General features: G+C 39.7%; 5 protein-coding genes across 13 annotated transcripts in view; 1 reads left to right on the forward strand and 4 right to left on the reverse strand.

Annotated features, from left to right (window-relative positions):
- The first annotated feature begins 12,523 nt into the window (after positions 1–12,523).
- LOC121762950 (IMPACT family member in pol 5'region-like) lies at positions 12,524–17,629 on the forward strand. Of its 5 annotated transcripts, XR_006042318.1 has the most exons (8): positions 12,524–13,047; positions 13,142–13,183; positions 13,405–13,520; positions 13,765–13,870; positions 14,049–14,102; positions 15,920–15,952; positions 16,560–17,012; positions 17,091–17,629. XR_006042318.1 is itself a non-coding variant. In XM_042158980.1 (7 exons), the coding sequence occupies exons 1-7, from the start codon at positions 12,814–12,816 to the stop codon at positions 16,632–16,634; spliced, it is 660 nt and encodes a 219-aa protein (XP_042014914.1). In that variant the 5' UTR covers positions 12,524–12,813; the 3' UTR covers positions 16,635–17,629. The 5 variants fall into 5 exon arrangements, 3 of the variants coding, with proteins under 3 accessions (XP_042014914.1, XP_042014915.1, XP_042014913.1); XM_042158980.1 differs by having other exon boundaries at positions 16,560–17,629; XR_006042319.1 differs by lacking the exons at positions 15,920–15,952; positions 16,560–17,012; positions 17,091–17,629 and adding an exon at positions 14,399–14,508 and having other exon boundaries at positions 13,765–13,970.
- A 672-nt stretch (positions 17,630–18,301) lies between these two features.
- On the reverse strand, positions 18,302–24,529 carry LOC121761777. 4 transcript variants are annotated; one of them, XM_042157445.1, is made up of 5 exons: positions 23,166–24,528; positions 21,880–22,737; positions 20,463–20,511; positions 20,295–20,350; positions 18,302–19,406 (listed from the first exon to the last, which is right to left on the reverse strand). In XM_042157445.1, exons 2-5 carry the CDS (start codon positions 22,038–22,040, stop codon positions 18,605–18,607), a joined length of 1,068 nt encoding a protein of 355 aa, XP_042013379.1. In that variant the 5' UTR covers positions 22,041–22,737; positions 23,166–24,528; the 3' UTR covers positions 18,302–18,604. The 4 variants fall into 4 exon arrangements, 3 of the variants coding, with proteins under 3 accessions (XP_042013379.1, XP_042013378.1, XP_042013380.1); XM_042157444.1 differs by having other exon boundaries at positions 21,880–24,528; XM_042157446.1 differs by having other exon boundaries at positions 20,463–20,824; positions 21,880–24,527.
- A 10,703-nt stretch (positions 24,530–35,232) lies between these two features.
- Positions 35,233–37,100, reverse strand: LOC121761585. Its single transcript, XM_042157222.1, has 2 exons — positions 36,024–37,100; positions 35,233–35,565 (listed from the first exon to the last, which is right to left on the reverse strand). The coding sequence occupies exon 1, from the start codon at positions 37,098–37,100 to the stop codon at positions 36,057–36,059; it is 1,044 nt and encodes a 347-aa protein (XP_042013156.1). The 3' UTR covers positions 35,233–35,565; positions 36,024–36,056.
- A 394-nt stretch (positions 37,101–37,494) lies between these two features.
- Positions 37,495–47,468, reverse strand: LOC121761584 (GPI ethanolamine phosphate transferase 2). 2 transcript variants are annotated; one of them, XM_042157220.1, is made up of 17 exons: positions 47,234–47,468; positions 47,052–47,148; positions 46,845–46,889; positions 46,601–46,768; positions 46,421–46,505; positions 46,226–46,332; positions 45,457–45,537; positions 44,742–44,794; positions 44,572–44,668; positions 43,332–43,466; positions 40,890–40,986; positions 39,907–40,105; positions 39,721–39,814; positions 38,613–39,614; positions 38,103–38,195; positions 37,726–38,009; positions 37,495–37,627 (listed from the first exon to the last, which is right to left on the reverse strand). In XM_042157220.1, the coding sequence occupies exons 1-17, from the start codon at positions 47,365–47,367 to the stop codon at positions 37,531–37,533; spliced, it is 2,868 nt and encodes a 955-aa protein (XP_042013154.1). In that variant the 5' UTR covers positions 47,368–47,468; the 3' UTR covers positions 37,495–37,530. The 2 variants fall into 2 exon arrangements, with proteins under 2 accessions (XP_042013154.1, XP_042013155.1); XM_042157221.1 differs by lacking the exon at positions 47,052–47,148 and having other exon boundaries at positions 47,234–47,332.
- An 18,358-nt stretch (positions 47,469–65,826) lies between these two features.
- LOC121762183 (kinesin-like protein KIN-14B) overlaps positions 65,827–71,030 on the reverse strand; it is a 14,091-nt gene continuing 8,887 nt past the window's right edge. Inside the window, exons 13-23 of the mRNA XM_042157990.1 lie at positions 69,959–70,138; positions 69,702–69,773; positions 69,516–69,568; positions 69,147–69,366; positions 68,254–68,445; positions 67,905–68,120; positions 67,327–67,674; positions 67,047–67,145; positions 66,816–66,956; positions 66,574–66,732; positions 65,827–66,499 (exon numbers count right to left, since the gene is read on the reverse strand). Of these exons, the coding sequence (XP_042013924.1) occupies positions 66,041–66,499; positions 66,574–66,732; positions 66,816–66,956; positions 67,047–67,145; positions 67,327–67,674; positions 67,905–68,120; positions 68,254–68,445; positions 69,147–69,366; positions 69,516–69,568; positions 69,702–69,773; positions 69,959–70,138 (2,139 nt within the window). The 3' untranslated portion in view covers positions 65,827–66,040. The remainder of the gene's footprint in view (positions 66,500–66,573; positions 66,733–66,815; positions 66,957–67,046; positions 67,146–67,326; positions 67,675–67,904; positions 68,121–68,253; positions 68,446–69,146; positions 69,367–69,515; positions 69,569–69,701; positions 69,774–69,958; positions 70,139–71,030) is intronic.

A 71,030-nucleotide genomic window follows, 5' to 3' on the forward strand; every position in this document is an offset into this window, starting at 1 on the left:
AGGGAGGAAGAAAACGTGTGGGAGGGAGAGAGGGAGGAAAAAGGCGTTGAAATAATGGGGCTAGGGTTTGGGGTTCTCCCTTTTTATATTCTAGGATTAATTCCCCACATAAATAAACAATAAAAATATTAAAAAAATGTGGGCTGAAAATAGGGAAAAGGGACGTGTACTAAAAGGGAGTATTTAAAAAAAACTAATATTTAAATCCTTAATTAAAAAGGAATAGGATTTAAATTTGGTAATTTCTTGTAGGAAAAGACTCCCACAAAATAGGTAACAAATAAATTAATCCCACAAGGTAATTGAAAGGTATAAGGGACGAAAATTTAAGGGTCTTAAAGATGGAAAGAATCAAAGTACCAATTAAATCTACAAAGTAATTTATTCTCCCAATTATAAGAGAAATTCGAAAATTCCAAGGAATGGGGCAAAGGTCGAAAATCATGGAGAATAAATTATGAATATTTTGGTTTTAGATTTAATTTGGATAAATATCCCAAAACAATTAATTAAATCCAAGAAAGAAGATATTACTTCCAATAAATAGAAAGGCCGAAAAGAATTCGAATAAAGTGGCTGACACAAATATACATGATCCTATTTAATTAAATTCTCACATTGGAAGCTTAATCACATTAACTCACATAACCCACAACAACTAATTTCACATAATTTACTCAATCACATAGAAATTAAATTTCATAAAAGCATTTCTCATTCAACATTCACATCAATAAAATAAAATAAGTCGCGAATTTTCGGGGTGTTACACCGGTCCTGAGTTCGGTGCCTGCCTTTTTCCTTTGCTAGGCTTTAAGCCAGAGGAACGAGGTGTCGTAATCATCATGGCCGCCTTAGCCTGGACCATAAGGTCCTCTGCCGACTGAAGTTCAGTTAGCAGCTCTGCCAAGGTGTAATTCCTTTTGTTCATCTCGAAATTGAGCTTGAACTGTTGGAAGCTAGGGGAAGACTTTGAAGGATAATAGTCACTTGGGACTCGGGATCGATCGTCCCTCCCAAGGCCTCAATTTGATTGAGGTGGCCCATAATCTCGAGGACGTGGTCCCTCACAGACGAGCCTTCCTTCATTATCTTCGACATGATACTCCGAAAGGCTTGAGACTTAGCCGTTCGATTCTGAGTACCAAAAAGATTCATGAGATTCTGCATAATCTCGGCGGCAGTTTCCATGGCTGAATGCTGATGCTTAAGTACTTAAGACATAGAAGCCAACATGTAGCACTTAGCCATCTCATTCGCCTTATGCCACCGTCTGTGTGCATCTCTGACTCCTGCCGCAGCGTTAGCCGCCGGCACTGGAGGTCGCGGGGTTGTGAGCACAAAGATGTACTCATCTGCTGTGAGAACGATGTCCAAATTTTGTTTCCATTCTATGTAATTTTGGCCCTCGAGTTTGTTTTCTTTTAGAATTGCAGAAAGAGGATTGAACGACATATCGACGATTTAATTTGCACTGCATAACAGAATATTTACCATTTGTCATAAACTTATGTAAGAAGTTTGATTAGATTAACCATAAAACTTTTCAAATTCTTACAACTGTAATATTAAAATTTTGTATCCTCCAGAGGAGGTCAATACGCATTAAAATTTTACAATTTTACTGGTCACAATCATCGACGAATAGTCCAGAGACCACAGAGTGGCATGGCCGCCTAATGTTGCCTAAGCAAGACCACCGAATTTAGCATTACAGAATCTCATTCCTACAACACACTCACATAACAATGCTCATGTGCTGCTAACAAGATCAAGCTATCCCATAAATTCTGTGTGAACTTCTGAATCTCGCAGTTTCTTAGGATTATTGTCCCCACAGAGCAGATGGCGATAATATTGGAAACTACATTCTAGTTCATACTATTTATATTTGAGAAGTCCGCCCTCATGAACTTGCTATTTTCTTAGGATTATTGTCCCCACAGAGCAGGTGGCGATAATATTAGAAAAAGGCTTCATAAATTGCAGACCAATTGATGGAGACCATATACAAACGTTGAGTTCGTAATTATAGCTTAGATATTTCGGGTTATGGTTTTTCTTTAATTATCCTTAGCCTTTAGACAGATAAGAGCTTAATTAAATTCTGTAGTTATTTAATTCGCTGGATAATTAAATGTTTTATTAATTGGTATCTTCCTTTAGGAATTATTGTTCTAGAATTTAAATCTTATTCATGTCTACTATAAGGTATATCTAAAATAAATAAATTATTTAATCCTTAATAAGACATGAACATAAATTCAAATTATTTCCTTGTTCAAGATTAGGAAGAGAAGATTTATTATTTAATGTATTCATATATATCTATCTTATTAGGATTCTAGATATATAAATATTAGGAAACTATTAAATTATTCTTATCCATATCATCTAGGAATCAAAATAATATTATTTATTTCTATAGATATAGAAAATAATAAAATATTCCATGAATCTAGATAAAATATTAGGAAACTATTAAATTATTCTTATCCATATCATCTAGGAATAAAATAATATTATTTAATTCCATAGATATAGATAATAATTAAAATATTCCTAAAATCTAGGCAAATCTTTCAAAAAGATTTTATTTCCATTAAATAATAATATTTTAATGATATCTTTTAATAAAATAATCCTTCATCGTTATCTCATCGCACGAGGTTCGCACGAACGATGAACGACGAAAATCCGACGAGTTCGTCGTCGGATCACGACGCATGAAGCGTCTCGGCCAGCAGCGCACGAGTGCGCTCATGCTCTCGGCCGCCTGGCTAGACTACCGGCTCATCGGTGTCTCGGTGTCGTGGCTCGTCGGGTGCCACGACTCTCGGTCAGCAGCGCGCACGACTGTGGCGCTGCTCTCGGCCAGTTGCTATCGCCCGTCTCGTCCCTCCCGAGCCAGGAATTTCCTCTCGTCTCGGCACACGTCGCGCCTTATGGCGCACACGTCTCGGCCACGACTGGAGCTTCGTCTCGGGAAGCCTTCCGCCTAGGGTTCTCGGCCTGGTGGCTTAGCACCTTGGCATGTTCTCGGTCGAACTGCCGTGCCACGCCTTCCGCCGTGTCGATCTCGATGCGAGCTCCGTCTCGGACCTGCAGTCTCGGCAGGCGGCGCGCGCGAGCCCTCGCTCGCCTGCGCGTCGCCCCGTGATCGCGGCTCCCCGGCTCCCACTGTCTCGACATCCCTACTTCGATCGCACGTCTCGTACAATCGAGTAATTCAAGTTCTTTGATTCGATAGTTCTTGAGTTCATCATGCATAAAAAAATTAAACAAAACGCCAAGAACATGCTTCGCAATCAAACAATACATGCATACATGAATTTCGCGAAATTTAAATCCAAATAATCAGAGCCAAAGACTGGCTCTGATACCAATTGAAGGGGTTGGCAGCGGAAGCGTGCGATTTCTAATGGATCACATAATTTGATCTATTTAGCAGATTATTTAGACAAAATCTATTCGCGTAAATTATCACATGTATCATGCTCATAAGTTGAATTAAAACATGTTTTAGAACAATTTAAATCCTAAAGCATGCTTACTACGGAATTAGCCAATTGACCTCGGATCTTCTGACTGGTGTCCCGGACTATACGCTGATATTTGTATGGGCAAATCTCACCAACGTACTAGGACTCGAATAATGAAGACAGAACTTAGCTTACGGAAGAAGGCAATTTTCGAAAATTCTCTCTCTTGAGGAGGGGCCGAAAATTTTGTGAGAAAAAAAGTGTATTTTCTGTCTCCTTTATTCTCCTATTTATAATAAGTCACATATTGGGCCCAGTCAGGGATCTAAGGAAGAATTTGGACTTGGCCTCACCCAATTAGTTTTTTACTAATTAAATTGAACCCACAATTTAATATAAGCTTATATTGGAATATTACAAGCAGCCACTACAGAAGTAATATTGCACTGCCTTTCCAAATCCGAAATTACAAGTATTCCGGGTTTCCTTTTATTTGATTGATTTATTTCCCGTGCTTAAGATAGAAACATCCATTAATTAATTAATGTCTGCTATGGACTTAATTAATTAATATATTTTATTCTCCAAGAGTGGACTTAGCAAGAAACTCTTATTTATTATTCATAGAGTAATCAAACTCCAACAAGCTAGGTTCCGAATAATAAAACCTCGTTTCGAGCTCCTCTTGTGGATGTTATCAAACGAGACTCTCCTCGCGCACGATTCAACATAATAGCAATCCTAGCACCGCTAGATAGTGATCACCACTACCCAATATACCTGGATCGTTGGGTGACGAAAAACCCGCACCTTTGGTAAGTCAAAGTAGTAGATACTCAATATCGTATGCACAATGCTAACGTACATTGATTAAGAAATTAATTATTAAGACCTCGTCTTTCAGTAGATAGCATAAAGACTCGTCTTGCTGTTAGATCCATTCAGTGCTATATCACACCAACGTCATCATATTTCAATAAGGCTTAGAAATAATCGAACTGACATTGCAACCTTTCACGATAGGTAGTCTAGGCCTATCTAGGTTGTGAAACTCATATTTTTCTTTGTTCGGAACTGACCGCGTACCTTAAATTAGGCGCAGCCCACAACCGGTCTACTAGAACAAAGACTTAGACTTTTGTTATGTTCGCTTATACATTTAAATATGCAATAAACATCCATTAAATGTAAAACATAACAACATTATGACAAAAATAATCTGTTTGCATTTATTGGAAAATAACAATTAGAGTTTTACAGTATTCAATCACTCGAAATGTGATTTCTAGTATACAAACCCTAACAAGAAGTGGCCTCCTCGTTCTTGAGTTCTGCTGCTATACGAGCGGCCTTTTCTCCTTTGCTGAGTTTCTTCAGAAACTCCTTCATGAGTTGGTCTGGATCAGACTCGTCAACCGGTGGTGGGGCTGTGGTTGAAGGTGTGGCGGCAGAGGTTGCAGGCGGAACAGTGGAAAGTTTGGTTATCGCCGCCCTTGATTCCGGTTGTTCTTGTGACGACGACGTCGCCACCACCTCTGTCTGAGGAACGGACGGTGGCTTCCTTGCTGGTGGATTTTCTGTCGGCAGTTTTGTTGACGACTCATCGGCCGTAGACTTGATAGGTTGGGGATTCTTCCTCCGGGTTTTATGTTGTGGTGGTTTGTTCTCTATGGTGGCTGGATCGGAAATTGGTGGTGGTTGATGGCGGTTTCGCCGGAAACTGACACAAAGAAAATTTGGAATGATGAGTTGAAGGTTTTGAAAATTTTGTTGGAGAAGTTAAAAGAGAATGGGGGAAGTTATTTTAGGAAAATAGAGAAAAGGAAAAAGGCAAAGGAAATAAGGAATTAAAAGGAAAAGGAAGGGAGAGGGGCGGTTGCATGCTGACGCCATCGATAAGCAACGGTACGCCTCCCCTCAAAATTTGAATTTTGAATTTTGAAATTTTTTGAATTTTTAAACTTTCTCTCAATTTTACCGAAAAAATACTCATCCTCATCTTTTTGCTGAAATTCGATTTGCTCTCACATAACCACACTTAGAAGAATATTTAAACTAAAAGACGAGACATCTGAGCAACCTGGCCAAGGGGATGCGGATCCAAAATATTTTAAATTTCAAAACTGCTTGCCCAAGTTTGCTCGATGTTTCATAAATATTTTTGGAAAATTTAATTTTTTTTCTTTGTTTGGATTTTTTTGAGTTATATAAAAACATATTCACATTATTTAAAAAATATGCGTAGGTATTCTTGGGAGTATGCTGGTTTAGTTTACAGATTTAAAAACTCTTTTCCTTTTTACCTGACCCAGCAATTCCCTAAGAATACCTAGCAACCTAACCAGTTAGGCAATAGTGGAGAGCATGTGTAGTGGAATCTCTTCCACTACGCACATCTCTGAACTATCCCTAAACACTTTGACCCTGTGACCATTAACAAGAAACGGGATAGAGTTAGAGGGGCTTCCCTGAATTTCCACGGCTCCATTCGCTCGGAAGCCAACGATTGTGTAGGGTCCTATCCACTTAGACTTTAGTTTCCCGGGCATCAGCTTGAGCCTTGATTGGAATAAGAGCACTTTCTGACCAACTTGCAATTGCTTGACCCGGAGGTTTTTGTCATGCCATAACTTGGTTTTCTCCTTATACCACATCGCGGCGTCATACGACTCAAGCCTAAGTTCCTCCAGCTCTTGCAGTTGCAGTTTTCTCTCCTCCTCAGATGTCTGGGGTTTCATGTCCATCTCCTTAACAGCCCAATAAGCTTTATGTTCAACGCCGACAGGTAGGTGACACATTTTGCCAAAAATAAGCCTGTAGGGTGACATTCCAATGGGAGTTTTGAACGCAGTTCGATAGGCCCATAAGGCATCGTAGAGCCGTTTACTCCAATCTTTCCTTGAAGGATTCATTGTTTTCTCCAGAATAGCCTTGATTTCTCTATTTGAGACTCTGCCTGACCATTTGCATAGGGGTGGTAAGGAGTAGATAACCGATGGTGAGCACCATACTTTCTCATCAATGCTTCAATAGTCCTATTGCAGAAATGGGTTCCCTAATTAGAAATAATGGCCCAGGGTACACCATACTGGTTAAATATATTGGTCTTCAGAAATTTCGTGACTTCTTTTGACAAACACGAACTTGTAGCTTTGGCCTCTATCCATTTGGGCACATAGTCCACCGCAGCCAGAATATAAGTGTTCCCATATGATGATGGGAAGGGACCCATGAAGTCCATCCCCCAAACATCGAAAATCTCACAGACAATTATAAGAACCTGCAGCATTTCATCCCTCGCAGAAATCCCCCCGGTCTGTTTGTATCTAGCGCAACTTTGGCCAGTAAAACCCGCTATCTAAAACTTTCCGAGCTGTCTTTCTTGGTCCAAAGTGACCACCACATGCCAGTGCATGGCAATGATTCAAGACATCCTTTTGCTCCCACTCGGGGATACATCTCTTAATTATTTGGTCTAAGCCCATCCTCCAGAGGTAAGGGTCATCCCAGAAATAATACATGGCTTCACTCTTTAGTTTCATCCTCTAGGCACGGGAAATGTCTGGTGTACTAGGCAACTCTCCCGTGATCAAGTAATTTGCCAGATCTGCAAACCAAGGTTCTGCATTCAGCTTACACTTCCCTTTGTCTAAATCCCCTTGGCCGGTTAATGCTAACACTGCCGGCCAACTAATAGGTCTAGGGGATTCCATCACATAGTACATATATTCCTCTGGGAATGCATCTGGTATATCCTCTTTATTATCTCCCTGAAGTATCCTACTTAGGTGATCAGCCACCATGTTCTCAGTGCCCTTCTTGTCTCTGACCTCCCAATCGAACTCTTGAAGTAACAAAACCCAGCGAATCAATCTCGGTTTAGACTCCTTCTTGACTAACAGATATTTGATAGCTGCATGGTCTGTGAACACAATTACCCTTAACCCTAGTAGATATGGTCGGAACTTCTCGAATGAGTTTACAACAACTAGCATTTCTTTCTCTGTGGTGTCATAATTCTTCCGGGTCTGGTTGAGAGTCTTCGAGGCATAGAAAATTACATAGTTTTTCTCGTCAATCCTTTGACCTAGCACTGCTCCAACCGCGAAGTCACTAGCGTCGCACATTACTTCGAATGGGTGATTCCAGTCCGGAGCTCTGATGATTGGGGCCGAAACAAGCTTATCTTTCAAAAGTTGGAAAGCCCCTTGACATGTTTCGTCGAATGTGAAATCTACATCATTCTGCAGGAGACGAGTAAGCGGTTGTGCAATCTTTGCAAAATCTCTGATGAACCTCCGGTAAAAACCAGCGTGGCCTAAGAACCCTCTTACTTCCCTCTGATTTGTAGGGTAAGGTAGCTTCGAGATCACATCCACGTTCGCCTTGTCTACTTGAATACCTCTCTCGGATACAACATGGCCTAGGACGATGCCTTCAGGGACCACGAAATGACATTTTCTCAAAGTTGAGGACGAGGTTCTTCTCTTGACATCTCATCAGTACAACATCCAAATGACCTAGGCACGACTCAAATGAATCCCCATAAATAGCGAAGTCGTCCATAAAGATTTCTATATGCATTTAGTGTGATGAAAATGCGATGGGGAATTCTCCGTTCCCCATCCTACTATCCGATTCAAATACAAAACAGACTTATAATGACTTATTTCTTTCTCAATAACTTCATCAGAGGTCAAATGGACTCTGATCCATTTGAAATGCAGCTTGAGCCAGAGAACTTATCTGCGGATGATGTTCTTGAAAATGCAGAAGTAGATTTCGTTGAGTCAGTAGATCCAACAGCAGAGTGGAATCAGAAAAGGGACAACTGTGACATATTCATATGGAACCAAGTTAACCATTTATACATTTGTTTGTTTTTTTATTGAATTGATATGTATTGTTGAGTTGACTATACTTCAATAGTTGATATTTGTTTTCAGCCTCCAAATTGATTGTGTTGTTCGGTTCCTTTTTTTGTGTGTAGGAGCATGGAGTTGAACCGTGACACAGCCGTGAAGGGGCCACCCTGTGCGTGTGGGGCTGTTAACATGCTGTTGCTACGCGCAGGGGAAGCTGCAACTCATCCTGGCCGTTACTACTACAAATTTCCCAATTATGGAAAACATGTGAAATCCTTTATTTGGTGTGATGATTACCAGAGCAGGCCAAGAAGTGCTACCGAGAGGGTTACATCGGGGGCTCGAGAAGTGCATGCTGCTCGCCTACTCCATATCCAAGTCGTCTTCATGTTTATGGTTGTTGTAATATTTTTATTTGGGATTGTAATTGGCCGCCTACTTTAGAACTTCTATTTCTTACTATCTGGTAGTTTTTGTATGGGATTGTAATCGACTATTCTATACTTTTGTTATATATAGTAGTCACTCAGACAATCTACTTGTTCTGAACTTAATTGTGGTATGATGTTATTTTGATGTTATGTTTATTTCAACAAGTTATTTTGAGTTTTGAGTATAACTTTGTAGGATAGAGGGACTACTTTGTAAACCCCTCAATGCTCACGAAATAGGCTTCTATTGAATGTGATGCCGACATATACCTTCCAACCACTCATTTTGCAGACACCAGAAGTAGATAGTCTTGAGATATTATATTTTTCATTCAGTACACTCACCCACCGAGAAGTAAATATGGAGTACTTGGCCGTAGTTGTGCATTGAAGTCATTTTTTGGGTTGTTGTTAAGGAACCAATCTTAAATACTGTCACCCCCTTGCTAAATTGAGCACACTTCCTAAACTAAGCACTTGTCTGGACACTGGCAATGTCACTCGAAATTCCACCACAGTCGGTGTTTCTTTACAATGGCAAATGGACGGAGGAGGTGGATAACCTCTTTCTCACCACAATGATAAGGCTAAGGGATGCCTCCAATTGGAGTGGTTTCGCCGTTCCCACCCACTTCTTGATGGAGGTATCTGACGTTGTGTACGAAAAACTCAAAATTTGATTCACTAGAGATGAGCTATATGATCAACTTCAAAGTTTGGAGAATCGCTTCGGGTCGTTCAATAATGTGATTGATGTCTTAGGCGTGATATGGAATGCAAACCCGAACATCATCACAGCGAGCGACGATATATGGAGGTCTATTTTTAAGGTATGGTATACTGCGAAGATATTTTTGATGTATCGTTATTACTCATATAATATTCTGCAGTGATCCACTATTTATCTATATATTTTGTAGAATCTTCAAGCCCTGGTGCCTGGTGGAGGAATTAGTTTGTTTGACATAGCTCCCATAAGTAGTAACTTCTCGTCGCATATAGTAGTTGTATTAGTGCTTTTGTAGTTTATGGTGGTTATCAACTATCGATCTCTAGGTGTAACCGGTTGCCTTGTAGTGCAGGCTTTTGTGTTTCACTCTTTTTACCTGTACATGGCCTAAGAAATCCTTAAGTTAAGAACTGATGTAACCAACATCTTTGTATAAAAGATTGTGTGATTAATGATGTTATTATTAGATACAATGTGTGCTGATTGCTTCAAGTCTTATGTATACCTATTTACCACTTCGTGAACCAAAAAAATGATGAAATCATACTACACATTCAGAACATATCACATACAAAAACATAGGAAACTTCATTACTTCCTTACATAGGAAACCCTAAGTACTACGAAACTTCACTACTTGGTCCTGGATATATGACTGCAAGTCCCACCCTAGTTACTACTATTTACAAGACAAAAGCCCTAACCACATCAGAAGAAGGATTACTTGCACTAGCCATTACATACATATTTTGTTAAGATAAAAGCCAAAATACTAGATCAGACCAAGTGAAGTGAACACCCAAGCAACTATACCTGCCCAGCTCGTTTCTCAGCAAGCACACGAAGTGCATATGCAGGACGAGCAATTGGCGGCATCCCCATTAAGAAATCATGACGAGTCGGGTTTGCAACAAGAACTTCACCAATGTCGAAGGTGTCCAGCATTGAGAGACCATCAATGGTGCTCAGAACCTCATACGCATCCTTTCTCGACTTGCTCAGATCCACCTCGTACCCAATCCTCGTGGACAACATCTCTAGGCGTGTGTTGGAGTCATCATGAATCTACTTCAGTAAATCCACCATTCCACCAATATGGGTGGAAAGTTTAGCCCTCTTTGCCTTTTTGGATGTTACTGGGGCACCACGGTCCATCCCCTCGGGGCTTTCCCCTGCAGATTCTGATGCAGCTGTAGCCGGAGATCCGAGGTTTCCCCAATTTTCATCCAACGAGCCTACGTAGTCGCTATTAGGAGTTGGTGTAGGAGCATTAGCCCGAACTCTGGCTCTGATCGTAGCATCAGAGATGTCTTCAGCGCTGGTCCCGCTAGCACTATCTTTACCAAAGATCTATTTCCAATCATCCCACAAGGGCCAAGGTCTGTTCCTAATGAAACGGACGTGACTGTCAACCTGTAAGAATTAACCAACTGTTAGAATTTGTGTGTCTACTATATCAATGTGCCAATGTGGAGAAGATGAGACCTACCCGTATGATCTGCTCCCACTGCTAATCTTCACAATCAACCATGAAATCACCACGCAAGTTGAACCCCACACCACTGTGGTTCAGCACCCCTTGAAGACTATAGTAGTTTTTTTTCCAAGCGCTAATTTTGGATGTGATGTTGGGGTTTACCTTCAAATCAGTGGCAGGGAACTCACGTCGGAGAGCCTCTTCTACCTTTGCAAGGTACCCGGCTCTAAATCCGTTATCGGATTTCCAACTTAGTGCAGCAAGATCTTTCAGCGTGGAAATCAGAATTTTCTGCTCCTTCCGCGACCAGATGCGACGATGACGTGCGGCAGCCCCTTGCATAGCAGCCCTGCCGAGTCCATTGCCAGCTACAAAATCGACAAACATGAAGGAAAACATAGTATACTTTACATGTCGCTGATGAAAATATCAATCAATCCATGATTCATAATTAAATGACGGGAATCTACCTTGAGGATGAACTCTTCCACCCAAATCCATGCTCGCTACTGCAATCCCCTGAATATAACAAGCGGCATATGCCGAAAGATATTAGAAAAAACGAGAACTTAAAAACAAAATAGGAAAAATATTAGTTCATAACACAGCAAAGCGTTGGAGAAGAAATTACTGATATAATGCTTCAAAGACCAAGAATGTTCACCGCTACTCTGGAGTGATAGTCGAATGAGACAAGGGTGTTAAATAGGCGCTCCATAAAAGCGCCAAAATTTTGAATTCCCCCCCCCCCCTCCCCCCGGAAATAAATTCCCCGCCTGGGTTGATGGATAGGCGGAAAAAGAAGCCGCCAAATTTTTTATTTTGTCTACCACCAAAAAACGAATTCCCGCCAGTGTGATCTGCAGCCAATAATTAAATCCTACCAAGGGTATTTGTGGAAATAACGGGTTAAATACGACTCCCGAATTCACTACCAAACAGCTGATTATTTGTATAACTGGGTCCCGCAATTCATATCAAACAGTGGATAAAGACGAGTTGACATGAGGGAATAGTGCAATATGTATAATTAGCTAACTATAGTTCATATAACATGTCAGAATACCAAATGCGCCCTAACGCAACCTTATATATAAGTTTTAAATGATACGTGAGTAAAATGAGTTAGTGGAATATGAGATTTCTTTACCATTTATAGAAATAATGAACCGAGAATCCTATTCGTGGACGAGCTAAAATGGAAAAATGAGACTTATATTCACGAACGGAGGGAGTATATAAAAATACTCCTGACTCATTCTCATTTTTCTTCACAAAGTCAAATAATTTTTTAAAACTTAAAATAAGACGGAGAGAGTAACCAAATTACGGTCAAGTAATTTGCACAATTAATGATGAAAATATGAACAAAAGTTAGTGGGAGAATGAAAATTTTGTATAGTTTTTTTTATAAATAACATATTTATAGATAATTTTAGAATAAATTTGAATGATAAAAAAACAATAATAAACGGTAACAGTAATATTTGAGGAAACGAGATTTTTTCAGTTTTTGCCAATTTAAAAGAAATTACAGTCAAATATGAAACCACTCGCGAGCCGGCGAGTGCTTATCGCGTCGGAATGGGCTCACCCCTCAAGGTTGGGCGGCCCGGTGCGGTGACCCGTCCCCGTCCCCGTCCCATCTTAGCGGGACTGGCCAACACCATATCGGGCCAACTGTCGTGGATGCTCTCAGTTGGGATGTAAAGCCAAACAGAATATATCAGTCTCATTTCACATTATTTCCTCAAACAAAAAATTGTGTAGTTTGGATTCCATTTGTAGTATTATCGAAAAAATTGTCGTGAGATCTCCGGCGCAGCACATGCCGCTGCCGCTGCCTATCGCTCGCCTAACCTTCAATCAGTTTACAAACAATACTTTTAGCAAGGTCAAAGGTCTGTCTTTGTCAATGGTCACAGCTTCTTCCGGTGGAGGCGGCGCATTCACCACGCTCAAAGAGAGAGTCTCTTTTGACAAAGAAATCAAGAAAAGCAAATTCATCGCCATCGCCGCCCCTATCTCTGATGAGCCCTCCGCTTTCTCCTTTCTTTCCGAGGTCAATTTCACCAACCCCCCTTTCTTCATTTTCAATTTCAATGTCAATTTCAATTTCAATCGCCTTATCCCATTTTGTGGGATTTGCTTATCAGGTTCGTGAATCCCGTGCCACTCACAATTGCTGGGCTTACAAGGTCTCATTTTGCTTTATGCTTTTCATCATCGCAGAAATTTTATGTGTTTTTAGCTTCACTTTCTCAAAATTGAGCTTTTTTGGGGAGATGTTTCTCTTCCTTAACTAAGAATGATGACAATCTACATTTTGGCTATGAAATTGAAAGTAGAAATGACAACTAAGGATACAAAATGTAGCTCATTTGTGTTGAAATCTTGGAAATCTGATACTTGGTTTTAGATTGGAGATCAGTTTCGGAGTAACGATGACGGTGAACCATCTGGAACAGCTGGCAAGCCAATACAATCGGCAATTGAGTCTTCCGGAATAGATAGAGTTATGGTGGTTGTTATCAGGTTATGTTCGTGTATTATCATGACATGTCTATGTTTATATGCATTATATCCCGCTCGATCCACGCATTTGAAAAATGTACCATGAAACAGTAATTGCGCGTAGTTTCCAGCAATCACAAGCTTGTGTTGTGGTCAGGAATATGTTCGTGTGGTCTACTTCACAAACGTTGCCTTATCTTCTTGAATGCTCTAGTTCTGTAATTAACTGTACCATTGGTGAATTGATATGTTTCTCTTTGGTTAGGTACTTTGGAGGAATCAAACTTGGCACTGGAGGATTGGTTAGAGCTTACGGAGGTGTAGCTGCAGAATGCTTAAAAAATGGCCAAACTTGTCTTGTGAAATCCAAAGTAATAAAGTTTCCTAAATCTCCTTTGCTATTCGACTTTTCCCAGTGAATTTCGTCTACACTCATGAAATTTGATTACACCCTTTTACAGATTCATGCGTGTAAGCTTGCATATTTCCATTTAAGCCTGGATGAAGCACCTGTATATGATTAACATTTCTTGTTTTTCTTGGCTGTAGGTTCCTATGGGTTTGGAGGTCACGTTTGATCTTTTGGGAGTTCTATACCACCAAGTAAGTTGAAATTATTGAATACATAATACTAATTTCTTTTTAAATTATAGTTCTATATGTTCTTATTTTCCCATTGACATGAATGAGATTTGTTGGATTTTGTAGTGATTAAAATAAAAACTATAAACTCCTAAATTTGATTTATATAATTGCGTTGAAGTCTCGAATGAGTAAAAGCTAAATTGTTCTGAATGCTAACTTCCTAGATCATAATGAAAATGAGGTTACCGAGTTGCTGCTGCTCCTCAAGTTAGTCAAGTATTAGTAACCGTTTGAGCGTCCTTGTTAATGTGCAGCTTCAGTCTTTTCAAGCTGAGGACATCAAGCAGGATTACGATACAGGAAAAGATAATGTTACAATTGTCACTTTCAAAGTTGATTTACAACATTGGTGGTTTTGTCTTGTGAAAAAATTGTGATGGTTTGGAGATCATGGATACTTGATTATGAGTTTGAGTGCCTAGTTAGAAGTCATCCCCAACACTCCATATCCTTACTTCGGCCATCCCTAGACCAAAAGACTAGAGGAAATTTTCAGCTTAAACACCCCATTCATCCTTAGAAGAAGAGAGATCCTCAACCTTCAACACCTCATGTTGGAAGCCTCGAGAAAAGAACTGGAAGTAAAGAAAAGCCTAAGCAGTAGAGAAGGATTAGAGAATTTAATCCATGCCTTAGGGGCATTTTCGGTGGAAAAATAGGCCAAATAGTAATAAAGTACCATAGATGAGATTACCTTCTATTGTTTCATTAGGTCTTTATACTAATGTATTTTGATCTAAGAAGTTTTTATACTTTTATGTTTAAAATAATAAAATATCATGTATTAGTGTAAAGAACTTAAGATATGTCAACATACTCCCTTCGTCCCCAAAGAATATGCACTTTGGCTTCGGCACGAATTTTAATATAAAATTGGTAAAATAAGAGAGAGGTAGAAAGAAAAAATAATTAAAGTATTGTTAGTAGAGAATGAGTTCATCTTCATTAGAGAGAAAAGACTTTCTAAAATTAGAAAGTGCATATTTTTGTGGGGCGGACTAAAATGGAAAGAGTGCATATTCTTGTGGAACGGAGGGAGCAGTATGTAATCTGTATAAAAAATTTATAATTACTCCAACACAATGTCCCTTAAATATTGTCACAGTTTGACCGGGCACATGTTTTAATATATGTAATGGAAAATGAGTTTAAAAAGTTGGTAGAATTTGTTAAAAGTATTAATATTATTATAAAATGTGAGAGAATATTCTAATTTATATTCTACTACTATATGAGGGTGTTCGGTTGGCAAGATTAAATCTTTTGATTAAATATGTATCATGTTTGGTTCATAAGATTGAACCTTTTAACTTAATCCTAGATGGATAGTCTCATGATAATTAGTTATAGTCTCCCCCCTCCAACTAAAATAATCTCACAACTTAATCCTAAATGGATGGTCTCATGATATTAGTCATGGCAATCGAACGCCATCTACATATACAAATGAGTTAAATATAGTATGCTACTACTATATATTTAAATGAGATAAATATAGTATCCTAACAATCAAGATTTTAATGTCAACTTGACTTAATAAAAATCACAATTAAATAATTAAATACGATAATGATTTGCTACCTAAAATGTGACGATGTCATTTTAGTGATGCCGTAGTGTAATGTACACTGGCGACGTACGCATAGAGGCCAACTAGCTAAACCCCCTATTAAATTCATTTTTCTAAATTTTTCTGTATAAAATCTTTAAATTTTATCAAATTTTATTTAAATAATTTCGTAAATGCCTCTAATAATGTTTTTTTTTCACATCAGGTAAATATCTCATCAAGTTATGTTAGCTTTAAAATCTTTATTAGTCGCAAAATCAGATAAAACAATAATTTGTCATTAAAATAAGAAAAAAAAATCAATAGTTCGACAATTTCACTGCATATTTCAAAGTTAGTACATGCAGATTTCAGAATTTAGAGCTCTAAACGTCCCCGAAATAAAACACATTCATGCGTGTAAAAAAAGACATGAAATTTAAAATAAAAAAGTCGTCCTAGAAAATTGAAGAAATGCAGAAATGAAAAAAATTGTTAGCAATCACGAAAAAAACGTGAAAACCCCTCTTTCTTCCTTCTCATCATAAGAAAATGGATCTGATATTCTACAGAAACAACAGCGGCAATCCCTTCTGCGTCGAAATCAAAGAGAATCTTATACATCGACAGAAACAGCGTCGAGTTGATGTTAGAATCAAAGAGAATCTTATACATCTACAGAAACAGCGGCAACAGTTCTATTTCATTACGAATCTTAAATCATTCATTAATTAGTCGAGTTGAAGACTGTACAAATACTAATTTTCAATACATAACTAGCACTGGCCAGCTCCTCCAAAACCGACAGAAACAGCGTCGGCGTCCTTGTTGAATTGCCTAAGCACGTCGCTTTCTTAGGCCCCAAAACAAATACCTTCAATCATATTATTATCATAACTATAAATACCTTCAGTTTTCATCCGACGACCCAAAGGATATAGTCCGACTACTGGGACTTGTTCTGGCGGCGGAGCCCTAATTGGATTCAGATGACGTCACTGCAACAAACAAACACACCCTCTTCTGGAGTTCTGGATGGTTAAAGTCGACGACGACGATCACATCGCGCTGAGAAACGCGGGCAACGACTACTTCTGCCTCAACGCGCACCATAACCAACGGGACCAAATTGAGAGTGCAGGAGCTGGTGTTGGAGAGGAAGATCTACAACGTGGTGTATCAGATGGAGGACTCGAGGATATATGGCAAGACGCCTTTTCTGGCGGGCTCGACCATGCTCACCAACGACATGGATCACGAGAACACGATGACAGACGAGAAATCTTACTTGTTTACTCGGGGCGTGACTGTGAAAACAGGTGACGTTTCTGCATCATAATTAGTTGTGTTCTTTATTTACCAGTTCAGTCATTATCCGTACGTTTCTGCATCAACAGGGGTGGAGACCAGCATCAAAACGAAGGTGCCCTGGATTACAGAAGCAGGGATTAAAGTGTCGTTTGAGATAAGCAGGTCGTTTCAGTGGGACGAAACCACCAAGACTACTACAACAGTTTCTGCTTCAGGCACAGTTCCTGTGCCGGCGAAGAGTAGGGCTGTAGTGGATTATGTTGGGACAATAGGCACCTGCAATATCCCTTTTTCTTACTCTTAGGAAGACCACAGTTCCCTCAACGGTGCAGTTACTTATTCCAATCAGATTGATGGTATCTACGAGGGAGTTAATTGTTACAACTTCAACTTTCATGTCAGATCAACTCACACCCTCTGAACGAGTCGAGCATGTCTATAAGCTCCCTCCCTTCTGGGTTTTCTTTATCAGTTGGTTTTCTTTATCAGTTCTTTCCCAGATTGTATTGCACTCAAACCGGTCTTAGAACGTTTTCTTTGTCGCTTCTTTCCCAGATCGAACCGGTCTTGGAACGTTCTATGAATGTCTTCTTTATTTCACTCATAATAAATCATCATTTCCTTATCTCTCTTTTTCTCCCTACAAACCCTAACCCTAGTTTCCTCATTCCCGAAACTCAGATGAAACAAGGTTTTTATATCTTATCAAATCATTCACTAGTATAAGTTTTCCACTTTTCAAATTACTAGCAAACTGTTAAGTTAAGACAACATTAATTTATTACAAGATACAGATTTTTAAGCACATTGAAGTTCTATTAATCCAATCTGGAAAGTGTTGGGACAAAAGAGTTGAAGCAAATCGACAAATTGAGTCGAAAGGGTCATTCGTAGTAGCGATGTGGTTTTCAACGAGTAGGTGTTGTACATGGACAAGGTTGAATGCATCGAGTTCTGATAGTACTCATCCCCAAGTGGTACATAGAACATTTATTTTTGTTTTTTTTTTGTAGAAGAACATTTATTTTTTACAATAAATGAGATCAAGCAAAATTGAAACTAAAGAGAGATGAGAGGAAAAATGGAGGAAGATACAAGGAATCAGAGAGAAAAATAAAATATAAAGATTAAAATAACAAAAAAGTGATAAAAAAAAATAGAGTAAAATTGTGCCAAATAAGTGCAAAAATAGAGTAAAATTGTGCTATATAAGTGCAAAAATAGTACCAAAATAGTGCGAAAATAGTGCAAAAGTACCTTAAATGTTGATTAAGTCTTTATTCTAAGTACAAAATCATAGATAGAGACATTCCCATATAAAGATAAATATCAAAGTGTAGTCCCAAATTAACATTAAATCAAATGAAAGAAGAGCTAGTTTCGGCATAGTTAAACGCGGATAAGTAAGGAAATGTTTCTCCATATTTACCTAAAAACTCCAACAACGAATCTCGCAAAGTCACTACATCATTGCCATCCAACGCGCCAAAGTCTTTTTCGTCCCCAGTATACTCCCAAGTCACTACATCATCGCCATCCAACGCGCCTGGATCAGAATCTAGTTCATCCACCGGATCTAACGTCGCATGATTCACCACTTTCACCAGTTATCCTGATTCCGGGATTTTTGAGTCACACATCCAACAAGTGTTTGATTCAATGAGCATAGTTCTGCTTCATTCGACTTGTTTATCCGAAAAAGAAGATTTATATTGCTCACGAATAGTCTCCCCTCTTTCTCGCTATTTGTGATGGTGACACTCACAAGCGAAGGGTGGCATTTTCTGAGCAAACACAGCACAAGCAACCAAACACAACAACATCGAAAGAGAGACTGTGCATGCATTCCTGTGTCTGTTAGTGCAGCGTATGAGTCCTCGTCATCAGATGAAGAAGACTCGTCAGATGATGAAGCCTTCTCGTGCACAAAAGCAGGTAGTTCTAGAAAGAGTTCCATCATGGCTCTACCGCTGCTGAATTTCACCCACACTTTCAAAAGTGAGGAACTGCAGATGCTGCGAGGACATGTGAAGTCCAACGAAATAGATCTGAGTTCCCTGAAGTTCCGAAGGAATGAGAAGAACCCCAACTCCTTAATCGGTGATGAGTTGATGAATTCACTCAATTCTTCACTGGTAAAGCCTGCCACCTTAGGGAGAAGCCCACAGATTTCATTAGCTGATTCAGTAGAGTGTGTAGTACTTGGAAGAGTCAAATGAACCGACTTCAATTCATAAATAGCCAAAGCAAAACGCTTCGAGACAAGGGAGTATCCACACAGATGCTTTAGGTTTTCAAACCGGCTTAATATCAACGAGAGTAGTTCCTCTGGGATGCGAGCAAAGTGATCGACCCCATTTCCCTCTTCCATTTTCCCTTGTTTCATTTTTTCAAATAACGGCCTAAAAAGTTAGATTTCAAGGTCAAAATCTCAACAATCTAACATGGCTTAAATACTTATCGAATTTGATGTGAACTAAGTTGGCCTTTTTTGTGCAGACACGATTGCATGACCTATACTAGATAAAATCAGACATGAATACGACTAAGTTGGCTTCATTACAGTCAAATAAACTTCCCAAACCATAAATTAAGTTCAAGACACAGACAATCCTTGACTCAGATTAAAATAGCTGGATGGATCTCATAAGTTTATTACTCAAAGCATGTCAAATCACTCAAGCCAATGAGGAAACAGAGGCAACTAAACTACTAGAAAAAGATACCCCATTTCCTTTTTCCATTTTCACTTGTTTCATTTTTCAAATAACAGCCTAAAAGGATATATTGCAAGGTAAAAATAATAACAATCTAACATGGCTTAAATACACACCCAATATGATATAAGGACTGAGGCAATAATAAAGTGACAGATTTCAACCGGAAAAACACAATAGACAGCGCAAATCGTGCATGAATTGTGAACTAAGTTGGCCTTTTGTGAAGGCACGATAGCACGGATTATACAAAACAAACCAGACATGAATTCGGCTTCATTACAGTCAAATAAACTTCCCAAACCATAAAATAAGTTCAAACACAGACAATCCTCGACACGAATCCATGATAGCAAGATCTAAACAAGACAATATCAAACATGAATACAGAGGAAGGAGATTATGTAAAGGCACAAAATGGATAACACAAAACATGAAAAGATGATATATAAAATAAAACGCGACATCATGAATTGCCAGATCTAACTAAGATACACATTAACAATGTTAATTATGCATAGATCTATTATTATAGTCGAGTGCAATAAATTAATACTGAAAATTTAAAGAAACCTCTCGGTAAGAAGTGAACAATATCTCCGAATCCAAGATCCCACGCTTGAATGCTTCTATCCAAAAGAAGAAACCATAAAATAGATGACCAGTTAATTCGATACGAAGATCAAACAAACTAATTGTAAGCGAAAGAAATGGAAAGAAAAACATGGGGGAAATGTTTACCTCTCCTGCTGCTATGTAAATGCAATAGAAGCAGCGGCGGCGAAAAACCCTATATTCCGTAATAAAATTTGGAACGCTTAAGGCGTATTTATATAAGAATCGAAGGTCATATCTCGTGTTGTCTTCCATTAAAACATGACTGCTTCACATATAGCTTGGCAATATGCATTTACTCATTTTTGCCAATTAATTCAGCCAGTGAGCCTTTTCCACTAAAACAAAATTCTTTAACCAGGAATGACTAACTTTACTTTTTACAATAGTGGAATAATGGAGGCAGATATCACCATCTTTCATCAAACCAAAATGCTGATGAAATCGACCCTCCTTCAATATCAGACTCTAAAACTTAAATTAGCTGGCTGGATCAAATAAATAGAGAGAGGTGAGAGAAATAATGGGGTAAAAGACAAGGAATCAGAGAGAAAAATAAAATATAAAGATTTAAATAGTAAAAAGTGATAAGAAAAAGAGTAAAATGGTGCAATTATAGTGCAAAAATAGTGCAAAAAAATAGTACGAAAATAGTGCGAAAGTAGCTCATATGTTGATTAAGTCTTTGTTCAAAGTACAAAATCATAAATACCAAACCAAATTAACACAAAATCAAATCACAGAAGTATTAGTTTGAGACTGCCAGCTTAGGGAGAAGTTCACGGATTTCATCAGCAGATTCAGTAGAGTGTGTAGTACTTGGAAGAGTCAAATGAACAGATTTCAATTCATAAATAGCCAAAGCAAAACGCTTCGAGACAAGGGAGTATCCACACGGATGCTTTAGGTTTTCAAACCGGCTTAATATCAACGAGAGTAGTTGAGCAAAGTGATCGACCCTATTACATATAGCGCTTGGCAATATGCATTTACTCATTTTTGCCAATTAATTCAGCCAGCCAGCCTTTTCCACTAAAACAAGATTCTTTAACTAGGAACGACTACTTTACTTTTATAATAGTATAATAATGGAGGCAGATAGCTCCATCTTTCATCAAACCAAAATGCTGATGAAATCGACCCTCCGTCAATTTCAAACTCTAAAACTTAAATTAGCTGGATGGATCTAATAGATTTATTATTCGAAGCATATCAGATCACTCAAACCAATGAGTAAACAGAGCCAACCTTCCATCGAAACTAAAAGTGAACTAATAGAGCAAAATGGTGCAAAATAGTGCGAAAATAGTGGGAAAATAGTGGGAAAATAGTGGGAAAATAGTGCAAAAGTTCGACAGAGATATTATTTTACAAACATGAAACATCAATTTGACGTACAAAACCATAGATAGAAACATTCGCCGATGAAGATAAATATCAAACTTAGTCCCAAATTAACATTAAACTAAATCAGAGAAGAGTCAGTTTGATGCCGGCATAGTTAACCTGGATTAGTAGTAAGGAAATGATTCTTTATGTTTACCTACAAACTCCAACAACGGATCTCGCAAGTCCTTTTTGTCCCCAGTATACTCCCAAGGCACAAAAGCTGGTAGTTCTAGAAAGAGTTCCACCATGGCTCCACCGCTGCTGAATTTCACCCACACTTTCCAAAGTGAGGAACTGCAGATGCTGCGAAGACATGTGAACTCCAACGAAATAGATCTGAGTTCCCTGAAGTTCCGAAGGAATGACAAGAACCCCAACTCCTTAATCGGTGATGAGTTGATAATTCACCCATTTCTTCACTGGTAAAGCCTGCCAGCTTAGGGAGAAGTTTGCAGATTCAAATAGTACCAAAAAAATGGAAAATAGAGAGAGATGAGAGTAAAAATGGGGGAAAAGACAAGGAATCAGAGAAAAAAATAAAATATAAAGATTCAAATAACAAACAGTGATAAGAAAAAGAGTAAAATCGTGCAAATATAGTGCAAAAAAATAGTACGCAAATTGTGCGAAAGTAGCTCATATGTTGATTAAGTCTTTGTTCAAAGTACAAAATCATAGAACCATTCACAAATGAAGAAAAATATCAAACCAAATTAACATAAAATCAAATCAGAGAAGAATCAGTTTGACGTCTGCCAGCTTAGGGAGAAGTTCAAAGATTTCATCAGCTGATTCAGTAGAGTGTGTAGTACTTGGAAGAGTCAAATGAACAGATTTCAATACATAAATAGCCAAAGCAAAACGCTTCGAGACAAGGGAGTATCCACACAGATGCTTTAGGTTTTCAAACCGGCTTAATATCAACGAGATTAGTTCCTCTGTGATACGAGCAAAGTGATCGACCCCATTTCCTTCTTTCATTTTCGCTTGTTTCATTTTTTCAAATAACGGCCTAAAAAGTGATCGAAAAAACACATTAGACAGTGTGAATTGTGCAAAACTGTGCATGAGTTGTGAACTAAGTTGGCCTTTTTGTGCAGGCACGATTGCACGAATTATACAAGACAAATCAGACATGAATTCGACTAAGTTGGCTTCGTTACAGTCAAATAAACTTCCCAAACCATAAATTAAGTTCAAGACACAGACAATCCTCAACACGACATCATGATAGCAACATCTAAACAAGACAATATCAATCATGAATACAGAGATAGGAGATTATGGAAAGGCACAAAATGGATAACCAAAACATGAAAAGTTGATACACGACATCATGAATTGCCAGATCTAACTAAGATACACATTAATATTGCATAGATCTATTATTACAGTCTAGTGCAAATGTGCAATAAATCAATACAGAGAATTTAAAGAAACCTCTCAATAAGAAGTGAACAAAATCTCCGATTCCAAGCTTCTATCCAAAAGAAGAAACCATAAAATAGATGACCAGTTATTTCGATACGAAGATCAAACAAACTAATTGTAATGGAAAGAAAAACATGGGGAGGGGGATGTTTACCTCTTCTGCTGCTATGTATATGGAATAGAAGCAGTGGCGGCGAAAAACCCTAAATTCCTTATTTCAATTTGGAAAGCACAAGGCTAGGCGTAATATATATGAATCGGAAAGTCATATCTCGTGTAACCATTAAAAACACGACTACTTCATATATAGCTTGGCAATATGCATTTACTCATTTTTGCCAATTAATTCAGCCAGCCTTTTCCACTAAAACAAGATTCTTTAACCAGGAATGACAATAGTAGAATAATCGAGGCAGATATCTCCACCTTTCATCAAACCAAAATGCTGATGAAATCGACCCTCCTTCAATATCAGACTCTATAACTTAAAATAGCTGGATGGATCTAATAAATTTATTATTCAAAGCATATCAGCTCACTCAAACCAATGAGTAAACAGAGCCAACCTTTCATTGAAACTAAACAACTAGAAACAGATACCAATTAAAGAACAAATGGAATGGGACAAGTTTAAGGCTTAACTAAAGTACTTGTGAGTGGCAGATGAGGCTATTTTAAATCTGAATTGTAAATCTGAAGAACAACTGAATGATAAGACAAGCTCTGATTCAGTTAGCAATGTTAACACAATCAATTGTATCAGGTAAAACAGATACACAGAAGAAATTAAAAGGAACATACCTTCGTCTCCTGCTAATTCATCTTCAGCTCATTTGTTTTCGCCATCAAGCACAAACAGAATCAGCCAGCAAAATGAGATTTATGACCAATTCATCAGCACAATTCTAGAAAAACAAAACCGTCTAATTTGTGAAATTAGAATTGGAATGCTAACATTATAATTAAAGCATTCCTAATCACATTTTACATTCACACATAGCACAAGTAACCAAATATTGCAACATCCAAAGAGAGACAGACAAATTGTCTTGGTCTGTTTGTGCAACGTCATCATATGAAGAAGCCTCCCCATTTCCTTCTTCCATTTTCGCTTGTTTCATTTTTTCAAGGTCAAAATCTAAACAATCTAACATGGCTTAAATGCATAAGATGCAAGGACTGAGGCAATAACACTGTGATAGATATCAGCCGAAAAAAAGCTCGAAAATTTGTGCTTTATATTTCTATCATGCAAGCCATCTAAAATGCACAATGAAGAAGATGGTAAAAGGATGCCATTCTTTCAATTATGTCGAAACAGGGTACTCCATAAATTAAGCCCTAATTTTGTTAAGAGTATCACTTTTATTTTAGTCTTTGATTTCTTTCTTTACCCATTGGATCTCGAGCTATACAGTTTGGAAGATTATACTCGACCTATTCGGTTTGAATCTTGCTACTTAGTCCATGATAATCATGTGATACTTAGTCATAGTCAAGTCTCTCTGATTTAAATAATCTCACAACTTTATTTTAGATTATATTTTGGTGTTTAATCACAAATCTACGAAAAGGTGTTGGACGAAGCAGCAGGAGCGTTTGCGTGAGCTAAGCCAGATGATTGAAGCCGAGACTCAGGAGCACTTCGACCTTGAGTCCAACAATAATGGGCACAGGCCTCGGGTTGCTGAACTCATGGACCACCTCAGGTCGTTCAATTCTATACTTCAGATTGTAGTCGTTACTTATTTTTTTTATCTTTAAGTTTCTTAATTGTTAAGATATTATTAAGTATGTCAGTTAGCTAGTTATCTACAGGGGGTGGTTATTCGGTTGGTTAATTTGGTCAAAAAACTAACCGAAATCGACCTGATCTCAAGTTCGGTTACTTAATTAATTGACCCGGTTAGAATCGGTCAGTAATCAGTTATAACCGAACTAACCGAATTGAAATTAAAATTGTTTATGGTTTTAACTTTTCATCTACTTTATTATTATTATTATTATTATTATTATATTTCTATTTACAAGTAATACATAAATTGTTTAGGCACTTTAAAAAACTTAAACTTTAAATGATCTAAAATTTTAAAAAAAATCTCTAATAATAAGTGAAGGGTTATCCTATTTTTAAAATAGTAGTAATGCTTAAGCACTTTATTGACTTTGAGAGATCTTATTTATAAAATAATATTTAGAAATTTTATAAACTTTGAGATATTATAAGTATAATTGATAGTAATGCAAATTAAAATAAACTTTTTTGCATTGCAACAGGAGACTTGACGAAATTTGGAAGTAAATTACAATTTCTTCTATTGTGACAAAGTTTGAAAGTAAGTTACAATTACTTCTATTATTAATTAAAAAATATAATTAAAATTAAAAAAATTATGGTATTAACTTTTTATTTTTCATCTACTTTTATTATTATTATTATTATTATCATTATTATTATTATTATTATTATTATTATACTCCTATTTAAAAGTAATACATAAATTGTTAAGGCACTTTAAAAGACTTAAACTTTAAATGATCTAAATTTTAAAAACTTTTCTGCAGTAATCAGTGAAGAGTTATCCTATTTTTAAAATAGCAGTAATGCTTAAGCAATAAAACTTTATTGACTTTGAGAGATCTTATTTTTAAAATAATGTTTAGACTTTAGACACTTTATGGATTTTGAGATATTATAAGTATAACTGATAATACCACAAATTAAAATAGACATTTTTGACCTTGCTGTTAGGATTGATATACAGAAAAGCATATTCCGAGCATGTTGCACGGATAGAATTGCTTGTGTACAATAAACTCTACAATCCACTTTTAACCCAAGGCGAGAAAAAGTAATTTTATCGCATTGGTGTTTGCTTGTGCATTTATAAGATGTTTCCCAAATATTTAAATGTATAAGAAGCAAACAAGTCTAATTATTCTACATGGTAGACTGGTCGTGAACGACGTTCACAGAAGGTGACGCAGTCAGTTCTTTGTAGATGAGAAATAGAATTTCACAACCTAGATAGGCTTTGGCTACCTATCGTGAAAGGTTGTAGTGTCAGTCTGCATGTTTCCTTACCTTAGGAAATAAACGACACTGGTGTGGTATAGCACTGAAAGATCTAACAGTTGAGATAAGTCTTTCTTGCTATTTACTGAAAGACGAGATCTCGGTGATTGTTATTTCTTAATTATTGTTGACATAACATTGAGCATACGATATTGATTATTCACTACTTTGATTTATCAAATGGTGCGAATTTTTCGCAATCCAAGAATCCTGGTATCTTGGGTAGTGGTGATCAATGTCTAGAGGTGCTAGTATTGTTATTGCAATGAATCGTGTGCTGGGTGAGTCCAGTTTGATAATATCCTCAAAAGGTGTTCGAAAAAGGTTTTATTATTCAGAAACCCGGCCGGTTGGAATTTATTCCAGAATAATAAATAAAGATTTTGAACTAGACAACTTTTGGAAAAAGATATTAATTAATTAAAGTCAAATAGCAGACTTAAATTAATTAATGGATATTTATATCTTAAACACGGGAAATAATAAATTAAAGAGATAAAGCCCGAATTACTCGTAATTTGAGATTGGACGGGTAGTCAATATTATTTTACTGTAGTGACTGATAATAATATTCTGTCGGACTTGTATTAAATTGGGGCTCAATTTAATTAGTAAAAATCCAACAGGTTTGCCCAAGTTCAACCTCTATGGATCCCTAATCTGGCCCATTATAACTCAATATAAAAGGAGATTAGAAAGGAGATTAGAAGAGAGATTTAGCATTAATTAACCTAGAATTTTCGTGCTCCCCTCTGGGAGTGGACGAAAAAATCAGTTTTTGATAGAACTGGTATTATGTCTCCTTTCTAATCAAGCCCTTTTCGATTCTGACAAGCTTTGCCCACCCAAAGGTCAGATTCTGAGTTCTGGATACAGATTAGAAGATTCGTGGTTGAGTACGAAGAACATCACGTGGAGAAGGCGCAAGCAATCATCGATTCTTTGGAGAATCAGATCGGTAATCCTAAACCGTAGAATATCATGAATTAGGATTTTAATTCCTTAAACATGATTTTTGTGCGTTCTTGTATGCAAGTCAATGTTTAACATGTGAATCAATTAATCTCATAATCGGTCAAATAGATCCATATGTATGATTTATTTGTGAATGCATGTCTTCCGTTGTGCAAGGGGCACCAAACCCCAACACTTGCAATATGAGACTTTGACAAAATTTGGAAGTAAATTACAATTTCTTTTATTGTGACAAAGTTTGAAAGTAAATTACAAATTTTCTAGTATTAATCAAAAATATAATTCAAATTAAAATTGAATTTAATTTTGGATAACCGACTTGGAGCAAAATGTCAAACCGGAACCGACCCGAACACCGTAAATTTCGGTTATCGGTTAACCGATAACCGAACGGTTCCAGTTCGGTTCTCGGTTAACCGAATAACCGAAAACTGTTTACCCACCCCTAGGAACCGATCGGTTATCGGTTAACCGAAAACTGTTTACCTACCCCTAGTTATCTATATGTTTCCTAGCTTCATATGTACTGGGCATGTGTGCATGAATAGGGAGCTTGCTTTACTATTTTATTGAATCAATATATTGTTGGGGTTGGCAGCGGAAGCGTGCGTTCTAACGGATCACATAATAATTCTGATCTATTTAGCAGATTATTTAGACAAATTCTATTCGCGTAATTCTCACATGTATCATGCTCATAACTTGAATTTAAACATGATTTAGCGCAATTAACACCTAAAACATGTTTGCTACGGAGTAAGCCAATTTACCTCGTTGATTCACTGAAGAATTAAAGATAGCTCGCGCCTTCTCCAAGTGAAGATCTTGAGTACTAAACCACGGATCTTCTGACTGGTTCCCGGGCTGTAATCTGAGATCAGTGTGAGCTGATCTCACTAGAATACTAGGACTTGAATAAAGAAGACGGAAACTGCTCACGGAGGAGAGCCGAAAATCGTCCCTTTTCAAGACAGAGGGGGGGGGGGATTTTGGACAAAATAATGTGTATTTTCTGTCTCCTTTATTCTCTTATTTATAAAAAGTCACATATTGGGTATGTTAGGGATCTATGGAAGAATTTGGATATGGCCTCCCCCAATTAGCTTCTTACTAATTAAATCGAACTCACAATTTAATATAAGCTTATATTGAAATATTACGAGCAACCACTATAGAAGTAATATTGCACTGCCCATCCAAATCCGAAATTACAAGTATTCTGGGTTTCCATTTGTTTGTCATCAATTTTCCGCTTTTAAGATAGAAACGTCCATTAATTAATTAATGTCTGTTATGGACTTAATTAATTAACATATTATTAACTTCAAGAGTGGACTTAGCAAGAAACGCTTATTTATTATTGATAAGGTAATCAAACTCCAACTAGCTAGGTTCCAAATAATAAAACCTTGTTTCAAGCTCCTCTTGTGCACGTTATCAAACGAGACCCACCTCCGCACGATTCAATATAATAGCAATCCTAGCACCGCTAGATATTAATCACCACTACCCAATATACCAGGACCATTTGGTAAGTCAAAGTAGTGCATAATCAATACTGTATGCTCAATGCTAACGTACATTGATTAAGAAATTTATTATCAAGAACTCATCTTTCAGTAGATAGCATAAAGACTCGTCTTGCTGTTAGATCCAATTCAGTGCTATATCACACCAATGTCATCTTATTTCAGTAAGGCTTAGAAATATGCGGACTGACATTGCAACCTTTCACGATAGGTGGTCTAGGCCTATCTAGGTTGTGAAATTCTTATTTTTCTTTGTTCAGAACTGACCGTGTTACCTTAAAGTGGACGACTCCCACAACCGGTCTACTAAAACAAAGACTTAGACTTTGTTACGTTACTTATACATTTAAATATGCAATAAACATCCATTAAATGTAAAACATAACAACATTATGACAAAAATAATCTGTTTCATTCCTTTGGAAAATAACGTATAGAGTTTTACAGTTCAATCACTCGAAAGGTGATTTCTAGTATACAAACTCTAATATATATGTAATTGAATTATGCACTCTCTTCTTATATCTTTTCGATCTTTACATTATAGATTTGATCACTAATTTGAACAACTTTTTAATAAACAATATAAACACAATCGCATAACATATGACTATATGAGATTAAAGTTGAATAATTAAGATTCATATAGAGTGCAAGGCTCTTAACCTTGTGGGCTCGTGGGTTCAAGGTTGAGGTATAACTACTACTAGACCTAGGCAGGAAATGCAAACGCTAGACCTAGAAACCTGTAAACATGCTGAGATCAAACATCATCAAGACTTCGGTATATTGAATTCACTTCCTAGACCGTGTAACGACTGCCTAATTTAGCCAAACAGGAAACAACTAACAGTGGGGACCATGACCCAGAAATAGCAAGTACGTCAGAAAAGCTGCAAATAACCAACTGAGAAATTAACTAACAATGGCATGCATTCCTCAATGAAATTAAACACGAAGATGAAGGAAACAGAGCACATACCCAGATTCGAACAGAATGTAAAGGTTTGGTCGTCGGAAACTTACGACAAATCGGAAATAACGCAGATCTACATAAACTAGACGAAGCGAAATGAAAACACGAAGACTAGGCATCAAAATAAACCCACTCTGCTCAGATCTCATGCCGAACGCTTAATCCACTCCGGATCCAAGCAATCCGAAACCAACAACACATCGATTCGTCTCCATAACTTCCGATTTAACAGATCTACTTCGATCAATACCGAATTTAAACGTTTCCAAAATCAACAAACCTATAAAACCAAATTCAAACCTTCGATTCATTCACCAACAACTTCAACCAATCCGATCCAGCCATTACTCTGCACAGATTCAGTAAGCAATTGCGAAACGCATCCAAAACAAATAAACTAGCTCAAACTCCAGCAAATCTCAACAGCAAAATCAGAAATCAACATCATCGACATAACAGAAAATTAAACTTGCATAAAACACGGAAATAGTCGATAAAGCAGAGTGCCGAGCTTCGAACAACGAAGCTCGGTGGAAACCACAAAATACGCGAAAAGTAAACAGGAACTTGTTTCTTCGCCCTTAACAGGACGGTGTTACACCACAGCTGAAAAATACGAGAAAGCGGAAAGTGACCCAAGTGCGAAACCCCCTGAATTTCCCTCTAAGAACCCAAGTGTATAGAAAAGTGAACTACGAGCTGCAGACTGTTGGTGAGGTCTCCACCCAGAAGATCCCTCCAGAATGCATGCATCCTTCCTTTTATAGACACAGACATAATCTTCTAGAACCTTCGTAGAAATCTACATTCTACCCTTCAGTTCTGAGATTTACTCCGTCTTGCAATTTCTTCCACAATGTTCACTTATTCGCCAGTTTCCTCGGGCGTGTGATTGCCTCTTTCTTTCCTGGACCTGGCGAATTTCTTCTATACACCTGGCTTAAAACATGTGTTAGACCCAGCAAATTCACGAATTTATCCCCTAGACATATGCATGAAATTAGTCTTATCAAACTGCTCACACTTAAACCATGCTTGTCCTCAAGCATGAAAGACAAGAAAAAAGAAATAAGGCGAATTTCAACGCACGGTCCCCAAGAATGACTCTATAAACAAGACACTAACACAAAAACAGACTTCTAGACCTAGACAACTACAGACTCATAAAAGAAAACAACACACAAAGAGAAACAAAACACAACAGATAAACATGCACTAGCTTCAACTTTTAGGCGACTGTCCCCACGAGCTTAAGTTCTCTCCGATCGTCTGCAGTCTTCAAATCCTCCCCCTTCCTTCTTCTACCTAAATGGTCCGTCAGTTCGTCAAGATAGCCTATTGATTTCCCAGCGGTTAGGTTCGCTCGATCACTCATTCCTCACCAGGGATGTTAGGATCGAAACGCTCCAAAGTTAAAGTTACACCACTGATGCATCAGGTTATGAGAGTTTCTCCTTTCTATCGTCTCCCTTTTTTTTATTATTACTTTTTTTTAACATTCCTGGGTCAGGTAATTATTACTTCCTACCCTTAGGTAATTAATCTTCTTTTCCCTTCTTTTTTCTATTTTCCCCCTGGACTTCGTCCAGCTTATACCTCCGATTTGTTATTTTATTCTTCCCCTGGACTAGCTTATACCTCCTTTTTCTGGACTTCGTCCAGCTTATTCCTCCATAACCCATTTTTTCTCCTTTATACTCTACTCCCTAAGCATCAAGTGGCAGCCCAATTTTACATGTTAGCACAAAAAGTGTTTAGGCTTATAACTCGCTCTTATAGTAAGGCTGCACAGCTAGGTTATCTAAGGCTTTTTCCATCGTCCTAACTTCATTCAGACCGCTTTTAGCTTATTAAGGAAGAAGGCGTCAAAGTTGACATGTATTCTTTCTTCAATAGCTCTCACTAAGGGAATTTTTCCTTATTATATCCACTAGCTCATGGGATACACAAAAACAACCATTACACCTAAGCTATACCTGAAGATTCTAAGACGCAAAAACAGACACCGCACTTACTCCCACCCCCTCCCACTTCACTCAAGCTTGTCCCCAAGCTATCCTTGTGAAGGGGGAAAAAGGGAAGTATGAACAGCAGAGATAAACACTAAACACAAACAAAACGCACAGACAAAACAAACTTCTCACACTTAGACCAAACATCGGGCTAAGTGGGAGAAGGCGCAACATACAAAACCAAGGCATGCAAAAACAGAACAACCCCTTCTCACACTTAGACGAAAGATTGGGCTAAGTGTGGGAAGGTACAACACATATATACAAAAACGAAGCATGCTGGCACACATAAACACAAACAGAAAATGAAAAAGAAAAGAAAAGACAAAGAAAAAGTTACTTAGTTTGGGGGGGAATCAATTCGGGGTCTGGCCCCCGCGGGAGTCAGACTTAGGCGGGGCGGACGGTTGGGTCACCTTAGCTTTCTTCTTTGCCGGAGATTCCGGCGTCTCCTTCTCTGTCTCACTCGGTCTGGGGACTGTCTTCTTCACGATCAACGGTCTAGTAGAGGATGAGGCAGTCAGAGGTTTCGTCGCCTGGGGGGGTTTCTGGAGAGATAGACTTCCTTGACCTGGCGATTTAGAAACGCTGCCAGAACCAGGATGCAACTTCGGTGCTTCGGGGAACCTCTCTCTAAACCACTTCGCCATCATCATCATCAGCGAGACGCCCTCTGCTATCCTCTCAGTGTGCTTAGATGACGTGGCCACAAGATCATTAATGCGCCCCTTGAGGGCCACGATTTCCTCTCTGACTCGCCCGACTTCCATTCTGACTTCAGTTACCTCCTTCCTTACTTTCTCAACCTCGACACTGGCCTTTCTATTACCCCGTAGGGTCACAATCTTCTCCATAACCATCTTAATTTCGGATCGCATCCATCCCACCTCCTGTCTCATTTCTTCAACTCCGATCTTAGCTCCTGCCTCCACACTTGCTGTTTCCTGCTTCACCGGAACTTCTGACCCGCCAACCTCGTAAAAACATACCTCCTTTCCATGCGTATATAGAAGCCCCTTATTGAAGAAATAATCCATATTGAAAACTTCCGGGGGTAGGCACATCTCCACTTCTCGGCAGGCTTTATGGATTTTCATGATCACGTTGCGCTGCAAATAAGCCCCTAGGAGATGGCATGTATACAGGTGACTGGAAGGATTGGCAGTTACCTGGTGGCAAGCCTGGGCTAACCAGTAGCCCAGGTGGACACGAACTCCCTTGGCCATACACCAAGTGAAGTATAAGTCGGCGGTTGTCAAGGCGTTGTTGGCGGTGCCCATCAGATTATAGCTAATGAATGTCTGGGCAAATCGCAGGAGCCTGTTCTCGATGTGGTGGGCTTTCGAGAAGCTGGTCTTAAACTGACCCACCCTCGGGTGGGTAACAAACTCCCAAGCACTCTGTGTCTTGAAACCGGGTGTGAACTTGGGCGGACCTACCATTCTCTCATTCCATAAACCTTCGTCGTCCTGTGTACGTGTCAGCAAACCCATCCGGAGAGTCCACTCTCTGATGCTCATCACGTGCTCTTCATTGAAGAGGCGGAAGTTAATGGAGTCAGCATCCAAGTCAGTGGTGGACTTAAACCGGAAGGTCGAAAAGAATTCCCGTGCTAAGGCTATCGGAACCTCAAAGGTGCTGTGCTTGAGCAGCCAGTCAAAACCGATTGCATCTATGTACTCCCGAAATTCGTCGTTGGACGCAATCTCCTTGAGCTCCTCTGGGTCATACATCTTCCCGGACTTAGCATACTTTTCCACGGCACTCTTCTCTTTGTACGTCGCTGCACGTTTTGGGTCAGTGAACTTCCTCACCGCGTCCAGTAATTCCTTGGTGATCCAGATTTCTGTAGGCTCGAAATTGAGCTCCTCTTCCTGTTCTTCTTCGGAGTCTCTGGACCCAGCAGGGCTTTCGGACTCAGCAGCGTATGGTACCTTAGCAGGTGAAGGAAGAGAGGGTTCAACGGACTTCCCTTTTGCTTTCTTGGTCGAGGAAGGAGCAACCTGTTTTCCCTTCCTCTTTCTCTCGGTCGCGTGGCGGCTTTCCTCCTCTTCGTACTCCCCACTGCTAGGTCTGGGGGAGTTTGCCTACTCAGGGGCTGCGGTTGTTAGACCCAGCGCTCCTTCCTCCGTCTGCTGGACGGGGTCGTCAATCTCATCAATCAAGCTCCGACGAGCTTGCCTCCTTACTTTCCTCGCAGTAATCGGCGAATCGGCCCCCTCCGGAATATCATGAGATTAACCTCAACGGGTTCCTGTACATTTTTAGTAACGAGGTCTTCTCCCTCCTCATTCAACAAAGGGGTTGCCCCCGTGATATAAATAGGGATTTCTTCCTCATCATGGGCCTCAGTACCCACAGCTGTTTCAGGGGTCTTCCCCTCACCTACGTTCTCAGAAACATGGGCCTCACTGCCCCCAAAAACTTCCAGGGTTTCCCCCTCCACAGCCTTCTCGGAAATTAGGGCTTCGTTGCCCTCTGCCTGTTCTAGGGTTCTCTCCTCCGAAACACTCTCACAAACACCAGGGGTTTCCCCCTCAGTATGACCAACAGGCAAAACAACAGACAGATCCACATTTACAGACATACTTATGGTTTCTTCTTCAACATATTCAACAGCAGCAATAACAGGGTTCACCCCCTCAGAGACACCAACTGATTTATCGGACAAAACAGAGGGCTCCCCCTCAACGACAGAGTCTATCCTCGGTTTACTTATGTATTTTTTATTTTTTAAGGATTTTTAATTATATTTTTTTAAATTTTTTACGAATTTTATGTTGTAATGTTATTTTATTTTTAATGAAGTGTGTTTTATTAATTGAATTTGATGGAAATTTTTTTTTAAAAAATGAAATTGAATGAATAGTAATTTAAGAAACGGAGGGTTGCAGGTTCCGTCCCTTAGTTAATGGATGGAGTAAAAAAGTACAGTGGGCCCGCAAATAGTGTTTTAAGGGGCGATATAGTAGCAGCGTTGTGGATGGCCTAAAGAATGAAGAGCGTAAAGTGATCTCTCGACCACCGTTTAAAAGAGAGATTGTTTTAGACACGAGATTTTAAAAAATGAAATTTATTAATTTAAATAAAAAAAGGAAGATAAGGAGTAAATGTGCTATTTTTTGTTAAAAAAAAATACTACTAACTCATTTATATATGGACGAAGAGTATTATTATGGATGAAAAATCCAATATCAAATTAAAAAAATAAAAAATACCCTCTTCGTCCCATAGAAATGGCTATAGAAATGAAGCCATGCATTTAGGAGCAATCAAGCCAGGATTTCAAAACTACAAGGATGGTTTAAAGCTGATGCCTAAACAATTTAGTGAAGGTTCTTTCTTCAAATCAGGTTCCGAATTTTTGAGTTCTACAACTCTGGATATTAGAATTAGCAGATACCAAATAATGTAGAATAAGAAAATATCAAAACAGAATTTGAAAAAGTTCAAGTGGTCCTCAGTTTAAACATGAAAAAACAGAGGCTCTCCTCCACCTCTTTCAAGATAAAGCCAACCCCAACAATCCATAGACCAATAGTTACATAGGCAGTCAAATAAATATGGATCAAAGGTAACAACAATCCAGCAAAATGCATGGATATGAGTCAGCATAAAACTTGAAAATATAACATGATTTAACTAAAATCTGCAAGTCAATTGGATTTCTGGAACCAACAAAGTTCAGACATGGAACCAAAGATTAGCTCCTTCTAACAGTCTTAACTCCAACCACATATTACCACAGATCATTGAAAGGAATGTAGACTTCTATTTTTCTCTGTTATATTCAATCTTGTGTCCGTCCTATTAACTGGATCACACCATGTCTATACACAGCCTGCAATAGTTAAGTAGTATGAAACTGAAAAGGAAATACTCCAAAATATGGCCTGATCATCATTACAGGCAGAAATCAAGACTAAATTGCTATATTTGCCTTTCAATTCAATCATGGAATAAGTACATGTTTGGGAAAAGAAGACTACTTTGGTTATTACTACTCATTATGATAAAGAAGATTCGGAAATAGAAGCCCTAAGACTAAGACTGGATTTGGTGCAAATACAAATATAGTAGTATGAGTTAATGGATGGACATTAAAGGAAAATTTTCTCATAAACTAAAACAACTAACTCTTGGCAATTTGACAAGAAAGCAAAAAACCAACTTACACAGCTAGAGCACATTGTGTGTGTCATCACTATCCCAAAAGGCTATAAATTTACAGGAAAGAAGCAAAACAATAACGAAGCAGAAAAGCTGATAATATCTTTCCTACACCGAATAAGCAATTACCTTCCTGCTTCAGTCAGTTGTATGAACATCATTTTACAAGGTCACTGGTCTCCCATTTCCCATATCAAATTCGCACGGCAAACTAACGAATACATCATCATCTCCATTAAGGAACTCCAGTCCCCCCGAACAAGGCTCGGGTTCGTCATTAAAACAACTCTCGTCTCTAACTCCGTATACAAAATGTGCCTCGTCGCCCTCGATACTAATCCCTCTACCCAACAACTTCTTCGATTTCCAGGGCGCGGATTTCATCCTCTTTCTTGAATTTCCTTCCGTTCTCGCCTTTTCTCCATTAACATGACCCTGAGAACCTGTTCCCTCAAATCTGTCATCATCTAAAACAACAGCGCAATCTTCAAATGTAGCAGAATTAAAATCCGGCATTTCACCTAGGTGATGAGAAGGAGCGAAGGGAAACCACAATTTGTCACGAATTGGCTTTCCATCGTTGGAACAAAGCGCGAACGGCATGAATCCAGGGCAGCAGTACTGGCCCCTGGCTACCACGTCCGGCGGCGGCGGAGGCCCCGCAATCGGCACGGCGTGGAGCACTCGTCTACACCTCTGATTCTGGCACTTCAAGCAGCAATCCTCGAAAACCTTATCATACTCGTAGACGTAATAGCAATAAGGGCAGATTGTCCAAAAGGTAGCGGAGGTAGAGGCGGCGGGATCGAAAAACGCCTGCAACTCGGCATCGAACCCGGCCTTCTCGAGGGGATTGGAGAGGACGGACCACGCTTTGACCGCCAAATCGAAGGCCTCGGATGCGAAGGAGCAGCGGTTGGTATTGGGATCGAGAATTGAAGTTAGGGTTTCGAAGGTGGAGTCAATTCGAGAGGAATCGGAGTCGAAATAGGGGAGATTGAGGACGGCGTAGTAATCGTGGTGAGTGGCGGAGATTTTGGAGGCGGAGAGGACGGAGGCGGTGGAGAGGATTCTGGCGGGTGCGGGATTGGTGGGGTCGGAATCGTGGGCGCGGGCGGCGTAGTTGATGCAGTCGGCGAAGTTGCGGCTTTGGAGGAGATAGTCGGCCGCGTTTAGAAGCGTTTGCGTTTCGGATTCGTTACCCATAACCAGGAACGAGATCGGAAAAAGGTGAATCAAATCAAATTAAAGCAAACAAGTTTTTTTATATATAAATTCATGGTGAATTCAGTTAAATTCCATTCTTTATTCCAAAACAAATATAGCTAAGTAGCATTTCATTGATTATATTGTTTTATACAGTAATACAGGTAAATGTATATGATGCGATTGCGACTTCCAATCTTGAAAATTGAAGAAGGCATAATTTCTTCTCAAGTACACTCTTCTTATTAAGAGAATAATTTTTACGAAGAAAAAGTAAATATGATAATTATTTCTTTTTACCTTTCGATTTACTCGTTCCTTGAAGATGCTCAATCGTAATATTACATCTATATCTAACAGGAACCAAATTTTGATCATATAAAACTCATAAGCATTATTTGAAAAACGTATTGATTCATTAGACTCGATGTCAATAATACCTAACAATGCACGTGTAAGTTACAGTCAAGGCCATGAATGATACACCAATGTAGACGCAGGCTGTTGTGCCACAAACGTAGAGATACCTGCAAAACAACCGTAACTCCATCACGCCTCGTGCTAATATGAAGGATTGGTTTGTGGTGTTAGGCAATAGACACAGCTTTTTTGGGGGAGAACTTACTTTGGGGAGAAGACGCTCCAGACGAATAAGTGGTTCCTCATTAGAAGCAACACGATTGTGTATGCAAGTAGGACAATGGAATTCAATCCCAGTGGAACTAGACAAGGATATCCTAGTGCCGTCTTCAGAAGATGTCCAAAATCAACATCCTGGGAATTGGCAAGTGTTGTTGCATCCACCACGGAAACATCCATCAATGTGCTAAGAAGAGCTAACATTGGGGAGGCGTACGTGATAATGAACATCAAAATACCAGAAATCACAGTTGAGTGGCTCGACATGCCCTGGGAAGCACCAGAATAGAGACATGGAAAGAGTTAATGCACACATACATGAGCATGAGAACATAATTGCAAAGTTAAGAAGGTAAAACGTACTATGAAAGCCCCGGCAACATCAATTGTAGCAAGAGTGTTTGTATTACCAAGACCAAAGTGGCCAGCCATTCCCAAATAGTACAGAGCAGCAACCTAAAAGTGCAGACACTCATGAGTTAATCCATAAAAGCAGTCAAACATACACGAAAGTGTTTCCAACATATTTAGCAGATACATAATTACCAATGCAGTTTGCAAACCAACATTTAAAAACAAATTCATTTACAGACAAAAATAGCATAAGGTTTATAATTGGTGTTTGAATGTTCCTGGTTTTACACTTGCGAGTAGTAAAAATTGGCGTAGTAGCTCATGGCAAAAGAAATAAAGGAAAAAGTTTAGAGAGGTGTGGCAAATCTCATGAACCAAAGATCTCACGAAAATGCGGGAACCCATTTTCTTTATTCAAATGAAGAGAGATAGATATATAGAGAGAGAGGTAAAGAAAAAAGTGAAAATGTAGGGATCTAAATGTAGTTTTCCATGAGAATATATTGAGATTCAACTGACCTTAGTCCAGTGCTTCAGATGAATGCCACCCTCAGAAAAATAGCATATGGTAGCCAAAATTTGCACAAGAAGTAGATATGTGGGCATTGAATTTATAGGCTGTTGTAGCAGAAGTTGTAACAGAGACCAAGAGAATGCATAACACCAGCCAATAACAAATATAACATCTCTAATACAGCGAAGTTCACATTGACTTTCTTGTAAAGCGTCACTAGATGCTCTGGTGATGTCTTTAGAGGTTTTGGGATCTCTGATCGGCTTCAACCACGGCAGAGAAAGAAGGACCCCCACAGTAATAGTCCCTATAAGTGCATAAAATATTTGTATCATTTTAGTACTCTGAATGCTCGATGATGTGAATGCGCCATCTTGGTATTTCAAAATTTGCTCCAAAATTATCAGCACCGGAATGAAGTATATCAGCAGTAAGAACAAGACTAAATTGATTCTCAACCGCATTGCCAGAAGAACAGCTGAAAATGTGATAACAACAAGGACCAATGATAACAAATGCAGAGACTTTATAGAAAGAGTCCCTGCCTGCTCAAGTAGCTTTGAAATGTCTGGTAGATAAGCCCAGTTGACACCACCCTGATGCCAGCCCCTGAGAACTCTCCTACATACTAGAACTACAATGATGCAACATATGCTATGGATTATTCTTACTTTTTTCCCAGATGTCAAAGTGAGTGCACTGCCATCGGTGATGGAGTGTATTGTCTTTCTCAGCAAGATCAAATAAAATGAAGAGGTCATGAAATGCCAAATGTATTGTTCTTCCTCTACCATAGAACTTGAAGCCATGCTTAATACAAGGATAAACATTACAGCCACAATAAATAATTCCTCTAAATGCCACTTGTGAGTCTTGTCATCAGAGCTAGAAACGTAGTCACTTCCCTGGAGATTATTCTCTTGGCCAAGGAGGAAAAGGAGGCTCATAAGTATCAAAGACGACAGAAGCATTGCTGCTACTCCCAGTGCAAGTTGAACAAATGGCTTCTGTAATACCAAGAAACAAAGAGCACAACAAAGAAGAACAAGAGCAAGGTATCAATATTTTCCTTAGTAGAAATGAACTTTCCGGTAGAAAAGAATTCATACATACATCAGTTGATCTGCTTGATAACCACTTGCTTGCAATTCCAAGGAAATCATGATATGCCATAACTATGCTCTGATAATCATCTCCATTGGTGGATCTATTTGAAGACGCGAAAAAGATTGTTACACACTTTTTCTATGGTGGGATTATTTATATTATATTTCAAGAGGGGCTAAGAAAATTATTGACCTCAAAGAATTCTTTGATATCCAGGATTCGTGGAGATATTTGGCAGCCAAATATGAGCAACAAAACCTCTCTGCACCATCATTTTTACCACTTCCAGACTCGCATGAGAATCTTGCACACTCAAATTCGGTGAAATGGGTTTGTAGTAGCCTCAGTAATTGCCAAGAATTTAGCTCTAGTATCCTCAGTTGTTGTTCAGCTGCTTCATGAGAAAGATGAAAAAGAGATGCAATTATCATAAAATGGGCAAGTGACACTGGAATTTTAATTAAGGAGTGTGGATACATGGAGAACAGAACAAGTTCTGAACTCCAGCTAGGATTAAGTTTATGGCAAGCTTAGGTGCTCTGATACAAGATAGATACCTCAGTCTGAAAGCTTTCATCCAGTAACTAGAATATGTTTCTTTACCTATAAGCTTATGAACAGTAATGTTCTTAAATAACAATAACTTGTTATCATATTAATTTTGCTAGAGGTCTTTTCACTATATGAAACTGAATATGCACCTTTATTAACAAACAATTGAGTATATTAAAACCTGCTAGGCCATGACATCTGTATTCTACATGCAAGATTCCACCAACCGGATTCTATATTCTACTTTTAGTGTCTGCTATTGACGAGGTTGAAGGAAAGAAGCAAAATCATGCACTTCAAAGAGCAGCGCATCCAGTATAAGCTTATATGAGGCATTTCCATTCTTAAGCATTAGCATACTTCATATTTAATTGGTAAAACAGATTTTCCTTTTGGTTGGAGAACCAAGCTTTAATTCTGGAGTTCCCATCAGCAATTTTTGGACATCCAAGGACCAGACAATGGTGCAACTTCCACTTCTTCATTTGACAAGAAAATACAAATACAGTAACAGTACCAAATGTATAAAAGGCTTCACAAATTGAGGAGGAGGTGAGACATCCAGAGAACACATTGCAAATGACAACACATTTATTATTAAGTGCCAGATAGTAATATAGAACCTCTGAGAGATGAGAAAACATCAGTCATTACAGCGCCGACATTATTTTTTGGAATAGGCACACCGAAGAGGAGGGCCAATGTTGAGGCAATGTCAACCTGAAAATGCAGAATAAAAGATAAGATACCCTTTATTAGAGCTTGCATAAAAGTTGATGTGGTGATTCTCTCTGTCACTATGAAAGTAACAAGAAATTAGTCAGGGAAACTTGTAATGTGTTGTGCGATATAGGTTAGCAAACTGACTCTAGTCTCTACAGATGGTGCATATAACAAGGTTGTATTTTTCAAATGTGCCAATCAAATCAGTATTGTAGAAGTTCAATACAATGGAAATAAAAAGGCACTTATCAAGAATATGCAACTGTCAGACAAAGGCCTCACTCCTCGGGGATAAGATTATACTACACATCTTCCAATGGGTGAGAAAAAGATTTCACAGGCTTCATTCTTATCAAATTGTATCAAAATTTCAATCCGTTGTAGGTCCACATCCTTGAGAAGCAGATATCTCCTAGCTAACAAAAGAACTAGATGCTAAACAATTTATTATAAGCAGCTTCTAAATGGAACAAAGGTTAGATGCCTTCATCTCTGCATATTCATATCTGTGTATAAGTTTGAGAAGCCACAAATACTTCAGCTTGCAACCACCATCATGGATCAGGTAAATTACATTTAGATAACATTCGGACTACAAGTCACAGCCTGAAATAAATATAGAGAGTCTAAAACACAAAGAAAAACCTAATAAATTAAGCAATGTAGTCAAATCAGTATGGTGGCTTATGGCGGTTCGCCCGAAAACTGCCACAGGGATATGGCGGTCATTAATTAAATAAATAATACTTGTATATAATTCAAAAAATTAGAAAATGATAAAAAAAATATAACATCTAAAACTCTTAAAATAATTAATAAAGCATAAAATCAAAAGAAATTTATAAAAGTCTAATAAACAAAGTTTAGTTAAACAAAACATAAAGCCAGCATAAGCAATACTCAATAGTCATCAATCATCAAGCCCAACATAGTCTTCTAGTTCATCCTCATCAATATCATGGGCATCCATTGATTCATCTTCATTATTGGCATCCATTGCTTCATCCTCTTGACATCCGCATACATTATCCTCAAATTCTTCATCTACAAGCCCTTTGCCTCTCCCTTTTCTAGATATGGTGGGTACCGTGGGTTCCTATTTCTTAGAATATCTAACACAAGTTGAACTTGGTATAGAAGATTCTTTCCTTTTCTTTGACCTAGTATATGTCCCAGGCTCTCCAACTTTTGAAGCTTTATACACCATATCCCAATCAAGTGTATCATCATCATTATGAACCAAATGAAGCTAGGAGAAGCCAGAGAAGGAGGAGAGGATCCAATTTTACAATTAAAATGAAAATTAGATTAAAATTAAAATGAGAAATTGAAACCTAAATTATCCTCAATTCTCTGGCTTCTCCCACCTTCATTTGGTTCATAAAGCTTCAGTAGTTGGAGAGCCTAGGACATATTCTAGGTCAAAGAAAAGGAAAGAATCTTCTATACCAAATTCAACATGTGTTAGATATTCTAAGAAAAAGTAACCCACGGTACCCACCATATCTAGAAAAGGGAGAGGCAAATGGCTTGGAGATGAAGCATTGGAAGATGAAGAATTTGAGGATAATGTATTCGGATGTCAATAGGATAAAGCAATGGATGCCAATGATGAAGATGAAGCAATGGATGCTGATGAACTAGAAGACTATGTTGGGCTTGATGATCGATGACTATTGAGTATTGCTTATGATAGCTTTATGTTTTGTTGAACTAAACTTTAATTATTAACTTGAATTATTAGACTTTTATAGAATTGCTTTTGATTTTATGCTTTATTAATTATTTTAAGAGTTTTACATGTAATATTTATATTATTTTCTTGTTTTTTGAATTATATATAAATATATAGGTATTATTTTATTTATTTAATTAATGACCGCCATATCCCGCCATACCGATGGCAGTTTTCGGGCGAACCGCCATAAGCCGCCATACTATTTGACAACATTGGTTAGGAGTTAAGTTTGGTTGACAATTTGGTTTGGGTTGTAGGTTAATTAGTTTTGCATTAATAAAATTAATTTGGTTTTGGGTGAAATAGGTTTATTTTATAGTTATCTACGCATCAAAGCTCATCAAATGTTATTCAATCATTTGACTTATTTATATCAAGTTAAAAACTACTCCCTTCCCACTCTAAGGGACACATTTTCCTTTTTGGGATGTCCCACTCTAAATGACACATATCTAAAAATGGAAACATCGCACTCTCTACTTTTCCCTCTCTCTTACTTTACTCTCTCCACTTAACTCACAAAACAACACGGCATAAAATCCAGTGCCGTAAAGGCTCCACTTAGAGTGGGACGGAGGGAGTAGTAGATTCGAAGTCAGAGTACCTGGTAAGCTTCTTTAATATTTTCAGCATCACTGATCTTTTCAGCACTAATGAAAAGTGCCAAAGAATCTGTCTCCTCATATGAAGACCCCCCATGATTACCACCATTGGTCATGCCATGATCACTTACTACCACCTGGAATTTAGATAGACCACATTAAGATAGATATATAGCATTGTCATTCCAAAGCTATGAAATGGCATGCGCTAAATGATACACGGTTTCTAGTAATCTTCTGAACATAGTATTTGACCTTATAAGGCTCATCATTAGCATGATCAAAGTCAAGTAAAACTAGATCATGATTGAGTAAAGACAAAAGGGCAACTCCATATTATTGGCTTATCCAGTTCATGAATGCGCATCTCGCCCAGTCACACTAGCACAATGGTATGAACTAACAAAATTTTACAGGGATAACTAACAATTACAAGTAAACACCAATATCAGCATTTAGTGAGAAGATTCAACCAAGTCATATTTTTACTGTCCTTCAGAAATAGTAAATCGAGAAGCCTGAAACCATTTTGCAACTTTCTTTGACTTAAGCAGTGTATATATGGCCACGTGCCCATAACCTTTTACATCAAATTTTAACTTTTGGAATCTAGAAAGAGCAGGCCCTCAATAAGAATGAATTATATTTTAGAATGACAATAGACCAAATTTTTCTGAATTCTGAGTAATCTTTAACATGTTTTCCCCTCTCTAACTAATTAAATACATTTACAAAGATCATCAATGCAAATATATAATCCTGTATTAAGACAAAATCATTTCATATTAACATATAAGGATGACATTCACACTGTTTGAATATTTTGATGATTCATTGAGTTTACAATGAGCATTGATCAAATCTGTTTCTTCCACGCTACAATGCATGATGTATGCAACGCTATGCTCTACCTTAAATAACTAATATCGATACAACAAAAAAGTCACCAATTTTCAATATGGTAACTTTATTATAACCTCAGAAAGTATGTTGTAAACCTTGATTATGGAAGATAACATGTCGAACAAATCTTGTAAAGCCATTCAAAGGTCTTTGTCAGCTAAACAAGTTTATTAGGTGTAGTTACCTAACCACATGATTTAATTTAAAACACTTTAGACCTGATCCATTAAATGCTTCAAACCAACATGCTGTATACAGCTTATGTAATACTTTAGTAGCTAATTATGTAAAAACCAGCGGCGCACCAGAAATTTCAGATGAGAATAAAGCAGCACGAACCAAAAGTGTCCGTCTTTGCTTCATTTCTTGAACTAATGTTGAATGAATCCATTCAATTACTCTATCCATCTCCATCAGTTTGGGGCTCATCAAGGCACTGGCAATCGAAAATTGGCAACATATGAGTAAGTAAGTAATTTAGAAGGATATAGCAAAATAAGAAGCATTACCTATTACGCCCGCCAATATGTCCAACATGATCCAATCCAAGATAATGAAGAATCTGTAATAGCTATACCGGTTAATCTCAACATACGTATTGAAATGTGCTTCACTTTTATTATTATTACTGGACTTATTCGAAAGACATCACTATCATTTTGATTGGGTCATCACTTTTTATATTCATATAACTTTCTCTTCTAATTTAATATTAAAAAGAAATTACTTAAAAGGAAAAAGTTTAAGCTTAAATCAGATAGGACATCCGATCAATATTCAAATGAATAAACTATTTACAACAAAAAATAAGCATCCTTAATTTTTCAATAGAGGCCAGATTATCTCTGGCCCTTCCAGAGCTTACTAATACTATGAAGTAACAGCCGCATTTTAATTTGTATCATGGAACTCTTATGAAACTCTTATTCTTCTCTCCAAGTCAATCAAAAGGACTTTTTAAGTCTTTTTCTCACAATAAAAACTGAAGCCACGGAAAATTATCACGAGCCAAGTTACTTTGGTAAATACATACACTTAATTCCATTTTCTATAGTATGCAATTAACCAATTCAAGCTTGGCTAGGAAACATGAAGCTTAATTAACAGTGAGGAATATATAGTTTTATGCATACAACATAATCTCATACCTAATCTTGTATACAAAACATCCACAGGACGGGAGTTTATAGTCATTTATGCTGAACTTGTGAATGATAGACTTACCAGAAGATCATTGTCAGTATGCCAAAGCTCATTTGTCAAGTGTCTAGAGACATTGTAATCGACTTCAATAGTGTCTTTGACCTGTTGTCAGACCAAAAAGATTGTTCAAAAAGTCCCCCTTCAAGAAAATGGATACAGTAAAGGAAAAGAAAACAAAAACAGGCAGTTAGAAGATCTCATAAGACAAAGAGTTATGCATTGAATGATATCATAAAGCTCTTCTACACCCACATTTCTTCACCATTAATGTGCCAACATTTAAAAATAAAAGTCTAGTTTCTTTTGCGTCACTTTTTCTTTTGATAAAGAACAAAGGAAAACACAATTTTAGTGTAGGTAACCGAGTAGACTGCTTCAGCTACCTCCCCAACATCAAAGCCTCATCTTTGGATAATTAGAACTACCACGAGAAACAGATTCGGGGGTCATATGAGCAGTCTCACTGACTAACAAGTTCAGTAAACTACTTCTTACGGGAAAGAAGGTGAAACGCCTTTGTTAATTTTCATCTAGAAGACCGCACAACCATGATTCTCCACGAGACAAGCTGTAATTAAAACTCGTTTCTATTACAAGAATCAGCCAACCACTAGAAATACCACAAATACTCTGCATATGGAGTTGCAAGTAAAAAAACTATGAGGGTGGGTAATGTGCTGAGAAAATAAAAAGATGTTTCCTGTTAGTACCTCCAACCGCACACTAAAAATGAAGTTGCTTAAGTGTCATATCTACTCAGCATTTCTAGATATTCTGTATAACAACTTACAAAGAAACTGCTAACTCCATCATGCTTATCAAACATATTTGGAAACAGCTTAAGCCATGTTTCATCACCAAGCATCATCATTTTCCAGCCAATCCTGCGAAATTGAGCTGCGGATAGCACAGGCATAAGGATGTGGGAGGCCCGCTATATTGCTTCGACAGCCAGTGAACATATTTAGATAATAAATAAACTTACCAATAAGGTTATCCTCCAAAAATGCTTGCGTATTAAAATTAGAAGCAACATCAAGAAATCCCCCAATAGCCCCAGAAACCATAGCCTGCTTTTAACCATCACTATTGTTAAGAACTCTGGTTACATCTATCCTTCACTCCTGAAGCAATGAGTGCCAACATGATAGAGAACTTTACTTGCCTTTAGGCGAGGCATTGTAACAGTAGGTGGTGCAGCCTTTGCGTGATAGCCAATTGCCAATCCGCTAGCCAATAATGACTGTGTATACGGCATAGCTTCCATAAAAACCTTAGGGGGAGGCTCCCCATCCTTTCCAAGAAGAAATTCAGCTGGCAATCCATCAATAACCTGAATCACAACTCATTAATATAGGCAAAAGTTGATACTCGACCCTTAGAAAGTAGCACTCAAACAGAAATAGTACCATTAATATTAATCTATCATACAATGGAGGAACACCAGATAGTTCCTGCATTCACCACAACTAAACCACATAAGCTTACAGAAATTGAGTGAAATTGAATTCATAAATATTGACCAAAGAGAAGAAAAATAGTAGTATGATTTGTTTAAGTAGGGTCAATCAACCGAATTGATTTGGATTTTGGCATTTGCAATAACAAAGCAACACCTGATATAATGATTTGAGCTTTTGAGGAGGCAAAGTAGAAATGTTATTATCGAAATGAATCGAATTGACGGCAGGCGGATAGAAGCTCTCGAATCCACTAAACCAAGCAATGGCATAAATAAGACAGAAGCAAATTTGTTAATCCGCGGAAAGTTGAACTTAAATGGAACAGAAAAGCAGACCTCATGCCGGAGAGAGAAGGCTTAACCGGAAAGAAACCAACGATGAAAAGATATAGACCAATAATCTGGATGAGCACAGCTGAAATTGTGAAAAGAGTGAGGTTTTTGCACGTCAAAGAGTAGCCATTACCCATTCTTCTCTGCTTTGTAACCGCGCGTCGTCACGGTGCGTCGGAGTTTGTAGTTGCCGATGAAGGGAGAAAGTGAGAGAGAAGAGAGGAACTAGTGGGCCTATTGGGCTTGACTGAAAGAAAGCCCATAAAGTCATTTGTGCAAAAGCAATTTTAGGCAAATATAGATAGAATTGTGATTAAAATTAAATCACATTTTATTGCATAATAAATTGAACCATCTTGTAATTATAACAAAATACTGTCATTTTTAGAGAATATATACAATATACAATTATATTTTCTCTTTCATTTAAAATATTAAATAAAATCTCTTCAAATCTCGTGTTATTAGGATCTTTTGTGGGACGGAGGTAGCATTAACAGTTTATTAGGCCTGTCAAATTGGGTACCCGTGGATACCCGATCCGAAAATTTCAGCACTCGATCCCGAATTTCCTAAAATCTAATACATGATACCCGATCCGAATATGATTTCGGGTACTATTAGAGCGAGAAGTCTAATACATGAAACCCGATCCGAAAATCTAATACATGATACCCAATCCGAAAATGACGTGGAGGTGAAGTCTTGAGCTTGCAAGCTGTCATACAGCTGTCACTTTTAGTTAGTTAGCTTAGATGAGTTTTATCTTCCTGTACTCGTTGTAGCTACACCAAAATCACTCTAGTATATGAAGTGCCTGTTTTTGTGATTCATTCAATCAATAAAAACAAAATCAAGTTCTCTCACTTTTTGTTCTTCTTCATCTAGCATTATGATGCTATCTTTACAAACTAATGTTAGCAGCTAAGTACTTCATAAATTTGAGAATAGTTTGGGATGAGTTCAAAAATTCTCAGCCTCTCTCTTGGTGCTCGTGTAATCGCTGCACTTGCAATAGTGCCACAAAGTGGCATCAGCATCAGGAAAATGACTGTACAGTTCAATGTCTAATCGATTTAAATCCATCATTTTCTCAGATCAGATCTAATATTCTCTCCATAACTCCTCTGCCTTCACTCTCTAAGGTGTTTTCCTTAGTTATTCAGGAAGAAAGACAGCGGCACATTGATGGAAATATGTTATCTACGGCCTATTCTCCTGCTCCAATCACAAGTGAACAACCTTTTGCAAATGCCGCTTCAAACTTTGGCAAGGGCTTAAACAAGTTTATATGCAGTCATTGTGGTAAAACCAATCACACTGTGGATAAGTGCTTCTTCATACATGGTTTTCCACCAGGATTTGGCCGAGGAAAGAGTAAACCTACTGGATCTGGTCAATCCAGTTCATATCAACACAGATCTGTTAATTGTGTTGAAGATAACTCTTCTTTATCTGATTTGAGAGGATCTCAGCTGGCTGCTATGAATCTACCTAGTATGGATCAGTAGCTTGTGAATCTCTTGCAGAGCCAATTCCACACTCAAAGCTCCCTCACTGCTTCTGACACTACAACTCAGTCTCCACAGCCACAAATTCAAGCTCAACCTACACAATCATATAATCCTTTTTCTGGTACAGTTTGTTTCTCACCTTCTGTTAATTCTTTATCATCATCATGCTCTAGTTCATCTACTTGGATTCTAGATACAGGTGCTACACACCATGTCTGCTATGATCCATCACTGTTCTCTTCTGCATCACCTATTTCTAATGCATCTGTAAACCTTCCCAATGGTCAAACAGCACCAATCACAGATATAGGTACTGTTAATCTTACTCCTCAGATCACTCTCACATCAGTTCTTCATGTTCCTTCTTTCTCTTTCAACCTGCTTTCAGCGAGTGCTCTAACCAAAAATAGCTCATGTTCAGTCATTTTACTCACAACCAATTCCATATCCAGGAAGTTTTACTGGGACCATGATTGGGAGGGGTAAACGCGTTGGAAACCTCTACATATTTTACTTTCCAGAGTCTCCAAATGTTGATCAAAGTATGATGAAATGCCATGTTCCCTATTGTACAGCTTTTGTCAATTCTGTTGTAAGTTTAGATATTTGGCACCAACGTTTGGGCCACCCCTCATTCAATAAATTGAAAATTCTCTCTGATATATTGTCTCCTTCAAGCACTCACTTATCCACCTGCCAAATCTGCCCTCTAGCCAAACAAAGAAAACTGTCTTTCCCAACTTCCACTTACAAATCATTTGCAATTTTGATTTGATACATTGTGATGTATGGGGGCCATTCTCTACTCCTACACACAATGGATTCAAATACTTCCTCACAATAATAGATGATTTTTCTAGATTTATTTGGACATTTCTTCTCACTCAAAAATTAGTGGTCCAAACTGTAATGACTCAGTTTTTCTCCCGTACTTACCCAATTCTCAAAGAAAATCAAAGTGATGAGAATTGATAATGCTCCTGAGTTTAATCTCACTTCCCTACTCTCCTCATATGGAACCATTACTCAACATTCTTGTGTAGAGACACCCCAACAAAATGCAAAAGTAGAAAGAAAACATCAACACTGGCTGAATGTTGCAAGGAGCCTTCTATTCCAATCCCATCTTCCTGTGGATTTTTGGGGAGAGTGCATTCTTACTGCTTCTTTCCTTATCAATAGAGTTCCCTCATCTGTCCTACCCAATAAACTGACACCCTTTCAGGTTCTGTTCGACAAATCACCAACATATGCTAATCTAAAAGTCTTTGGGTGTCTGTGCTTTGCTTCCACATTGGACAAGAGCAAAAATAAATTCTCACCAAGAGCCATCAAATGTATATTTATTGGGCATCACTCTGGGTATAATTGGTATAAAGTCATGGATTTGGAGACCAATAACATTTTCATCATTAGAAATGTTATTTTCCATGAAACTGAGTTTTCTCTTTCAAATCAGTCCCCATCTTCCTTTCCTGATTCTCACTTTCATAATCAGGAAGCCTCCCCATCACACACAGATATTTCTCTTCCACTTCTGCCGCAACAAAATACTCATCAAAACAATAATCCTGCTGATATGTCCATTCCTACTTCTCATCTGGAAGAGTTATCAGAACACCAACACATCTCTCTGACTCTCTTCTTATTTTTCCCTAGCCAAACTGTCTCAGTCTTACCTCAAATTCATCGTTCTTCTTTCCATTCTCACTGAGCCTAACTCCTATAAACAAGCAGCACAACACCCTGAGTGGGTATTAGCTATGCAAGAAGAGTTACAGGCTCTAATCAGAATAGATACTTGGTTGATCACAGTTTTGCCACCAAACAAGATTCCTGTATCTTGCAAATGGGTATATGATAAGGCTAATTTCATGCATCGGTCTAGGGGTTCATTTCATGAAATTGCTGGGTCTAACGCATTGAATTAAGTCAGGTATGTGAAGTTTTTCGCCAGATCCAGGAAAAGAAGAAGACGCTTGCATAGTCCTAGGAAACTGGCGAAAGGGTGAACAATTGGAAGAAAATTGCTAGACGGAGGAAGCCTCAGAGTTGAAGGGTAGAATAGGGATTTCTACGAAAACTCTAGAAGGCTATGTCCGCATCTATAAAAGGAAGAAGCATGCAGGCTGGAGGGACCTTCTCGGCTGGAGGCCTCACTAACAGCTCCTTGCTCGATTCACCTTTCCACACACTTGACTCTGAATTCGCGAGAGATTCCAGTTAGCACTTGGCTGGTGGTTCACGTTTAGCTTTCCGACAATAGTTCGAGGGTTGTAACACCGTCCTAGTTCAAGGCCGAAGAAACAATTTACATTTCCGTTGCTATTTACACTGATTCCGCCGAGCTTCGCTGTTCGAAGCTCGGTTTTCTTTTGACAACCAATATTTCCGGTTTTATTCCAGATTTTACTTTCGCTTATGTCTATTGTGTTCATTTCTGGTTTGCTGGTTGAGTTCGATTGATTTCGAGTTAGGATTATCGGAGTTAGTTATTTTTCAGTTGGTTCTGATTTATTGCCGATACTTGTTGTTTGGATCTGAAGAATGGTTCTGTTTCTTTTGGATGAATCGGAGGTTAGGTTTTGCTGGAGTTTGTGATTTGTTTGCAGATTGTTCATGATTGATTGAGATTGGAGTAGATCTGTGAAAATCGGAGTTATGGCGTTGGTTTTGCTGTTTGTTGGGTTCGGATGGCTTGGATCCGGAGTGGATTAAGCGTCCGACGTAATCTGAGAAGGAGTACTTGATTTCCATGCCTAGTTTACGTATTTACATTTCATTTCGCCTAGTTTACGTAGATCTGTCGTATCTTCGAGTTATTGTAAGTTTCCGTCGACCAAATCTGTTTATTATGTTTGAATCTGGGCATTTCCTCTGTTTTCTCCATTTGCGAATCTGAATTAGTTAGAAAAGTGCATGAAGATTGTTAGCTGCAGCTTTACCGTACGTTGTCAGGCTTGGATTTCATGGTCCCCACTTTTTATTTCCTTTGTCTAGTGGTTATCGGTAGTTATGTACTCGGTCTAGGAATTGTTTAAACTTTTCTGCCTGTTACTTGGTTTAAGAGTTCTTTGTTCTTCGGTCTAGTATTTACGTTTTGTGCCTAGGTCTAGTAGTAGTTAAAATCTCAACCCCTTTTGCGTGGCAGCAGCCATTTTGTCCAAATTCTCTCAATACTAGCCTACGAATCCATCTCTGTGGGATCGACTCCACTTCCCTATACTAATCCATAGTATTCGGGTTGAGGAAATTTAATTGTTGAAGGAGAGTCGTGAGTGCCCAACGACCGGAGCGCCATTCGATCCCTCGAGTTACTGGACCCTGTGATTTAGTTAATTCGGAGAAGCGTGGTGTCTCGACCTAGCAATTCGTGGTGTCTCGACCTAGCAATTGCTTAGATCGAATTTTGCAAGCGCATAACTCACTAGACTCACCACCCTTCAAATGGCGCCGTTGCCGGGGATGGAGGGCGTGCTTAGTGCTAGTGTTCAGAGTCTGTGGTGTAAATAGTTTTGATTTGTTTTCTTTCTCTTTTTGTTTGCAGTTTATGAGCAGAGGCTCAAGGTCTACCTACTGGAGCAACTCATCTGGGTGGACACACGGCCAGTTTGGTTGGCGGGTTAAGGATATAGTCTCTACTGTGACCACCAGATCAGGGTTCACCACGGGAGGCCCGTTTCCGAGTGAATTTACTAGCGACGAATCTTGGACGTCATCAGGACGCGAAGATCCAGAATCACCACCCGAATCAGAAACAGAGTCAGAAACAGGGGAAGCAGAGGAATTAGTCATGGCGCAGGTGGTAGACCCAGATCCAGAAATCGGCTCTCTCACTGCCCATTTAGATGGAGAACCAGCTCAAGCTATAGTAATGAATCCACGCCAGAGGACTATCGAGATCAAGACAAACGTACTCGGCATCTTGCCGACGTTCTCTGGGCGTAGAAATGAGTGTCCGTATGAGTTCTTAAATGAATTCAGTAAGTTATGTGGTATTCAGAAGAGGCCGAATGATGCAACAGAGGAGGATTATCGCTTACGAGCGATTCCGTTTACCTTGAAGGGGGAAGCTAATACGTGGCTATTGAGGTTGCCTCCGGATTCTATCCGCACGTGGAGGGACTTCAAGTTGGAATTCTTAGATTATTTCTTCCCATCCAACAAGACGAATGCACTTAAGAAAGAAATACTAGAGTGTAAGCAAGATTACGATGAATCGTTGAGTCAGTACTGGTCGAGATTTAAGGGGTTGTTGGATGCATGCCCGAATTACCGGATGATAGAGGCAGAGACCTACTCTCTGTTTTACGAAGGAGCCACTCCCGAGTCAAAGGACTTAATGAACTCCTCGAGTGGGGGAAATTTCACAAGAAAAAGGGGAAGTGAGGCAAGAGAGATCCTAGGGAAGTTGATTGACGCTAAGAAGGCGTACGATAACCCTAGGAATGCAGTGAAAAGAGGATCGGTGCATGCTGGGAGAGAACAAGAAGATAACAAAGTCGAAGCGAGGATTGATAGGCTCGAGAAGGCTCTTTCGAACGCGATTGAAAAGACGATTCCACTGGCTTCACAAGGGAAGGAGAAATCTCCTGGTCCAGGAGATAATCAAATGCAACAATATTACGGGACCCAGGAAGAAGATTATCTGGCCCAGGTCAATGCAATGGGAAGTTGGAATCCCGATGGGGGCTGGAATCCAGGGAGACAGAGAGATGCGCCTTGGAGAAACCATCCGAATTTCAGATGGACTGACAACGAACAGAATCAGCCGTCACCACAACAAAGTCAGCAGTTTGCACCTCAGCCCGAAAGACAAGGTAACTGGTCAGGAAGGAATCAAGAGGGGCAGGGCAACTGGATTAATCGGAACCAAGGAGACCACTCGAGCTGGGGAAACAGGAATCAGAATAATCAAGGGAACCCTTATGTACCACCGCACCAAAGGAATTTCCAAAACAATTACCAGGGCCAAGGAAATCAATACAATAACTCTTCAGGCGGTCAAGGAAACGCTCGTCAGAATCAAGCAAGTGGGCCGACTCTGAGTATAGGGCCGGGACCCAGTCAACCACCAAAGTTAACAAAGAATATCGATGATATGGTGCAAGACCTCGTTAGTTCTCAGCAACATATGCAAAACAACCTGCAATCGAACAATGACGTAGTGCACAAGCTGCAAGATGCTCAACAGGAGCAGAAAGCAGCCATGGATATGTTGGCTAAGCAATTGTCCCAAATAGCCACTTCTTTGAGTGACATGCGGGGAAACGAAGGAAAAATTCCGGCCTCAGTAAGGCCACCTGATAGAGCTAATATAAGTCAGATTACCTTGAGGTCCGGGAAAGGATATGAGGGACCGGTGGTGAGAACAAAGGAGGGGACAGATCCTAAGGAAGGCAAGAAGAAAGAGGATACAACTCCCAGACCCAGACACTTGGAGGGAGGAAGTCCCTTGGTCAAGGATGACCTTGAGGAGAAAGATTTGGAGAAACAATTGCCTAGACCGACCGAACCATTCTTCCTCGATCCAGAGCCGGAGTTGGAAGATGAGGCAGTGGGAAAAGAAACTGGAGAGTTATCAGCTGAAAGTTCTACCGGAGCAGGGAAGCGACTGAAACCCTTTCCGAGTCGGGGGAAAGCCAAGAAACAGAAGGAAGAACCGGTAGACTTCATGGACATTTTTGGGAAGTTGGAAATCAATCTGCCATTTTTACAGGCCCTGAAGATGCCAGTCTTTAGCAAGTTCATCAAGGAATTTATAGCTGGGAAGGCTAGGCCCAGTGGGAAAATTCTGATAGGCGAGAATGTCTCCGCAGTAATTCAGAAAAGGAAGATGCTTTCAAAATGCAATGACCCAGGTATGTTCACCTTACCCATCTCTATTGGTAATGTGAAAATCGAGCATGCTATGTGTGATTTAGGTGCGTCGATAAACGTGTTACCACTTTCCATATACAAGAAGTTAGTTGGGGTAGGCATGGTAGATACGAAAGTTATGATTCAATTGGCGGATAGGTCATGCATCTGTCCTGAAGGGGTGCTTGAGAATGTGATAGTCAGGGTACATGACTTCTTGTACCCTGCTGATTTCCATGTGATTAAGATGAGTGATAATGAGTCTGCTGAGTCGGGCGGAGTACTTTTAGGGAGACCCTTCCTACGAACCGCTAAGACTATCATTGATGTTTTTGATGGAACAATTTGCCTTGATTACAATGGGGAGAAATATACATTCAACATTGATGAGGCAATGAAGAAACCTCTTGACGTTGAAAATTTGCATGCTATAGATGTTATTAACCCTTTGGTCCAGGAATATCTTGAGACGAAATTAATGCAGGAACAGATTGAGAACTCCGAGATGAGTCTTGACATTGATAGAGAGGTAGCCAGTTGGTGTCAAGCAATGAACACAAGTGAGTTATCTGATGAGGAGTTAGCTGAAGCAATTCTGGAATTCTGTGCAAATCCGGAGCTAGTCAGGTCAAGGAATACACCTTATGTGGCGAGTGTGGAAGGTTCTGCTGGGTCAAGGAAGGGAATGACTACGGAAGTAACAGAGAAAAATCCCTTGCCCCAGGAAAAAGATGTTCCCAAGAAAGAGCTGAAAACACTTCCACCAGGCCTAAAGTATGCTTATCTAGAGGAGAACGAAACTTTCCCTATTATTATCAACAGCAGCTTGACCGAGGAACAAGAAGAGGAACTGCTGAAGGTAATCCGAAGAAACAAGAAGGCTATTGGGTGGACACTCTCTGACCTGGTAGGAATTAGTCCAGATTTGTGCATGCATCATATCCGCTTGGAGGAAGGAGCAAAAGCCTGCAGAGACCCTCAACGCAAATTGAATCCTAACATGAGGGAGGAAGTGCTGAAGGAAGTATTGAAACTACTCTCCCTAGGAATCATTTATTCCATACCAGACAGTGAATGGATGAGTCCAGTCCATATGGTACCCAAGAAGTCAGGAATACAGGTGGTCAAGAACGACAAGAATGAATTGGTGCCCACCAGACTAGTCACTGGGTGGAGGATGTGCATCGATTATAGGAAGTTAAATGAAGCGACCAAGAAAGATCATTTCCCTCTACCTTTCATTGACCAGATGTTGGAGAGACTAGCGGGCAAGCAATACTTCTGTTTCCTAGACGGGTATAGTGGGTATTTTCAAATCTATGTGGATCCCGAGGACCAGGAGAAGACAACTTTCACGTGTCCTTTCGGCACGTATGCTTACAGGAGGATGCCGTTTGGCCTGTGCAATGCGCCAGGCACTTTTCAGCGGTGTATGATGAGTATCTTCTCGGATCTTTTGGAGGACTGCATCGAGATCTTTATGGACGACTTCACTGTGTACGGGAATTCATTTGACTCATGTTTGGCTAGTCTGGATAAAGTATTGAGAAGATGCCAGGAAAAACATTTGGTTTTGAACTTCGAGAAATGCCACTTTATGGTCCCTAAGGGAATTGTCCTAGGGCACGTAGTCTCGGAAAAAGGTATACAGGTAGACCAGGCAAATATTGAGGTGATATCAAAACTGCCTTACCCGACGAACCAGAAGGAGGTAAGAGGATTCCTAGGGCATGCAGGATTTTATAGAAGATTCATTAAGGATTTTGCGAAGATTGCTCAGCCACTCACTCATTTGCTGCACAATGATGTTGAGTTTGTTTTCAATGAGGAGTGCATAAAGGCTTTTCAACTACTGAAAGATAGACTAGTATCGGATCCCATTATCCGAGCGCCCGATTGGAGTTTGCCATTTGAAATAATGTGCGACGCGAGTGACTATGCAGTAGGGGCGGTGCTAGGTCAAAGAGTTGACGGAAAAAGTTACGTAATTTTCTATGCGTCAAAAACGCTCAACCAGGCCTAGAAAAACTATGACACCACGGAGAAGGAAATGTTGGCAGTCGTGTACTCTTTTGAAAAATTCCGACCATATTTGCTTGGGTCGAGGGTGATAGTCTTCACTGATCACGCTGCGATAAAGTACTTGCTGGCGAAGAAAGAATCCAAGCCGAGATTAATCCGTTGGGTGTTGCTTTTGCAAGAATTCGACTGGGAAGTTAGAGATAAAAAGGGAACTGAAAATAAAGTAGCCGATCATCTGAGCAGGATATTTCAAGGGGAGACCGAGGAAGCAATACCGGACGCATTCCCTGAGGAACATTTGTACTACGTGAAAAAATTTCCTCGACCTACCAGCTGGGAGGAGGTTATGGAGTTAACAGGTCCAGGGGATGACGAAAAAGGGAAATGCCATCAAAACGCTGAGCCATGGTTCGCAGATCTGGCAAATTACTTAGTCACTGGAGAAGTGCCCAGTCCGCAAGTAATCTCCCGGGCCCAGAAAATGAAATTGAAGAGCGAGGCCAAGTACTATTTCTGGGATGACCCGTATTTGTGGCGAATGGGAGCGGACCAAGTAATCCGGAGGTGTATCCCGGAGTAGGAACAGAGGGATGTGCTGAATCATTGCCATGCCCTAGCTTGTGGAGGTCACTTTGGACCTAGGAAGACAGCAAGGAAGGTGTTAGATAGTGGTTTTTACTGGCCTACGTTGCATAAGGATGCGTTCGAGTTTTGTCAGAATTGTGAGAGGTGTCAACAGACCGGGGGAATATCCAGGAGGGATGAGATGTCGCAAGTCCCGGTGATTGTGTGTGAGATCTTCGATGTTTGGGGGATGGACTTCATGGGTCCATTTCCGTCTTCATACGGGAACACCTACATACTTGTGGCAGTGGATTATGTGTCAAAATGGATAGAGGCAAAAGCAACCACCTCGTGTGAAGCTAAGGAGGTAGCAAAGTTTCTTAGAGCTAACATTTTCAACAGGTACGGAGTGCCCAGAGCTATAATATCTGACAATGGGACACACTTCCGCAACCGGACTATTGAAGCTCTGATGAGAAAATATGGCGTCCATCACAGACTGTCTACACCTTATCATCCTCAATCCAACGGCCAGGCGGAAATATCCAACAGAGAAATAAAGGCGATATTGGAAAAGACGGTTAATCCGTCCAGGAAAGACTGGAGTAAGAGGCTTGGAGATGCACTATGGGCTTACCGGACGGCATACAAGACGCCTATTGGGATGTCACCATATAGGCTTGTGTTCGGCAAAATGTGTCACTTGCCCGTGGGAGTAGAACACCGAGCATATTGGGCGGTCAAGGAAATAAACATGAGACCCGAATCCTGCGAGGAAGAGAGGAAATTGCAGCTGCAGGAGTTGGAGGAGCTAAGGCTGGAGTCATATGAATCGGCGATGTGGTACAAAGAGAAAACAAGACTCTAGCATGACAAGAACCTCCGGGTCAAGGAATTGCAAGTCGGGCAGAAGGTTCTCCTATTCCAATCCCGGCTCAAGCTAATGCCTGGTAAGTTAAAGTCCAAATGGATTGGGCCATACACTGTTGTGAGTTTGCGTGCAAATGGAGCTGTAGAAATCCAGGGAAGTTCTTCAAACTCTACTCATTCTTCAAACTCTACTCCTTTTCTTGTTAACGGTCATAGGGTAAAGGTATTTAGGGATAGCTCGGAGATGTGTGTAGTGGACGAAATGCCACTACGCGCACTCCACGATATCGCCTAATAGATATGGGAAGGGAGTGTTCTTAGAGGTTTCCTAGGTCCAGCATCCAAGAAGTTTTAGCATGACCTGACCTAGGGAATCCTGAGAACACTTGAACATAAATTGTAAATATTCAATCGCTTTCTTTAAATCAAGAAAAACCCAAACAAATCAGAAAAAAAATAATCTTCCAAAAATATTTTCGAAATACCAGACTCCTTAAGGAATTTTTTTTTGATACTGTCATACCCTAGACCCGGGGAGTCTGGCGTTTCAATTTTTAGTTTAATGTTTTTCTTTAAGTGTGATTTTGCAGAAGGAATTCACAAGGGCAAGGAGTTGTGGAGTAAAAATTTTGGAGGGAGTTGGCACCGGTTCGGATTTCAAAAGGAACTTTATGGGGAGGCGTACGGTCGCAAGCGTCATCACCTGCAACCGCTTGCCAAAAACGTCCTCTCTCATGCCTACACTATAATCGGTTTTGCCTTCTTATTTTCATTACCTATTCTCTCTCCAATATTCACAAACACAAAAAATCCCCAATTTCCTCTCCCCTTTTTCTCTCTCTCTAACCCTAATCTGCAAATTCCGCCCCAAATTCTTTACAAAAATTCCACAGAACATCCATGGAAAACAAACAAGGAACCGGAAGCACCTCAGGGTCCGCCGACTCTGGGGCGGCGGCGTTTATGGCCGAGCTATTCCAGAAATTTGGGGGTGCGGAGAAGGCGATGGAGGCATTCGCCATGTTTGCAACCGCAATGGGTAAATCCGTACAGGCTGCTCCGTTTTCTAGTGTACCACAACCGGAGGCCGTCTCAGAACCCGTCGCCGAACCTGAAACCGTTCAAGAAGCCATCGCTATTCCGGAACCCACTGCCGTACCAGAGGAGACAGTTGTTCCGGAGACCACCACACAACCGGAGGACATTCAAGAATCCACGACCACTAGCCCGGAACAAACCACCGCAGGGAATCGTGAAGACGACTCAGATTTGGTCACAGGGTTGGAATTGTTGGCTATGTGCGAACCAAGATTAGACTCTGCAACTGAGGAGGTGATGCCCGTACTTGCTAGTGAGGAATATGTTGAGAGAGTTGTTCTGAACCCGTCTGAGGAAGTAAAAGATTTTGATGCTGATGTTAGTGTTTCTGAGGGGGAAACCCCTGTTTTGGAAGAATCTGTGAGGGGGGAGGCCCCTATAGTTGGTAAAGATGGGGGCGACGAGGCCCTAAATTCTGAACAAAATGTGGAGGGGGATACCCCTGAGAAACCGGTGGGTACTGAGGCCCACGTCGGAGAAGGATTTGAGGGGGTAGAGACCCCTGTATACATCTCGGGGCAACCCCATTGTTGTCCAAGGAGGGAGAAGCCCTCGATTCTGAAATTAGCCAGGAACCCGCTGACGCCGGGGTGAAGTTGATTGTGGATCTGACCGAGATCCCAGAGGATACCGACTTGCCGGTCAACCCCAGAGATGCTAGGAGGCGGGCTCGCCGGAGCCTCATTGATGAGATTGATGAAACGGTGGAGCCGACGGAGGAAGAATCGCTGGGTCCAGAGACCGCAGCATCTGAACAGGTGAACTCTCCCAGACCTGGCAGGGGGGAGAGTGATAAGGAGAAGCGTCGCCAAGCGGCTGAGAGGAAAAGGAAGGGGAAACAAATTGCTCCTTCCTCGACCAAGAAGGCGAGAGGGAACTCTACTGAATCCACACTTCCGCCGGCAGCTAAGGTACCATATGCCGCAGAAACCGAGAGCCCTTCTGAGTCCAGCGACTCGGAAGAAGAACAGGAAGAGGAATTCAACTTTGAGCCAACCGAAGTGTGGATAACAAACAGCTTGCTAGATGAAATGAGGACGTTTGACGACCCAAAGCGCACGGCCATTTATAAGGAGAAGAGTACTGAGGGGAAGGTCGCTAAGTCAGGAAAGATGTATAGCTCATCGGAGCTCAAAACGATTGCTTGCAACGATGAATTCCGGACTTATATCGACGCAATAGGCTTCGATTGGTTGCTCAAGCACAGTACTACCGAGGTCCCGATTGACCTGGCCCGAGAATTCTTTTCCACCTTCCGATTTAAGTCCACTACCGATTTGGATGCCGAATCCATTAATTTCAGACTTTTCAGTGAGGAACATACGATGAGCATCCGGGAATGGACCTTGCGGATGGGTTTGCAGACGCGAACGGAGGATGATGAGGGCCTGTGGAACGAGAGGATGATTGGTCCACCGAAAATGACGCCGGGATTCAAAGCGCAAAGCGCCTGGGAGTTCTTGACTCACCCGAGGGTGGGTCAGTTTAAAACGAGCTTTTCGAAGGCACACCACATCGAAAATAGGGTCCTGCGATTTGCCCAGACTTTTATTAGTTACAATTTAATGGGAACAGCCAACAACGCTCTGACTACCGCCGATCTATACTTCACATGGTGCATGGCTACGGGGGTAAGAGTTCACTTGGGCTATTGGATAGCCCAAGCCTGCCATCAAGTGACTGCAAATCCTTCCCGGCACCTATACACGTGCCACCTGCTCGGAGTCTATCTGCAGAGGAATGTAATCATGAAGATCCATAAGGCATGCCGAGAGGTAAAGACATGTTCGCCCCCTGAGGTTTTTAACATGGATTATTTTTTCAATAAAGGGTTGCTGATCGCACGCGGAAGGGAAGTATGCTTTTACGAGGTTGGGCAGTCAAAGGCTCAGGTGAAACAGGACCCCGATGTGGTGGAAGTGAAGGATACTGCTGACGTAGAAGCAGGAGCCAGGATAGAAGTAGAGGAAGTGCGAAAGGAGGTTGGTTGGATGAGGTCAGAAATGAAGATGGTTCGGGAGGAAATTGTGTCCCTGCGGGGAAAAAGTAAGAATAGTGCTGAGACTGAGAGTGTCAGGAAAGATGTCGCTGGAGTACGAACGAAACTAAAAGAAATAAGGACTAAAGTTCGGAAGGTTAGGGAGGAAATGGTGACCCTCAAGGGGCGCATGTCTGATCTTGTGGCGACATCGACCAGATGTACTGGGAAGATGACGGAAGGAGTTGAGTTGATGATGGCGATGACAAAGTGGCTTAGAGCAAGGTTCCCAGAGACACCGAAGGAACTTCCGAAGCCTAGCGGCGATTCTACAACGCCAGGTCAAGGAAGTCTGACTGCGCAGAAGCCACCGCATGCCCCAAGGCCCCAGACTACTCCGTCTCCCTCTCGGCCCGTGATATTGAAGACAACCGTACCCCGCCCGACAGAAGAACGACATGAGAAGCCGGAGTTGCCAGCCAGAAAGAAAGCTAAGGTGACCCACCAGACAGCGCCACCAAAGTCTGGCCCTCGCGGGGGCCAGACCCCGAATTGACCCCCCCACGGAGCCAAGTAACCCTTATTTTCTTTTTTTTTTTTTTTTCCATTTTGTTTGTGTTCTTATATGCCAGCATGCTCTGTAATTGTACATATGTGTTGCCTTTCTTACACTTAGCCCAACTTTTGGTCTAAGTGTGAGAAGGGGGTGTTTTATTTTTTTTTTGCATGCCTTGGTTTGTTTGTTGCGCCTTCTCCCACTTAGCCCGATGCTCGGTCTAAGTGTGAGAAGTTTTGCTCTGTATTTGTGTTTGTTGTTGTTTGCTTTATCAGTCTGCTGTTAGTACTTCCCTTTTCCCCCCTTCACTACGATGGCTTGGGGACAAGCTTGAGTGAAGCGGGAGGGGGGGGAGTAAGTATCGTTTTTGTGTCTTAGGATGTGTGCTTCGCATGAGCTAGCTAGATAATAAGGCGAGATCCCCTTAGTAAGAGTGATTGAAGAGAGAAAGCAGATCAACTTTGACACTTTCTTCCTTAATAAGCCGAATGCGATCTGAATGAAGTTAGGACGATGGAAAATGCCTTAGATAACCTAGCTGTACAGCCCTACTATAAAGTGAGTTATAAGCCTAAACACTTTTAGAGCTAACATGAAAAAATGGGCTATCACTTGATGCTTAGGGAGTAGAGTATGAAGGAGAAAAAATGGGTTAAGGAGGAATAAGCTGGACGAAGTCCAGAAACCGGAGGTATAAGCTGGACGAAGTCCAGGGGAGGTAAAAATAAAAAAATAAAAAAAAAATAAATAAATATATATATTTCTAGGAGGAATAAGCTGGACGAAGTCCAGGGGAAAGGGGTTATAATACAGGAAAATGAGGAAGAGAAAAAAAAAGAAAAAATATAATCCTCAAGGGCAGAAAAAATCGTAGCCTGGCCCAGGGAAATTCATAGGAAAGGAGGAAGAATAGGGAGAAAACTCTCATAACCCGACGCATCAGTGGTATAACTCTAACTTTGGAGCGTTTTGATCCTAACATCCCTGGTGAGGAATGAGTGATCAAGCGAACCTAACAGATGGGAAATCAATAGGCTATCTTAACTAACTGACAGACCGTTTAGGCAGACGAAGGAAGGGGGAAGATTTGAAGACTGTAATCGATCAGATTGAACTTGAGCTTGTGGGGATAGTAGCTTAAAAATTCGAAACTAGTTCATGCTTGTTTGTTTTGTTGTGTTTCTGTTTTTTGTGTTCTTTTCTTTTCTTAGTCCGTAGTTGCTTAGGTCTAGGAGTTTGTTTTGTTTTCATTTTTAGGGTTTTACTTGGTAACCATGCATTGAAATTCGCCTTATTCCTATTTTCTTGTCTTTCATACTTAAGGACAAGCATGGTTTAAGTGTGAGCAGTTTGATAAGGCTAATTTCATGCATCGGTCTAGGGGTTCATTTCATGAAATTACTGGGTCTAACGCATTGAATTAAGTCAGGTATGTGAAGTTTTTCGCCAGATCCAGGAAAAGAAGAGGACGCTTGCATAGTCCTAGGAAACTGGCGAAAGGGTGAACAATTGGAAGAAAATTGCTAGACGGAGGAAGCCTCGGAGTTGAAGGGTAGAATAGGGATTTCTACGAAAACTCTAGAAGGCTATGTCCGCATCTATAAAAGGAAGAAGCATGCAGGCTGGAGGGACCTTCTCGGCTGGAGGCCTCACTAACAGCTCCTTGCTCGATTCACCTTTCCACACACTTGACTCTGAATTCGCGAGAGATTCCAGTTAGCACTTGGCTGGTGGTTCACGTTTAGCTTTCCGACAATAGTTCGAGGGTTGTAACACCGTCCTAGTTCAAGGGCGAAGAAACAATTTACATTTCCGTTGCTATTTACACTGATTCCGCCGAGCTTCGCTGTTCGAAGCTCGGTTTTCTTTTGACAACCAATATTTCCGGTTTTATTCCAGATTTTACTTTCGCTTATGTCTATTGTGTTCATTTCTGGTTTGCTGGTTGAGTTCGATTGATTTCGAGTTAGGATTGTCGGAGTTAGTTATTTTTGCAGTTGGTTCTGATTTATTGCCGATACTTGTTGTTTGGATCTGAAGAATGGTTCTGTTTCTTTTGGATGAATCGGAGGTTGGGTTTTGCTGGAGTTTGTGATTTGTTTGCAGATTGTTCATGATTGATTGAGATTGGAGTAGATCTGTGAAAATCGGAGTTATGGCGTTGGTTTTGCTGTTTGTTGGGTTCGGATGGCTTGGATCCGGAGTGGATTAAGCGTCCGACGTAATATGAGAAGGAGTACTTGATTTCCATGCCTAGTTTACGTATTTACATTTCATTTCGCCTAGTTTACGTAGATCTGTCGTATCTTCGAGTTATTGTAAGTTTCCGTCGACCAAATCTATTTATTATGTTTGAATCTGGGCATTTCCTCTGTTTTCTCCATTTGCGAATCTGAATTAGTTAGAAAAGTGCATGAAGATTGTTAGCTGCAGCTTTACCGTACGTTGTCAGGCTTGGATTTCATGGTCCCCACTTTTTATTTCCTTTGTCTAGTGGTTATCGGTAGTTATGTACTCGGTCTAGGAATTGTTTAAACTTTTCTGCCTGTTACTTGGTTTAAGAGTTCTTTGTTCTTCGGTCTAGTATTTACGTTTTGTGCCTAGGTCTAGTAGTAGTTAAAATCTCAACCCCTTTTGCGTGGCAGCAGCCATTTTGTCCAAATTCTCTCAATACTAGCCTACGAATCCATCTCTATGGGATCGACTCCACTTCCCTATACTAATCCATAGTATTCGGGTTGAGGAAATTTAATTGTTGAAGGAGAGTCGTGAGTGCCCAACGACCGGAGCGCCATTCGATCCCTCGAGTTACTGGACCCTGTGATTCAGTTAATTCGGAGAAGCGTGGTGTCTCGACCTAGAAATTCGTGGTGTCTCGACCTAGCAATTGCTTAGATCGAATTTTGCAAGCGCATAACTCACTAGACTCACCACCCTTCAGTATACAAGATCAAATTTAAAGCCGATGTTATAGTTGAGAGGTATAAAGCTCGTTTAGTTGCTAAAGGGTTCACACAACAAGCTGGAGTGGATTTTCATGATACCTTCTCTCCTGTTGCTAAGCTCAATACTGTCAAGATGGTTCTGGCTCTAGCTGCTATACATGGATGGAAGCTAGCACATCTTGATATTAACAATGTGTTCTTGTATGGTGAGCTTGATAAAGAAATATACATGACACTGCCACCTGGTTTAGTTGTTCCAATTGTTCCCCCAGAATCTGGTAAATTGGTTTGCAGGCTGAAGAAATCACTATATGGCCTCAAGCAAGCTTCAAGGCAATGGTATCTGAAATTTTCTCACAAGTTTTATCTGGTTTTGGGCTATCTCAATCAGCATCAGATCACTCTTATTTCTACATACACTCCACTGATGGGCCATTTTTTGGAGTTGTTAGGTACCCAATCCCGAAAAATTGGGTGTCCAGTCCCGATTGTGGATTTTTTATATATTTTTTTATTAGTTTTTTAAGAAAATTAACTACAAAATTTTAGAAATACAAACTTATAGTTTGAATTTGATACAAACTTGAAGTGGTTCAAGTTTAAGATGAAAAAAACTTCTACAAATTATTAGAAATAAAAAATTCATAAGTTATAACATCCATCATTCATCCATAATAAACATCACCATTCATACATTAATCCTAAATAAGACTTGAAAGTGAAGGATTTCAGGAGTACATTTGATTTTTTAAATAATAAACATAATTTATTAAATTTAAAAGAAAGTAAAAAAATCAGGTAATTTGGATATACCCGATCGGATATCGAGTTATCCGATACCCAATCATCCAGAAATCCTATACTCGAACCCGATCCTAAAACCCGAAAAATTGAGTATTGGGTATCTAATTACCCGATATTTCAAGTTCGGATATCGGGTATCCAATTCCCGATATCCATTTTGACACCCCTACAATTTATCATAGTGAAACATAGCTATCAAACAAAGCCTAAAAGTTAAATCGATATTTTCATTTTAGAGCATCCACAACAGATACCTCCCGCTGCATCTTCATTTCTATGTTATTCTATGTCACAACTCCTATAATAGGACGCCGTGTGCCCGTGCCCCATTCCAAGCTTCTTACATTAATTTACACTATTCCATTGTTTGAGTTGAAAAATTAAAATATGAGAAAAAAATATATAGGTAATAAACATGGTGATAACAGCAAGGGTTGCTATAACCAAACAAAAGCACAAAATTATACTAAAGGACCTGCTGTTTCCTGTTATGCCAACACATTCCATGTTTACTTAACAAATTCCGAACAGAGCTAGAGGTCGGGCTGGGCCGGGCCGGGCCCTCCGTGTATGATAGGTAATGCAACAAACAGACATATATCATGCTTTGATGTCCTTGAGCACACCCCCCTTCTCAAGCTCACCAACTAGGTCCCTTAGTGCAGGAACCTTCATGGCCAGAGTTCGGTACAGTCTCGAATATCGAGCTCGGGTTCCATCTGCTGTTCTAGCGAGAGCGAGCAGGCTCAGAGCCTCCGGCAGCTCCGCAAACACCTCTTTCATCTCCTCCAGGCTCATATGTTCGAGAACAGTAGGTCTTGGAACCACTCGCACAATCTCCCCGCCCTTGGGTTCCTGCACCTGTGCATCCGCCTTCACGACCAACTCCGACTTCGAGTTGGCTCCACATTTGATTATGAAGGGGGCCGTGGCGCCCGTGTTGAACTGCAACACATTCCACTGTGCCACGTCGGTTTCAGAACCATGTATCGTGTTAGTAGAGAATTTGGTACCGGGTGGTGGTGTTTCCAGAAGCTTATCTTCCTCTTCTGCGGTTGACTGCATCGGATCACAGCAGAATACAAGTTTAAAGAAAGGACACAAGGCATATAGAAATTCACCGGCTTGCATACCTCTACAGCATCCCGAGCTTCTGATATATGCCTTTGAGCGCACGGATGGTCAATGTCAAGTAAAGACGGCATCTGTTCAGAAAGTCCGTCTAGAGAGACGAGCATTGATCGCTTCTTGCTCTTGCTCAGCGCATTGACAGAAGCTTGCCTCATTAAATCCTGTTAATGCAGAATATTTTCAAATTTCCAAGGTTTTTAAAACTGAAGATATCATTCAAGAGAAATTGGAGAAAGATGAAAACCTTGACTTGCTTCAGTATGCCATCAAGGGAGATTAACGACGCAAGTCTTGCATCCTCAGCAGCAGTGGATGGATTCCGAATAGGTGCAGCCCCACTTTCCAAATTTAACATCTCCACATCATTTTTCATTTGTTGCAAAATCTGATTTGAGGAAACAGTTGTAATGGAATTTCAGCATTTGAGAAGTAAAGGCAACCAAGAGAAAGAGAGTCGTCACAACATAAAACAGACCTTTCTTCTCTTGTGATCAACAGATTCGAGAGCTGAACGTAGCTTAGCTACTTGAGCAGAGTCCTCCGCTGCTTCAGTTGCCAAAGTACCAGCAATGTCCTGATGTGCCGATGTAACCGTAGATATCAGTATGCGAAATATAACAAAAATACAATGCAGTAACAATAAAGAGTCTATTGATCGACAATTTAAAAAAGGGATACAGCAAAAGAACTAGATATTGATGCTCTGTTCATAGCTGGGAAAAGATGCAAATCTAAATAAGAGTGTAGGAATATACCTTCAAATGTTGCAGTTGTGAAGTATAAAGACGTCTGGCATATTCAGATAACAGCTGGCCAAGGGCATCGGTAGTCGGAGGCTGGGCAGCACCAAGTCCAGCCATCCAGCCATCCATTATTGCTGTAGAGAGAAGTTCCAGTTGACCAGTTGCTCCAGCTACTGTGTCATCGGCAACAGAAAGGAAATCAAAGTTCTCTGCGAGCCAATTTCTGATTTGGCGCTGGAGCTCACCCGCAGGGGTATGAACAAAAAGAGCTGCAAGAGCCTTGTTTCCAGTTGAGTAATTTTTTGCCTCTTCAGTTATTTCCCTGAGCTTTCCACCTGTTATATGCTGCCTCCATGCCTCCTGTATTTGTAAATCAGATGTGTCAAATATACTAGTCAGCATCATAGATTTCACTCAGTTAATGTGAAAAATCGGCAGAAGAACTGAGATACTGTTCATACACATGAAATAAAAAAATTAGATACAGGTTAACCAACAGAAGTATAACACAAGACACGATAGAAAGCAAAAGACAATAAATCAGGTGATGAGTACAGTTGGAATCAAGAAGGAAAACACGACTAAGTTACCTGATCAATTCCACGTATCTTAAGAACTACTGATGACAACTTTGACTTCTTTTCTGGTTTTATATTTACTTTAAACCCTAGAATTTGGTCCTCAACCAACATATTCCTTGAGCTGGAATCATAACCCACCGGAGATCTTCCAGGGCTGCTACTACGGCTAGAGCTTCTGCTACGTCCATTGCTAGGCTTCTCAAGAAAGCGCTCAACTGGAGGAACCTTACAACAAAGAAGACATTTTCACTTTTAAATTTTCCTTTTATTTTGTTTGGGTAGCATGAGACCTATTGTTTCAGTCTAGTAGAAATTTTTGTCTATTCACTAGTAGATCAACACATGACGGGGAGGGCACCTTAATTGATTGTAGCTCTGGTGACCGAGCAAGCAGGGACCGTATGTAGAGAATCCTAACACGGGAGACGAGCATGGTATCCATCACTCTTCTGGGCTCCATTTTACGAATAAAAGCAAAAACAGCATCTCTTATTTCAGCAAGGATTTCATGCTCTCTAGAAGCACCTGCCTTAATGACTGCAGCCAGTACCTAACACATAGCGAACTAAGCAGTTATCAGGAAATTAAATTTCATGAAAGATGATGCCAATTCATTTTTTTAATAATCGGGCTTTTCTTAGCTGAGACATATAACCATGTACAATACCACCAGAAGGACGCAAACCACTAAAGGAAATAATAAATCTCAGCAAATATTTCAGAACTAGAACTATATTAAATAAAGGAATATATGCAGCTATGTAGCTTTAGGAAGCTTGACAGTGAAAAATAGGTGTTTCATCGATAGATTGTGTGAGGATGAATACAGAGAGTTGTCATTAATGCATGCTCTGGAACCAAGCTAATTTTCTCTAATCTTCTCTGATGCAAGAAGGTTTCCGGAGACTACTTATTTTGTAGGTTGAACTTGACTAGCAGATGTAATCATGTCATTCTTCCTTACAATGAAGTTTAGGTTTCTCATCATCATGATACAGCAAGTATATGTTGCAAACCGTGTTTATAAGAAGAGGTCGAAGGCCCACAACTGCATAAGACAAAATGCTGAAGAGAGCAGCGGTAAATGGAAGCAAGGTACCCAAGGGATGCACCAAGGCAATTCAATCCCCATAAAAACATAGAATTTCCAAATTCATAAACTAATGACATATAGAAGCAAGCAAGCAGCTGTCACATTTTAACTTTGACAGGTACAGTTGAATGCATGAAAATATGAATATTGGTACCTACCAGCATCAAGAGCTTGTTAGCCCCATCTGAGATTGCAGCGAGGCTGTCATATTGCTCAGGATCAAAATCATTCAGAGCAGAAGTAAGATATTCGCCAGCTGGTGTAGTTTTGACAATGTCAGTACCAGTCTTAACCAATGTAATAGCTCTCTCAGTCTTTTCAGAAGCCAAAGGTGAAACGCCATCACCAGCGTGTCCTTTGGCATTGGCGTTTTTGTTCCTGTCAAAGACATTCAACTAGAGGAGTCAGACATATCAATCGTGAAACTTAATAGAAGAGTATGGACAGAGGAAATCATGTTCATCAGAGAAGACATTAACAAAAGATAACCAAGTTGAAACAGTTCCCAAAGCAAACTGGAAAAACACCTTTGCAAGTCACGAGACTGACTAAGTGGTGCCTTGGAAGATGGGCTTGATACCTGAGAGAATAGAGATCAAGCAAGTAATGAGTATGTCCACAAATATCAAATAATGACTAGAATAAGATTATACGACAGTGACACAGCCTGTGGAAAAATTAACAGCTCTGAAAAAAGTGATATAGATTAAAACCTGTGGAGGTCCAGCTGAAGAAGCTTTTTCTGTTAGTCTCTCAAACAACTTCTCATTCTCTTCATGCAACCTCTGCCAAATAATGACACCAAAGAGGCCAACTTACTACCTAGCATTTAAGAATGATACCAGCAAAGATACAATGCCTCTATGTAGTTTTAACAAAATTTGCTGACGAGAAAAGAAAGATAGGCGAAAAGGAAGGAGCAAATGTGTCAGATTAAATCATTTTGTGGACAGTTAGCACAGTCAAGTACCTCAATGAGTGCATCTCGTTTCTTCAGTTCATCTTCAAGTCTCTTAGTAACAGCAGCAGAATCCATGTCGTCCCCTGTGGCTTTGCTGCTTGAATTCTCTTCAGCTTGCGATATAGAGCCATTTGTTGTCCTAGTCTCATGAGCCTCGTTCAATTGTGACTCAACACTCTTCAGTTTGGCCTACACAGAGGCAACAAACATGATGAGAATTAAAGATTTAGTCGTATTCACGAGGATATACTGTGAAATTCAGCAATATAGCAGCATCTGACTCATTGGTTCATAATTCCGGAAATGACATCAAAATAAGTTAATAAACCACAGAACATATGCAGTTTCTTAACATGAACATATATTCGGAATATTTGGCACATAATGCAACCATCTCTAAATTATACCTGCATCACTATTTACCAGTTCACTTGAACATTAAACAAATCATGTTTTCTAAACTTTATTAGGAAGGATGGTAAGTTCTCGTTCAAGGGCCACCAAGCACTATAAACATTCAATATGTAGTTATGTAGTACAATTTTTGTATGCGAATGTTTTTTCTCCAGTTATGCCAGAAAGCTGTTACCTTTTGTCAGATAACCAGAAACATGATGCAGAGTCATCAAAGAGTGACCACCAAGAACAAAGCCACCCTATCCAGTTATGTTGATCTCATTAACCACTTTCATTATTAAGTATATTTCTTCATCAACAAATTTATTAATTTAACTGGTCAGTACATCCCCAAACCCCCAACCTAGAAAGAAAAAATATAAACCCTCACCACAAGCTAGACAAGATAAAGTTTAACAAAGAAGATGGTACTTATTGACATCTGGAACTGCTAAAAAAATCTAACCAAAATTTTCTATGACCCTGAACCCAATTCGAAGTACCACCATCACAACTTGTCTGTATACCTGGAAGACAGGGAACAAACTCATGGCTCCATTGTTCAGTTTTAACTTTAACATATAAGAAGCATGCTGCATTTCATCATCTTTATGAGAGGCGTGATATCAATCATTACAGGAGTAGTGCAGGATCTAGGTCAATGATAACAGAAAATCTACCATTA

This window comes from Salvia splendens, chromosome 13, assembly GCF_004379255.2.
Source record: "Salvia splendens isolate huo1 chromosome 13, SspV2, whole genome shotgun sequence".
NCBI lineage: Eukaryota > Viridiplantae > Streptophyta > Magnoliopsida > Lamiales > Lamiaceae > Salvia > Salvia splendens.

Bases quoted from the DNA above. Each gene is read 5' to 3' on its own strand.
- LOC121762950 (XM_042158979.1), top strand. From the start codon at position 12,814: ATGCCGCTGCCGCTGCCTATCGCTCGCCTAACCTTCAATCAGTTTACA. The intron at 13,048-13,141 runs GTCAATTTCACC...TTTGCTTATCAG, and splicing joins CTTTCTCCTTTCTTTCCGAG to GTTCGTGAATCCCGTGCCAC. The intron at 13,871-14,048 runs GTAATAAAGTTT...TCTTGGCTGTAG, and splicing joins CTTGTCTTGTGAAATCCAAA to GTTCCTATGGGTTTGGAGGT.
- LOC121761777 (XM_042157445.1), bottom strand. From the start codon at position 22,040: ATGTCTTCGCAGCATCTGCAGTTCCTCACTTTGGAAAGTGTGGGTGAA. The intron at 20,351-20,462 runs GTAAACATTTCC...TCTTTTGGATAG, and splicing joins TTTACATAGCAGCAGGAGAG to AAGCATTCAAGCGTGGGATC. The intron at 19,407-20,294 runs GTTTCTTTAAAT...CTAACTTTTTAG, and splicing joins TGTTCACTTCTTACCGAGAG to GCCGTTATTTGAAAAAATGA.
- LOC121761585 (XM_042157222.1), bottom strand. From the start codon at position 37,100: ATGGGTAACGAATCCGAAACGCAAACGCTTCTAAACGCGGCCGACTAT.
- LOC121761584 (XM_042157220.1), bottom strand. From the start codon at position 47,367: ATGGGTAATGGCTACTCTTTGACGTGCAAAAACCTCACTCTTTTCACA. The intron at 46,769-46,844 runs GTACTATTTCTG...GTTGTGATTCAG, and splicing joins ATGATAGATTAATATTAATG to GTTATTGATGGATTGCCAGC. The intron at 44,795-45,456 runs GTAAGTCTATCA...TAGCTATTACAG, and splicing joins ATACTGACAATGATCTTCTG to ATTCTTCATTATCTTGGATT.